We start from the raw sequence: 72,089 nt of genomic DNA on the forward strand, positions 1-72,089 counted from the left end.
ATTTTTATGGAAGTGCTGTTGATGAGTGGTGTCTTCTAGTGCTCTCTGTACCTCTTTCCAAGGTGCCAGTAATGCCCGGCTCTCCCATTACACAGGGCTCCCTCTGAGGAGCCGATGGGACCCGTCCCCCACTGGCAGCCAGGAAGGTCAGAGCTCTCCTTTAGTGCTTACTCAGAAAAGCCCTCTTCATCCAAGGTTTGCTATATTGTGTACTCCCACCACCACCACAACCACCACCACCTACCAAATACATTTGATCATTAATTGCTTTGTTAATGATTCCATTGCAACCACATCTCTTATGGTAACCTGACTCCAAGCCTCTTTGGAAAAAAGTCGGTTATAAATAATAAACACCATCAAAAATTGCTTAAGATAAAACAGGAGGAGGGAGGCAAACTTGAGGGAAGAACCTTCCCAGTGACTATATGAAGAAGCTTGGAGCCAGAAGAGAATGTCGAGTTCAGTGGCTCATTTTTCAGACGGGAAGGCGGATGTCCAGAAAGACAATAAAACTTGCCCAAGGTCACATAGCCAGTCTGTGGACAAATGAACTGACATGGAGGGCACCCGACCCCAACACCATGCTCTTTGCTCACAACCACACAACCACTGCATTAGGATCCATTCTGATCCATGGGCTCCAGCCACCTCCACAGATTCGGTGACAGCTCCACTACCCGTACCCGAAATAAAGGAGAAAGAGGACTCCTTTTCTCCCTTTTATTCTATCTGCTTTTTCTGAAGCCCTTGCACAGATTGCAATGGGTTTACTTTCTGTTGAAGATTCACATTGAGGAAAGAGGATAGCATCATCAGACATTGCTGGAGATGTACTTGCCACAAACAAGGCATGACCACAGCATTTTCCACGAAACCTTGCAGGATGTAATTAAGCATCCGCAAGACCTCCCAATGCCCTGCAGTGACGTGCAAAATACACTGTTTGTCCCCAAAGTCTCACATATCTTGTGTCAAGTTTCCCTTCCTCCCAGTCTGCCAACAACACTTTAGGGAAAGCACAGATTTCTCTTGAAAATTTGTTGCTCTGCTTGTTCTCAACTTGAAGTGACAACTCCTTGAGTGAAGAGCCTGAGGCTGCCATGAAAACAAGCAGACAGAGACAGTGTGCACCTAAGGACAAGGAGCAGGGATGGTGAACTCTCAGTGAACCTCGGCATGTCCCTGCCTGGTGCCCTTCGAGCCTCCCCACCCCACACCCTCACAGGGTCAAGTTCAAACACCCTATCTTACCCACAAGGTCATTCCTGGCCTGCCCCTGCCTAGCCTGCAGCCACAGCTGGTTGCCCCCTGCCTTTCACCTGGCATTCCAAAGACAATGAACTGCTTGGAGCTACCCAAACATACCAAGCCTGCTCTGCCTCTGAACCTCTGCCCCTGTGGCCTCTGCTGCCTGCCTGCCACAGTCTTGATTTCTCCCTTCTCCCCACACTGGGGACTCATGAGACCACTTCCCCATGTCCATGTGGCTTCATGTTTTTCTTTTGGCAGTATAATCTTATTCCAACTACAACTATTAGAAAGATCTGTTTCGGCCGGGCGCGGTGGCTCAAGCCTGTAATCCCAGCACTTTGGGAGGCCGAGACGGGCGGATCACGAGGTCAGGAGATTGAGACCATCCTGGCTAACACGGTGAAACCCTGTCTCTACTAAAAAATACAAAAAAAAAAAAACTAGCCGGGTGAGGTGGCGGGCGCCTGTAGTCCCAGCTACTCGGGAGGCTGAGGCAGGAGAATGGCGTGAACCCGGGAGGCGGAGCTTGCAGTGAGCTGAGATCCGGCCACAGCACTCCAGCCTGGGTGACAGAGCGAGACTCCGTCTCAAAAAAAAATAAATAAATAAAATAAAATAAAATAAAATAAAAAAGAAAGATCTGTTTCATTCTAGAACTCTTCAACTTTCCTTCAAAGTTCAGGGGTCCCAGAAAGTGTTCAAAGTGGCGACACTTCCTTGTAGGTCCCAAACTCCAGGGTGGCCTCCTGGCCTCAGCACCCCATCCTCTGTGGTCTCAAGGGAGGTCCCAGGTGGGAAGGGATTAAAAGTCCTACTTCAGCATCAGGGGATTCCACTTCTGGTCCTCTTTTCCCACAGCCACAAAGGTCAAGAAAACACCTTTATTTCTTGGTTTCTGGGAAAATATTTCAGGACCATCAGTGCACACTTCTGTCTTCTACACCCCAGGATGTTTGGAGACTCCTAAAGTCCCAAAGGTCAGCTGGTCCTGGCAAAACTGAGGCATGGAGAAAGGGCAGAACTCCAGAGATATGACGGTTTCTCGAAGCATTGCTGATGAGTAAACACAAGTGGGCAGGGTAAGACCCAAACGTTTCCATGGACTGAGTCAAAATCTAAGAACTGCACTTTGTTGATAGGACCTCAAACTGAATCATCGGAGACAAATTTATTTTAAAATTCTTTGGAGTAACTCTTTATACAGTTATAGAATCATAAGCTGCTGCTAGGACTTGTGCAAAATCTTTAATCCACCCACCTTTTTCAGATTGGTTGGCCAAGGCCAAGCAAGGAAAATTAACTAAATCAAGTTTCCTCACTAGAGCCAGATTCTCTGTCCCCCAGCCCCACCCACCACCTCCTCATGCAGGAATCTGGCCTCCATTCACACGCCTCTATGTTACACACAGGGAAGGAATCTCTGCTCTTGCCACAAGGTCTGGAAACAGCTGCACATCTCCCAACTGGGGATGCTACAGTGAACACGACTAGAAAGACTGCCTGACAACAGCGAGAGCAAAATCTTATCTTCTCCCTAGTCTCCCAAAGTGACTAAATGACTACACAAGGGTGTCAGCTCATCTGAAGGCTCTTGTCCCCTTCCCTCTTCATCCTCCCACCCATCACCTTGAGCAAGACAAAATGAGGGGGATCTAGGGACACACCTTCCAGGCAGATTTTTCTGCCTAGTAGAACCCTCTCTTGTAACCAGGATCTTCTGCAGGATTAAAAGTCCAGTAGGGACAGCAACCAGAGACTTTCAGAGTTCAGCACAACTTCCAAATTGACTTTGCTGCTCAGCCTTGCATTCTTGAGCCTCAGTATGTCTTCCCAAAGACCCAGACTTTTTTTTTTTTTTGAGACAGAGTCTTAATGTGTCACCCAGGCTGGAGTGCAGTGGCACAATCCCGGCTCACTGCAACCTCCGCCTCCTGGGTTCAAGCAATTCTCCTGCCTCAGCCTCGCAAGTAGCTGGGATTACAGTCACCCACCACCATGTCTGGCTAATTTTTGTATTTTTAGTAGGGACAGGGTTTCACCATGTTGGGCAGGCTTGTCTCAAACTCCTGACCTCAAGTGATCTGCCCACCTCAGCCTCCTAAAGTGCTGGGATTACAGCCATGAGCCACTGTGCCTGGCCCCAGAACTTCTGATTCTGTAATTCAGAGACAAAAGAAATATGCAAGACCTCTGTGATACATCAGAGCTTCAGGGTTCAGATTCATTATACCCCAAAGAGAAAGTTCTAACTAAGTAGAACCCCAGAGATGACTCTGACATGGGAAGTTTGATAAGAGATTCTGTCCTTATTGAGAAAAAGGCAGTTCATTCCTAAGAAGCAACAGCACTGAGACTTTGGAGGTCCCTATATTCCTACAGGGCAGCCTATATATTCAAGGCATTAGGAAAGATAAAGGGGACTTACTAAATCTAACAGCATTTAAAAAGAAGTAGCCATAGGTCCAGCAGCTGTAGTGTCTAACATTTTTGAGTACCTGTGCTTTGTGTGAGAGATCTCATTTTATCTTCAAAATAATCTTATGTAGTCATATGATTGTGGGAGGTAGAATAATGCCCCCTAACAAAAAAAAAAATGTCCACAGCCTAATCCCTGGAACCTTTAAAAATGTTACCTTATGTGGCAAAAGGGACTTTGCAGATGTGGTTACATGAATGACCTTAAGATGGGTGGCTGTAATGGATTAGATGGGTGGACCCAATGTCTTTGTGAGAGTCTGTAAGAGGAAGACAGGAGATTCGGAGTCAGAGAAGGAGAGGGGATGACAGAAGCAGAGGTCGTAGTGATGTGGTTGCTGGCTTGAACATGGAAAAGGACCATAAGACACAGAAGGCAGGTGCCCTCTAGAAACTGGAAAAGGTAAGGAAACAAATTCTTCCCTAGAGCCCCCAGAAGGAGTGTGGCCTTGTCGCACTAGATTTTTAACCCAGTAGATCCATTTTGGAGTTCTGGCTTCCATAACTGTAAGTAAATCTGTGTTTTGTTTGGTTTTGTTTAACTTTTATTTTAAGTTCAGGGGTACATGTGCAGGTTTGTTATATATGTAAGTTTGTGTCATGGGGGTTTGTTGTACAGATTATTTCATCACCCAGGTATTAAGCCGAGTACTCATTAGTTATTTTTCCTGATCCTCTCCTTCCTCCCACCCTTCACCTCCCAATAGGCACCAATTGTGTTGTTCCCTTTATGTGTCCATGTGTTCCCATCATTTTAGCTCCCACTTATACATGAAGACATGCGGTATTTGGTTTTCTGTTCCTGTGTTAGTTTGCCAAGGATGACACCTCCAGCTCCATGCATGTTCCTGCAAAGGACATGATCTCGTTCTTTTTTATGGCTGCATAGTATTCTGTGGTGTATATGTACCACATTTTCTTTATCCGGCCTATCACTGATGGATACTTAGGTTGATTCTATGTCTTTGCTATTGTGAATAGTGCTGCAATGAACATACATGTGCATGTGTCTTCAGAATAGAATAAATCTGTGTCATTTTAAGCTACTAATACCAAATTTGGGGTAATTTGTTATAACAGAGATGAGAAACTAATGCAACTATCATTATCCTCATTTTACAGATGAAGAGATTAAGGCACAAAGTGGTGAAATAACTTGTCCCAAATCACACGCCCAGCAAAGCAGATTTAGTTCTTGAGCCCACGTAGTTCCACTCCAGAGCTGGGATTCTTAAACTACACTGCCAATTACTAATGGAGTCCATGAATTAATAAATGAACAAATGATAAAGAAGATACTGTCTTAGGGGTTGCAGAGCCTAGAGTTGAGCTAAAAGATGATGTGTAAACAATGACAGAAATCCCACAAGGCATATAACTTGGGAAAAAATACAATAATTTCCTTTGTAAAAGAGTTATGATGAAAGAAAATAATCAAGGTTTGCTGCTGCTTATGTGCAATGGTATAGTCACTGTGGGAAACATTTTGATGGTTCCTAAAAAGGTAAACATAGAATAACCAAGATACCCAGAAGTTCCACTCCTTGGTACCTGCCTACCAGAACTGAAGGAAAAGTACTGAAACATGTATTTGTACACAATGTTTATAGAAGCAATATTCACAACAGCCAAAAGGTGGAAACAGCCCAAATGTCCATCAACAGATAAATGAATAAACATATTTTGATATACACAAACAATGGAATATTATTCAGACATAAAAAGGGATGAAGTACAATACTGATACATGCAACAGGGCAGATGAACCTTGAAAATATCAAGCTAAGTGAAAGAAACCAAGCACAAAAAGACACATATTGCATTATTCTTTTTATGTGAAATATCCAGAATTAGTAAATCCATACCGAGAGACATAGATTTTTTATTGTTGTTGCCAGAGGCTGGAGGAAGGGGGAGAGTGGGGAGCAACTTCAGTAGATAGGGGTTTTAATCTGGGCAGTGATAAAAATCTTTTTGAATAGGATGAAGGTGGTGGTTACACAACAGTGTCACTAAATTTTTCACTTTAAAATGATTAAATTTGGGTATATACCCAAAGGATTATAAATCATTCTACTATAAAGACACATGCACATGTATTTTTATTGTAGCACTATTCACAATAGCAAAGACTTGGAACCAACCCAAATGACCATCAATGATAGACTGGATAAAGAAAATGTGCCACATATATACCATGGAATACTATGCAGCCATAAAAAAGAATGAGTTCATGTCTTTTACAGGGACATGGATGAAGCTGGAAGCCATCATCCTCAGCAAACTAATATAAGAACAGAAAACCAAACACTGCATATTCTCACTTATAAGTGGGAGGTGAACAATAAGAAGACATGGACATAGGGAGGGGAATATCACACACCAGGGCCTGTAGGGTGGTGGGGGGCAAGGGGAGGGAGAGCATTAGGACAAATACCTAATGCATGTGGGGCTTAAACCTAGATGATGGATTGATAGTGCAGCAAACCACCATGGCACATGTATACTGATGTAACAAACCTGCATGTTCTGCACATGTATCCAGAACTTAAAGTAAAATTTTAAAAAATGATTAATTTTGTGGTAGGTGAATTTTGCCTATGTCTCCCTCTTCCCCCAGCCTCTGGCAATGACAACAAAAAATCTATGTCTGTCAGTATGGATTTACTAATTCTGGATATTTCACATAAAAAGAATAATGCAATATGTGTCTTTTTGTGCTTGGTTTCTTTCACTTAGCTTGATATTTTCAAGGTTCATCTGCCCTGTTGCATGTATCAGTATTGTACTTAATCCCTTTTTATGTCTGAGTAATATCCCATTGTTTGTGTATATCAAAATATGTTTATTCATTTATCTGTTGATGGACACTTGGGCTGTTTCCACCTTTTGGCTATTGTGAATATTGCTTCTATAAACATTGTGTACAAATACATGTTTCAGTACTTTTCCTTCAATTCTGGTAGGCAGGTACCAAGGAGTGGAACTTCTGGGTAACTTGGTTATTCTGTTTACCTTTTTAGGAACCATCAAAATGTTTCCCACAGCGACTCTACCATTGTGCATAAACAGGAGCAACCCTTGATTATTTTGCATGTTCTGCACATGTATCCCAGAACTTAAAGTAAAATTTTAAAAAATGATTAATTTTATGGTAGGTGAATTTATTTTTATTAATAAAAATGAAATATTGCAAATAAAAAATATCAAGGAGGGCTTTCTAGAAGATACAGAACTTAATCAGAGCCTCGGATGATGAGTAGGATTAGGCAGGCTAGGAAGAAACGAAATAGTAAGCAAAAATAGAGAATAATTCTCCATGAATCCCATACAATAGATATTCTTGCGTATCAGCAAGTTTCTGCGTAGCGTGCCCCAAGTTCACCTGGCTTTGCCTTCTCCATAACTCTACTCAGCACTCAGTGACTCTACAGGAATTAACAAGAACCACATTTACAGAAAGTTTTGTATACATGGTGTGAAACAGAGTACTTGCTGGAGAGCAATGTACTAATATCAGAAAAACTGGAGCAAGTTCCAAATAACTGAGAAAGCCCCACAGCTCCCCAAATGTGTCTAGGGCTTGCAGGCAGAAAACACGGGTGCTTGTGCACCAGGTGACCCTGCCTAGTCCCTAGAGGCACCCACAGTTCTGCCTTGCTGCCCACCATGACCTGCCCGGCCCTTTTCCTCCCCACCAAGTCACTAAGGATTCCCATCAAGAGCACAGGTCAGAGGTCCCAGCAAAGTGGAAGGGGCCTGGGGAAGGCTATCCCTGGAGAGGATAAAGCTGTTCTGCCTTTCTCTGGGCCACCACCCACACAGCCTTGGGGGCAAAGGAAATGTCAGTGGCCTCTCTGAAGGTAGAAACCCCCGACTATGGTGCTGGGCTGGACTCACCTTTCTTCAGCGAGCAGAAACAGGGGAGGGACCCAGGAATAAGCAAGGCCTGCTTTCCCTGCAGTCCCACTAGGGAAGGATCTAATGAGCAGCTCTGAGGAACCCTGAGAACAACCCATGTCTTAACCCAGTTCTCTGACTCTGGGCTCCAAGTCACTTCTGTGGGAGCTTCCCCATGCTGCCATCAGTCACGCCAGGGGTCTCTGGCTCCTTCCCACAAGCCTGAGCCATCAGTCACAGTGGGATGGAAGGCTGGAGGTGGGGAAAGTCATGAGATAGACTCTGTTCTGTTTACAAATTGCTTTTAGCCCTGTGGAGAGAAGTACTTCCAAATGTGAAGGTGTGTGTGACTGACAGCTTTGCCTGAATCCTACCAAGGTTAGTGACAAAGCCATTGCCCCTGCCTGAGTCCCTCAGTCCTTAGGCAGAAACAGGGATCCTGGCAAAATAGTCTTTCCTCTAGCTCCAGCCTGTCAATTCATCCAGGGCTAGAACTTGTCTTATTCATCCTGAAATCTCTCATTGAACCTGTCACGGTGCCTGCACACCTATATGCTGGTCGAACAAATGTTGTGCATTTATATTCTTGCTCCTGTGTCAACAACACTGCTGGCTTTTATGACCTCAAGATTTATGTAGACATGTTTTTAAAATATAAGCATTTATTGCATGCCTATTGTGTGCTTGGTGCAATGCTGGGTGCTTTATATACACTTTCTCCAACCCTTCTAACTACCCTGCAAAGCAAGTATTCTATCCTCAAGGGAAAAGTTAAGGGCCATGCCATCTCTACATACTCTGCTCATTTTCTCTCCAAGCCACGCCAACTGATTTCCACTTCCTCCTATCTCTCCACCAAAATTGCTTTTTCTGCTGTTGCCTATAACCTCTATGTTATATCTGACCATATGGACCACCCCTTCCATCTTGAAGATTCTTTTCTTCATTTTCTTGACATCACACTCCTGGTTTCCTCTGGCTGCTCTCTCTCTCTCTCTACCTCCTGACACCCCTAGCTACTCCCCTCCAGGCTCCACAGGGGTTAAGAGAAAAAGTTTTGTAGCCAGATTGCTGAGTTCATACCCTGAGCTCCCCCATCTACTAACAGTGACTTGGGCAAATATTTAATCTCTCATGACTCAGTTTACTTCATAGGGTTGTGGTAAAAATAAAAGGATACACGCAGCACAATTAGCACAATGCACAGCACACAGTGAGCCTTCTATAAGAGCTAGCTCCTTATATTATCACTATTACTACAATAACCTATTATTACTCTTTCAGTAAGTGGAGAAGTTCCTTGGAGCCTTCTAATCCTCCTCTCATCTTGCTCTTGCCTAAGGCAACCTCATTCATCTCCATGACTTTCAGTGTCATCTATATGTTGACATCTCCAAATTCATATCTCCGACCCAGATCTCATTTAAGCTCCAGACTCATTTATCCAATCGCCTACTTGACACATCCATTTGGATGTCTCACAGGCATCTCCATTGACGTGTCTAAAACAGAACTCCCTTCCCTTGGCCTCTCCTCGGTCTTCTTTATCACAGACAATGGCACCATCATCCGCTGGTGACATCAGTAAGAAGCCAGGGAATGTCCTTCACACTTCTCTTTTTCTCACCGCCCATATCGAATCCATTACCACAAACTTCCCATTTCACCTCCAGGATATCTCTCTTACTTCCATTCTCTTTTTTATATTTCTATTACCATCATGCCAGTCCAGGTTGTAGGTGTCTCTATTTCATCTCTAAACCCTCCATTCCTTTCCTCACATGCAATCATGAAGAGGTGGTGGTGCTTTTCGTTTTTAAGATAAGTCAAATTATAAAGTCAATCTCTACTGAAAACCCTCCCAATGCTTTCCATTGTCTATACAAGAAAATCAAATCTTTGCAGTGGCCCTCAAGGCTCTTCAACACCCAGCCCTTCCCACGGCTCCAGCCTCACCTTGCCACCTTCTTCCTGGCTGAAGCTACCCCACAATCCCAGGGCTGCCATCCTTCCTTTCCTTCAGGGACTCAGCAGGTTGCTCTTCCTACATCCTGCTATCTTAACCCTTTGCATGCTCTGGACTTCTTTGGCCAGCTGGTGAAACCTATGGAACCCTGCTGAGAGTGTTTTTTAACGCATAAAATAAAATGCATAGGATTGTAAAAAATATATCAAAATACACCTGCATCTGTGAGGTACCTCTTTGGTGCAGGATTTTGGTAGGAGAGGAAGCCATGCATATGTAGAGGGCATGAGATATATGGGAAATCTCTGTATCTTCTACTCAATTTTGCTGTGGACCTAAAACTGCTCTAAAAATCGTCTATTAAAAATACATTTACCATGTAGTAACAATATATGTGCTTCTTTATCAGTGCATTTGCTGACAAGATCTTGCAATGGTTCTAGTAACTACCATAATTTCAGCAAACATGATATGAAAACAGCTGTGATCCCTATTGGTGACAAGTTCACAGTCACCACTAACACTACACTGTGAAATAAAGTGGAATTCCCCTGCAGTTGAGAGCCTTATTTGTACAAAGAAAACTCTCCTCCCACATTCTTCCCCTGAATAGCTCCTATTCATCCTCCAGCACCAGAAAGAGCTTCTTTGACACCCACCCCCAACCCTGCAATTAAGTGAGGAACCTCTTTCCCTGTTATCCTCTCTCATCAAATCTAATTTTTACAACTCAATTTGTCTCCAATTGTAATTACATATGCTTTTGTTTGCATGATTAGGATCTTTTTGTGTCACTAGATCGAAAGCTTCCATGAGGGCTGGAACGATGGTCACCCTGTTCAGTGCAGGAAATGATTCAAGGAATGAGTGAATACATGACTTTGCCCATCACTGGTAAGCAGTGGAGCATGGCTACAAGAAACCCTTCTGTCTAACTCCACAGCTTTAATTCTTTTGCTGTGTCACATTGAATGAAACTTATTCAGAGATGATTTCTGCTGCACACACGTACCTTCTAGTACCATCTTCCACCGATCTTTCTACTTAACAGAAAAGTTGTCTACATCATTTTATTTAACTTGGCCTTCAGGAAGGCTACTTTTACCAAAAGTGTTTATATTTACGATGGTAGCTTTTGCTGAAAACTGATGGTGAAAAATTGGGTTCATATTTTTAACTTACTTCATTTTTGGAAAATTTTAAATGACTTTAGATATATTCAGGGCTTAAGAAATATAAAGACAATGATGAGGATGGTGATGATGATGAGCATTTATTGAGTGTTCTAAGCACTTTTCATACGTTAGCTCGTTTAATCTTAAATGTGAAGGGTTCCTACTTCAAAATTTAGAAAAGTGAGGCATAGATAGATGATGATCTCAAGCAGAAAGCTATGCTTTCCACCAGCACACATACTGATTTTAAGATTTTCTTCTCCTGCCCCAAGAGCCTAGGATTAGACAACTATTTCAAAACTAAGAATTCTGTATGCAAATAGATTCTTAAGGGGTAACACCTTAATCTATTCCACTCAACTAATACACTACCCAAGATTAGCTGATCATCAAATCAACCAGTCTTCCACCTTAGAAATCACAAAGCAATCATATAAGTTCAAAGTTCAAGACTCAGAACCCTTCCTGGGAGATGGGTCATCACATTAAGGAGCCCAGAGCAGCAGACATGGGGAGTGGAAGGACAAGTAGAGGAAGAATCATAGATCAAGGTACCAGACCCCAGCTCAGAAGAGCCAGACCTTAAAAATCATTTCTGGGTTGGCTTAGTTTTAAGGCTAGGTCAACATTAGAGTTTGAATCTGTATTGGCAAAACTTAGTAATATTAATGTCGAGTCCAGGTTAGTGTTAGAATGAGACTATAGGTTAGGATGAGAATCTTATTTACAATAAAGCGTGGTGCCTAAGTTCCAGTTAGGGGCTAGACTTCTAGAAAGACCCTAGGCTTAGGTTACATTTAGAAGCTGTTGAGATGTGGTTTAGAACTGTTATCAGAGTCCAGGTCAGCATCTGGAAAATGGGTTGGAGATTCAATCAAAAGAAGTATTTAGGTCTAAATTCAGATTGTGAGTAACAGAATACTTTCCAGTTGCTGACAAAACCCTGGGTAAGGATCTGTGCTCTGCCTGTGGTCTTGGTAGAGATATGACACAGGTATGAGGGTGCTGGCAAGATGTAGCTGGGAGTCTGCGAGTGTATCTAATGCAGATGCTTCCATCCACCTAGAGAGTAACTGTGGACACAGCGACTGCCCAGAGCAGCTTTTGCCCCTGCATCCCTGGTACTGCCTGTGGATATGAACATGCCAGGGTTTCACACCCTCTACCACCTTGGAGTCCTGTGAACCCAGCCCTTCCACCCTGGCTTATTCACACTTCCTATGCTCCCATCAGCAGCCTTGATCCCTCAGAGAAAGTGAGGGGATGCCCTGCCCCCTAATGAAAACAGCTTATCAGGCCTTAGTCAAAGTCTTAGAGAAAGGCTTGCTTATTCCACTGATAAAAACAAGAAATTTCTCTGATTCCTTCAAACCAAATGCAAGGAACAGGTCCAGGCCCGGATGGAATCTGTAAGCCCTCTCCTCTGTGCCCCAAGACACCACCTCCCCTACACTTCAGTCCCAGCCCCAAACAGCCCCAGTCATCCACCATTCTAGCTAATGGAAAATGCTCAGGACAGTGATGGCCTCAACCCAGATACCATAGCTCTCACTCCTCCAGTGGTGGTGGGTGGGCATTGTCTAGAGCAAACAGCAAGGGAACCTCTTGAGTGGAATTCTCAGCAAAGGTGAGATTATAGGGATCTGATATGGTTTGCATTTGTGTTTCAAGCCAAATCTCATGTCAAATTGGAGAAGGGGCCTGGTTGGGGGTGATTGGACCATAAGGGCAGATTTCCCCCTTGATGGTCTCATGATAGTGAGTAGGTTCTCACAAGATCTGATGGTTTAAAGTGGGTGGCATTTCCCAATTCGTTCTCTCTCCTCTCTTCTCTCCTTTCTCTCTCTCTCTCCCCCTTTCCCCCTCCCTCTCCCTCTCCCACTCCCCCATGGTGAGATGTGCTTCCTTCCCTTTCACCTTCTGCCATGATTGTAAGTTCCCTGAGACCTCCCAGTCGTGCTTCCAGTTAAGCCTACAGAACTGTGAGTCAATTAAACCTCTTTTCTTCATAAATTACCCAGTCTCAGGTAGTTCTTTACAGCAGTGTGAAAATGGACTTAATACAGAATCCTTGGTCTCTCTTAGGAGACCTCAAATTTGCATAGGGTCTTATCCTGCTGAGGGAAAACAGGATATGATTTGCACAAGAAGTACCCACATTTTTTTTTCATGAAACTCTCCCAAAACCCAAAACCAAATTATAAATGGAATCACCCTATTCCACTGGGCAAACATTATAATTGGATATATGTTCCTCACCAAAGCCAGTGCAAAATAAGGGAAAGGGTACAGGGGACCTAGGTTCTAACCTAGAAAATCCCACTAACTGTGCCACTATGAAAGATCACATGACATAGGACTCATGTCAGCATCTGTAAAATGGGAATCACTGGGCTAAGTCCACCTCAGAGGAGTACCTGGGCAAAAACGAAAGGGAACGATCACTATGAAAGCCAGAGAGCTGAAACAAACACATCTGCTACCCTTGGAGATCTCACCTGTGAGGTTCTTAAAGTGCAGTCACCTGGGGGAAATAGCAGTGTGCAAGCATATCTCCGGTTCACCCCTCGCCCTGCAGGCCTGGCTCTGAGGAGTAGTCCTCCCCAGAGGTAAGCTCCTGTGTCTAATTGACTTGCAGTCACAAAATGTGCTCCCCACGTGGCCTGCATTTGTCCTTTCCTAATTTAGGGTCATTTCTCCTTGTTGTTCCTACACTGATGACTAAAATTAATCTCTGGCATTTCCCAGCAGCTAAATCATCATAATCAAACCCTGCAGCTGCCAGATTTGCTGACTCAAACCCCCTATGTATTCATATGATATTTGCCGGGTAATTACAGAATAGAGGTAATTATATTCATGACTCCATTACTTTCATAATTCCAGAGACCCAGAAATCACTTTAAAAAAAAACTCACAGAGCCCAGAGAAGAAATTCCTTCAATAGCTACCCTAAACTACCTCTTATTCTGTTTGCCTTTTCAGATCATTCTTTCCTCAAAACTTTCCCATTCAACAGTAGCAGCTCCTGAGCTCCTCGGTGAAGGGACAAAAGGACAGAGATGAAACACAGACTAGGATGGGGCCACTCATCTTGGTTAGGACCAAAAATTCACTGGATGATTTAAATCAATGTGCAGTGGCAACAGTAACACCAGTTACTACTGTAACAGTTAAGCGTTAAGTGCACTTAAGGCATTTACCTCAGTGGACTCTCAGGCACTTGCCACAATGAAGATTTGTTTCCTATTCATGCCACAGTCCAATTCAGGTGCTTCTTATGACCCACCTGTCATATGCCCATTCAGGAACCCAAGCTCCTTCTGTATTGTGGCTCTGCCCACTCTAAGTCCTCAATGGTTTCTCCAATCAGCTAACAAATAGGAAGACTTTGGTAACTCCCTAGACCTAGACATGACACTCATCAATTCCTCTCATCAATTCCTATTAGCAACAGCTTGGCCCAGGGCCCCACCTACATGCAAGGTAGCCCTTGCCAGAAAGCAACTTCCTGGCAGCAGCTCTATGCAACGATACAGAACACACACCTTTGGTGGCTACCTGGCCACTTCCACTAACAGTGTGATACTAACAGGGCATAGAGGAGCATCCCAGGGCATTTGGGAAATGAGAGATCATCACAAGCTGTGTGCCCTGCAGTACAAATTAAAGTGGTAAAACAAATACAGTTGTCCCTTGGGACAATCCAGTATTGGCTCCAGGACCCCCTGAGAATACTATAATTAGTGGGAGATTGAGTCCTGTAATTGGCCCTGTGGAACCCAAGAAATAACAAAGGAAATTCACCATCTCTATTAAATTACCGTCTACTAATTTAACATCCAAAAAGGATCGCATCGCAGTGGCATCCCAGTGTGATCCCTGAGTGATGCCTGGGCAGACTATTTAGTCTCCCTTCCCATTTCTTACTCCCATCCAGGCTTTTTTGTGTGCTGCCAGATGCTGTGACAGTGCTGCCCTCAAAATTCTCCCCTTATAACTCCTCCCTAGAGATCTGTCGACTCCTCACTGCCCGCAATTTGTGCCATGGCTGTCCCTCTCTGCAGCTCAGCCTGCTGGGGCACTCACAGAGAGGAGGTCATGTATGTCCAGCAATGGTGAGAGATGCCAGCAAGGACTCTGGTCACCAATCAAAGGGACAGGCAGGGTGACTGCTAATCCTGATTAAAGCAGAGAAGGAGGCCAGTTGTGAGGGCAGAACTCGGGAGTCAGGATGCAGTCAAGTCCCACACCTTTAGGGCTGTCCCTGGGGATGCTTGTCCCAAAATCGGTGGCAGTAGAGGAGACCCAGTAGCAGAGACACTGGAGAGTGTGGCAGGATGACTGGTTCGACTGGTTCCCTGGGCTTTGGGTCCTACTGAGTCCCAGGAGTGGCACAGAAGCTGCTTGTAGACTTGGAAGGGTTAACCAGGGACTGAGCCTGAGGCTGAGTGGCATCAGCAGATGTGCCCAAGAGGAGTTTAGAACTGGGGAGAGGGGAGATGCAGAGATGAACTGGGACTGATAATGAAGCCAAACAAAAGAGAAACTCACATGGTGGTCCTCATGAAGCATCTCACCTACATCAGAAGGGCCCAGAAGACTGGAGTCCATTGACCATCACCCAACAGATAGGTGGCCCCCACCCATGCAAACATGTGGAGTACGCAGGCATTCTCTTCCATTTTTAAAACTCCAACCTAATGGCTCTCCTATATTTTCCATTCTGAATTTTCCACTTCAGCAGTTTTCTTTTTGTTTGTTCCAGAAAAAGGATAGAATTAAGTTTTACTTGAAACCTTGAAACACTTGAAACACTTGAAAACCTCTACAAGATGCAGCCTTTCCCCAGAACTGCTTTTGTGGCTGATCATGGCAACCTATGAGTGGGGAAACAAGGGGCACACTCCTGGCACAGCAATCAAAAGCCCAGGGTGAGCACTTCTCTGAGGCTGAGCTCCCTCCATGGAAATGTGAGGAAGGCAGGTCGCAACCTCTTAGGTAAGAATAAGAATTCCCCAGCTGATATGCCATCCTCCAACGCTTGATTCTACCTCGTCCACTTTCTCATCTGGGAAGCCCTTGGGATTTCCAAATACTGGTAGAAAAATATTTTTTGTAGTATCACAATTTTTTTCAAAATGCAGTGTTTAGAAGCATATATTAATAAACAACAAGAAGAAGAAAAGGTCTAGTTTCATTTTTTATTCCCCTTCAAGTAGAAAATGGACCTCTGCCATCCCCTACCCCCTTTTTGGAGCCTCATGCTTTGTGTCCTCTTTCTGCACAGTTCCATTATATCCCATCTATCCAGAACTCAAGCATCCTCAACCATTCAGAGCAGAGTGGAGAACAAAAATGGTGCTGCAAGGCAGCTGAGCACCCAGGCTAGAGGTCTCGCTGTCCACCCAGAGACATTGGCAGCCACAAGGAAGCCTCACAGCCTTCTTGTTCCTACGTTTTAAACACTAGTGAGTTTAGTTCTCAACCCGTGGCATACCTAGGACAGTGCATTGGAACAGGGAGAGGGACCACCACAGGTGACAAAGGCTCTGAAAGCACAGTAGGTGAGGCTGCCCATGCCTAAACAAACAATCCAAGATTTTGCAAGAGGCTAGGAGGATTTTGGAGGAAGGGGTCTGACTCAAATGAACCAAAGTGGGCAATCCAGTCTGGCAAAATTCCACAATGAGCTGGCATTTCTGCTTAGAGGAAAGGCAGAGGAGAGCAAGAAGGGAAGGCAAGGTTTGGAAGGCAGGCCAAGCTGGTAGTGAGTGATTTGAACAGAGAGGCCATCTGACAAGGTGTTGTGTGCAGAATTTGGGTGTGGAAGCCCATGCATCATGAATACAGTAGCGATGGAGGATGCAGGCGATGTGGGGAGCTTCTGGGAGAGGGGAGGCATGAGCATCCCACAGCAACCAGGAGCACCCTGGCTTCTGAGTTAGGATACCATCAAGGGACGAGACCCCACCTGGCCTGGGGATTCCAAGGCTACCAGGCAACTCAGAATGGCAGAGCTGGCAGGAAACTGAGACATCAAAATCCACTTCCAATTTTTCACACACTGCTCTGAGACCTGGCTGGGAGTGGTGGGTATGGTAGTGGCAGGTCCACATTTTGGCAAGAGGTGAGCGGGACAGCCACAGCTGCTCCCAGACCCCCACCTCCCAGCCCAGAAATCTCCCCTGCACTTGGCTGCCTCTCATTCCCTCCCCACCCCCAACCTGCGAAGTGTCCAGCCACTGTCCTGGCCCTGTATGGGGGTCAGCAGGATTTCTTAGGACCCTGTGCCCACCCAGGGAGCTGGCCTCAACCATTTAGCTTTGACTGAAGCAGGTAGTGGGACGCCTGCCGGGCTAGGGAGTTGGGAAGCTTCGTTAATCGTGCTTTCAGAGCACTTTGCGATGCAGAGATGAAAGACGTCTGAGGAGAGCAAAGTACAGCCATTACAATCTCCATCTTCCTAATTGAGGAAAATGAGGTTATTTCCAAATCCTCTGTGATGCGACGGGAAATGTGCTTGATAGGCCCTCACTTACGGCTTCTCCCTCGCCACAGCTACTCAGAGCTCAGGTAGCCAGAGCACTATGTGTGCAGAGCACCCAGGTTACAGCCTCGCCACCCAGACATGCCCCCGCTGCCCTGTGTCACTCCTGATGCATCAGCCCCAAGAAGGGCAGCCTCGTCAAAACATCAAAGTTGGGCACCTTTGCGCGGCAAGGAAGTCCTCCTCCTCTGCACTGAGTAATTGGAACAAAACGACCCAGGTAGTCTTGCTGTAACATCAAAGCTGCATATAATAACCTCACAGATGAATTTAAGAGTGAATACATTCACAGCCACTGCTCAAGTTTGAAGTATGCTGCAATGTTTTTCAACTTCAGAACCTTGTAAGTAGAAGAAGAAAAAAAAATCACCCGCCATTCCTTCTTCTATTGACCCTTCTGGGCTGCAGTGGAAGGTATGGGTTTATTGTCTTTCCGTAAGAAGTCAGTCTAAGAACAATGACGAGGATAGGAACAATCAAGAATAGGACTAGGGGGCAGGAGAGAAATCCCAAAGGTAACATATATGTTCATACAAACCCCAGACCACCCACAGGCTCTGTGAGGCACAGAGAGTGATGCTGACCAAAACACCTGCCAGGGTTCCACCATCAAGGTCAGTGGGGAGGGGCCAGTCACTGATCTTGAATGAATGGCTCCCTTTATTTAGGTTAGAAGACTAAAGGTGAGTATATATTTATGAACATTAGAGCTACCAAAGAGAGGAATTCAGAATTGGTTCACAAGATAGTAGGTTGGTGTGAAAGTACTGTGGTTTTTGCCAAAGTAGTAGAAATTACTTTCGCACCAATCTAATACAGATGGCCCTTCACTGTGGGGCAGCTGAAGTCCTGGAACCTTCAAGAAGCAAGTCACAGACTCCCATTTCTGGGAGGGAACTCAGAGGTCACAGCTAAGGGGACCCAAGGACAGGATTGTGACATGCACTGTGGCCAGGAAGTGTCTGTAAAATAGCATCCTTTGGAACACAGCTGAAGGCAAAGATTCAGGACGTGTCCTTTCTCAGTGTTGCCCCGCACAGCAGCTGCTCTACTCCCTACCTGAGCACATCTAGACAGGTCCACTTCTCTTATCCTCACAGCCTAACGAAACTCCCTGGGTCTTCTATTTCTAGTCGATCTTAACTCCCTGGCGCCTAGACCTAGACATGCCCTGTGGTCAGTAGATACATTGCTACCTTTTTGTATAGCCACCACACTGTAGGACTGCATGCCAGGTTAATGCACTATTTATTCAACCCACTTCACAGCTGAGAAAACAAGAGAATAAGGATATAACTTCTCTCTTCAGTGAGAGAACATGTAGGTGGCACATTATTGCTATAACAACTGGTACGTGCATCCTCTTCCAAAATCAAGGGGCCTGTAAATATCACCCTCACAGTAACTCTGTGAAGCAGCATTCACCCTGAAACCCTGAAACCATGTTGCAGGGCTACACCCCAGCCTGTTCCTAAAACCCATGCCCTTCCTCATTCACCTATGATCCAGTGGCATCATTGTCCCTCATTATGGGGCAAATTGTGTCCCCCAAAAAGATGTTGGAGTTCTAACCCCCAGTACCTGTGAATGTGACCTAATTTGGAATGATCAAGTTCAGATGTCACTGGGGTGAACCTCTAATCCATTATGACTAGCGTCTTTACAAAATGGGAGAATTCAGACACAGAGGCTGACATGCACCAGGGAGAATGCCACATGCAGATGAAGTCGGAGACGCAGTTTGGCTGCATCTATAAGCCAAGGAACACCAAAGACCAGCAGCAAAACACCGGAAGCCATGGGTGCCAGGGAGGCCTGGAACAGATTCCTCCTCGTAGCCCTCAGAGGGAGCCACCACGGCAATGGACAGCTTGATCTTGGACCCCTGGCCTCCAGAACTAAGACCAGACACATCTTCTGTTTTTTTGTAGTGCCACCACCCAGTTTGTGGTATTTTGTTAGGGCAGCCCTAGAAAAGTGAGGTACCTCCTTATACTCACTCCAATCTTTTTGTCCTCATTGCTCATACTAAGACCTCCAACCCACCTCTCCAGCTGGCCTCCCTTGCACTGAAAAAGGTAAGGGTGGGCCAGTTTCTGGGAAGGCTTGCATATACCCTTTTATTCCAGGTCCTGCCCACCCTACACACACACACACACACCACTCCCCTAGAATGGAGAGGCAGGGATCAATGGGAGCAGAAGGCCTGGGCCAACCTTGGCACACTGGGTAAAAGTTGGAAAGTCAGGGGGAGTCTTCCTTGTTTTTTGTTTTTGTTTTGAGACAGGATCTCGCTCTGTCACCTAGACCGAGTGCAGTGACACGATCACGGCTCACTGCAGCCTCGACCTCTGGGATTCAAGCAATCTTCCCACCTCAGCCTCCCAAGTAGCTGAGACTACAGGCACACACCACCACACCCATCTAATTTTTGTATTTTTTGTAGGGACAGGGTTTCATCGTGTTGCCCAGGCTGGTCTCGAAATCCTGGGCTCAAGCAATCCTCTCACCTCGGCCTCCCAAAAGACTAAGGTGTGAGCCGCCACGCCCAGACCCGCCCTGTTCCTTGAGACTTCTGCCTGCCAGTATCAGCACCTCCCTTTGTCTCTGGGGTGAGCAGCCAGGCTCCTGAGCCAGCACACTTTTTCATCCCATACCCCACATGTCACCCTGGGGAGTCCTTTCTTGTCCCATACCTACCTCACCAAGAGGACAAACTGCTCTAGGCTACCAAGGCTGGCCATCTCTCCCTGCTACCTCCCAGCAAGGAACTTTGGTTTGAGTGTTTGCTATTAGGTGACTCTGGAAGGCAAAGAGCTCCTTGTCCCTGTGTTCCTCAGAAGGCCCAACAGAGCATTTCCTGATGCACTGTCTTCCCCTGGGAACTTTCACTACTTCACATCCCACTGCTGTCACAGAAATTCACTGCTACTTTTCACAGCAACTTTGCCTGGTCCTCATGCCCAAATTTGGAGGCTGTGTGGGAGTGCCTGCCTCTCTTGCTGTTGCCCTCTGCTCCAGTTTGGGCATCTTCACTAAGAAAAATAGATGTCCTGTGACATGCTTATAAAGCTCCAAATGATGCCAAGGCTGCCAGTTCACTAGATAAGGAGTCAGGACAGGAATGGTGCAGTCTGCACAAGCACAAGCTCATAACCCACCAGTCCTTTTCTACTAACTGGGCCCCTGCACCTTGAGCTCTTCTCCCCATCCAAGGATTCCTCTGGCATCCTCTGCAGGTCCTCAGGGCCTCGGAGATGTGGAGTTGGCTGGCAAGTTCAAACAACAAGGAAAAAAGCATTCCTTTGGATGCAAACAATCAGGCTGAAGAGCTTCTACAAAAGCCCTTGCCATATCATAATTTTGACCTAGACATTCAGTTTTAAAGTTTTTCTTTTCACTTAAATTTTGTGCTTTATTGTGACTAGCAAAGCCTTGTTGATTTAACTTTGTGCATTGTTATTTTTCCTATAAAGGGATGATTTTTTAAAAGCTTGTCAGTTAAATATGATTACATCCTACATAAACCAGAGTTACTTTTCTTCCTACAAATACATATCTGATTTTAAAATGTGCTTCATAGAAATTCCTGTATAGCCCACTTCTCTCCCATGAAGGGAGGCCTGGAGTTTGATTTACTTTGTGTTCCGTCGGTACCTGGCTCCTGCGCATGGGACATCACCACTCACATACACACAGGAATTAAATGAATTAAATGCAGGGGTGGATGATGAAAAAGCTTCTCCAGCAAATGAAGTATTTGGAGATTTATCAACATCTCTAGGGTACTCTGAGCCTCTCCAGGTTACCTCTGAAATGCACAGGATTTACGAGGGATTAAGAGAAACTTGAAAATCTCTAAAAATGCAAGAAAACAATTAATGACTTGAAAATAGGACTCCTAAAAAAAAAAAAAAGAAAAGAAAAGAAAATAGGATTCTTTAAGGTAGGTTAGGAATGTGGTCATATAACAGGAGACAGTGGAAGAGACAAGAATAATTTAAGGGGCCTTTGAGTCTAGAATGACATCATCTACATCTAATCTTTTCCCACTTTCATCATTAAAACAAAGCAACTACTTCTTCCCCATCAGCCTCTTGCCCCTTGATTTCTACTCAATGGCTCCCATCCCATCTATGTCAACTTAGCGTTTATCAACTCAGTGATGTATGTTTTTGGCAGCTTTTCAGTGGTTCCCTGTCTTAATTGTCATAGCACTGTAGAGATGAAAGGGTAGGGAGTTCAGTAGAGCAAGATCAGATAACCAACTAATAACCACCCAGCCACTGATCCGTCACCCCCATTTCTGCCTAATGCCCCCAAAGCACACAGCATTATGGCATTACCTACATCATCCCCAGTGCAGTCAGGCTTTATGTACCACCACCTTATCCCACACCCCATACACCACATCTATCCCCTATGCGCTCACTTCTACCAAGAAGTCCTTTTCCCTTTCCCCAGCCACATAACATCCTCATCCTGTCAGGTCTAGCTCAAGCCTCTAACTGTCTGTGGGTCCAACTTCCTTCCAGCCCTGAGGGAGAAATCCCTCCTCTAAGTGCCAGCACTGGGTATGCAACAGACTGTTCCCAAAGCACTTGGACTTGGGTGAAAATTGATACTTTCATGTGGACGTACTTTATCCTCACGACTCAAGTGTAGCTTCCCGGAAGTCCATGTGCTGAGCACATAGTATTCAGTAAGTATTTACTGATGTGAAGGATTGTGGTCAGTCAGTCCCTATTGAGAATACAGTAGGGGGAACTGAAATAGGCTGCATGTGGATGAAACGTAAGAAAACAATTCTATGCATTACTAGTTATACTACTTCTGCTTGATCACACTTTTCCAGCATTTTGGCAGATATTCCAACATACTCCTGAGAAGTATATAACACAAGTATCCAGGGAAGCACTGCAGAAATTATGTTGGCCTCCATACTAAGCTCTTTACCAGGTGCTAGGAGTACAAAAGTAGTCCAGATCTCGCTTTCACTAATGCATTGTGGCTGACCTTCATCTGGTACCTGTAAAGCAGTAAGGCAGGCCCGTCTCACCCACTCTTTCTCAATCACGCTTCTCCCAGAGTTGTCCTAGGTCTTAGGCCTTCCCTCCTTGGAGCTACAGGACTACCACCCGTCTGTATCACAGGCTGTCAGCCCTTGCTGCTTGGGCCCCACCCCTGGAGACAGTTGTAACCAGTCCAGGTTGGGCCCAGACACTAGTATTTTTTAAAAGCCCCCACTTGTTTCTAAAGTGCATCCAGACACAAGAATTCCTGCACCATACGCCACCCCCACCACCTCCACCACAGTCAGGGCAGGGGAGGGCAAGAGTGGCCACACAACCCTCCCTCTCTGGCCCCTCCCTTTGTTCTACAAAGGCTGGAATTATGGATAGACTCTACAAAAGGTTTGTGTGCAACTCTGAGGAATGATAATAGAGAGGTGGTAAAATGTAAACGAGATACAACACGATTGTACAAAAATTCAAAAAAGCTAATAAGCTCTTCACAGGAGCTATTCTCACAACCACACCCCAGTTCCTAGCATTGCTTCCCAGAGCTGAGGTCAGCTAACCCCTTCTTCTGAAAGAGTCCCTCTTCTGTCCTTCCATTTTTAACATGCCATCCACTTTATCCCTGGAGACTGGGCTCAGCCTTTCATTCAACCCTTCTGCTCAACGACAATCCTTGAGACTCCACTCTTTGCATGATTTGACTTATTCAGTCTGGAATAACCTCAGTGGTGCCTTGAATCAGCCCAGGGTTCCCCACGGTCACTTCACTTTACAAAGCTCTTCACTGGGACTCTCCTTTCCTACAAGACACTTGGGCCAAATCTACAAATATTCTTCCCTGACCACCATGAGGATCCTCTGTACATCATCACACAAAACGGCTAGAGGTCTTCTCTCCTGCTTCCAGACCACGCCCAGGGATCTACCAACGCATCTGAAATGACTTGCCAAACAAGTCACCTGCCCTCGAGGGACACCCTTTTGCACCCAGAAATCCTGAGAACTGTGGTTTATCAGTCCTGGCTGCACATTAGAATCACTTGAGGAGCTTTAAAAAAATATCCATGTCTGAACCATGAATTGGTCAAGTAGACGAGAAGCCCTGGAGGTGGAGCTCAGGCATGGTTGAGAATCACACTTGCAGATGCTTTGAAAGTAAGTTTTCTTACCTTGCAACAGAAATTCATATGCAGGCCACCTTCTCTCCCATTCTCCATAAACAGAATGGGGGACGGCTGGGTGCAGTGGCTCACGCCTATAATCCCAGCACTTTGAGAGGCCGAGGCAGGCAGATCACCAGGGGTTGGGAGTTCAAGAGCAGCCTGACCAACATGGAGAAACCCTGTCTCTACTAAAAATACAAAATTAACTGGGTGTGGTGGCACATACCTGTAATCCCAGCTACTCAGGAGGCTGAGGCAAGGGAATCGCTTGAACCAGGGAGTTGGAGGTTGCGGTGAGCCGAGATCGCGCCATTGCACTCCAGTCTGGGCGACAAGCATGAAACTCCACCTCAAAAAAAAAAAAAAAAACATAATGGGGGACAACATGAGGCTTACTTTTTGCCCCTCATGTGTTAAGCAAATATCTGGAGGCAGAATAAGTAGATGCAGTATATTTACCTTCCCAGTTATACAAACAGGTTTAAGATGCAGTCCTGTTATGGGCTGAATTGCCTCTCCCCAAAATTCTATATGTTGAAGTTCTAACCTCAAGTATGTCAGAACGAGACTGTGTTTGGAGATAAGGCCTTTAAATTGATGATTAAGGCTAAATGATGTCATCGTGGTGAGCCCTAACCCTTATAAGAATCAGGTATCCTTACAAGAAGAGGAGATGAGGACAGACACACAGAAAGCGAGGGCCGTGTGAAGACACAGCGGTAAGACAGCCATCTGCCAGCCAAGGAGAGAGATCTCAGGAGAAACCAGTCCTGACGCACTTGATCTTGGACTTCTGGCCCCCAGAACCGTGAGCAAATAAATTTCCATTGTTTAAGCCGCCCAGTCTGTGGTACTTCATTTTGGAAGCTCTAGCCAACTACGACAAGCTCCTTCCTATCTTCAAGGAGCTGGCAGCAAGAGTGTAAGGCCCCAAGAAGACTCACCATGAGTGAATGGCAAGACTCAAACCTGGCTCCTGACTCCAGGAGGTTGTGGAGCCTCTTTTCCAGAGCGATGAGCACGTAAGTATCTCTTTCTGTCAGGAACACTTTAGTTGGAGTCTCACTAGAGGCAAAAAAGAACGAGCCATGTTTCTGAGTCCTCAGGTCACCTACATCCCCAGGGGCCTAAGAACGTTAACTCTGTCCCCAAAAGGTCTTCCCGTTCCCTCGGAGGCCCTGGCTGTTCCTGGACCTTGATGTGATGGAGGGCTGCATTCTCCGCCCACGGGAGCCACCCCTCTCACTCCGCAGAGTCCGTTTCCCATTCAGACTGTATTCAGAAGCTCCCTGTGTGGGGTGTGACAGGCTTGAATGCTCTCAATGGAGCAGCTTTATCCCAGAGCCTGAAACTGTGACAAAGAGAACACCTTCACCTGTGAATTGGCTTGATTTGTCCAGCTGCTGCTGCTACCTTCTCATCAGAAGGCCGGCCTCTGTACAAACCATATTTCTGAAAGCTGAAACAACATTCTCCAGCTAATAGGAGGCTTTATTTTTTCTTTTCCCTTTTTTTAAAAAAAAGAAAAACCGTGAAATGTCCTCTTTTAGCGGGCAACTTGAAAAATGCCCTTCCAAAGAACTGAGTTGTCAGTATAAACGTCTAAATGGACCTTTATTAGAACCATAAAAAAAGGCTACTTAACATGTAATTGGCCCATTCTTCATGCTTAAATACACTGCTAAAATCGTGCCAATAGCTAACTTTGAAACCCATGGTAAAAGGCAAACGTTTTATCTACAGGCTCCATTTTATAGCCTGGTAAGATGAGATCACATCAATCTTTGTGTCTTTCAAAAGATGATAGATAGAAATTTGCCAGATACCTTTATACCATTCACTTTTGCCTCTTGGATTTACTGAAATTAGCTAGTAGACAAGTCACTCTAGCAAGATCATCCCATAAATGCTGTCTCCAAGCAGACTGGAGAGATGAACTCAAGTCCCCCTTACCCCAATGTGGCTCTGCTTCCATTTCCTTCTTTAATTCTAATGTTCATAGTACTGTTTATTATCAACCAGTTTATAGATCTCTAGTTAATATTTGCTCAGGGCTTATGTTGATTTCTCAATACATGCAATTTTCTGGTTTCATCTTTATCTTCAAGGATTAGATTGGATCGAGCTGCCTTGTAGTAATTTAGTTTTTATCTTATGCCTTACAGTTTTATGTTCTTGTAATAGCACTTGCTTTTCCTTTTTTATTTAATTAAATATATCTTATTTCACAACTACAGCATTTTTTTTTGAGTTTATTTATTTAACAGCTGGCAGGGTGCTGGTGTTTTGTAGAGGGAACCACGCTGAGTATTTTTAGACATTCAGAAGTTAGGGAATGCTCCAGCTGAGAAGCGGGAAGAAAAATCTGAACTTGAGAGATGAATGCTCAGAGATTAAACTTGGATTGCTTTGGTTGCATGATGGAGCTCCATAGATTAAGTCCTTAAAACAAAAACAGAAACAAAAACAAACAACCAAAACAGTATATTTAAAAGTATGTTCAAGAAAGAAGCTGCAAGACTTGATCCTTGGTCTCCTGAAGAACAGCTGGCTCTTCCCATTGGCTCAGCCAGTACAGAAATACCAGGTGTTGCTAATGCCTTAGGAACATGTATGCACATTCCCCACAGAAGGCTCTAGACCTGCAAGACTTTCCAGCCACCTCTGTGCTCAGCCCCATTCAGCAACCCTGTGCATTACAAGGTTTGGATCAATACAAGTTGTGTACAGGAGTATGGTAGCCTCTGGCTAAAGGATGATCTCATCGTTTGTTCTAATAAGGACTGAAATGCCAATGATGGGATTCAATACCAATGCTGGGCTCTGCAGCCCTCCTTTCACCATGCTGACCTCACTAGGCTCCTTCTAGGCTTGAAGCAACAGCAACAGCATCACAAAACCTTGCAGCTAGGGTGAGTCAAGTGAGGCACCTAGGTGGTAAAATTTAATGAGGAGCTCATATTCAGAGTCAGGCAGAGTTTGCATGACCCTGACAGTGGGTGTCTCTTTTAATTTTATACATTAGACATCCTGCTTAACTCACCCCAGTGCTAGCCCTATGGTACCTTCCTGGAAATATTCCCTCTGCAGGCCGCTACGGCACCAAAAAGGCCCAGCTAGAATGCAGCCACCCACCCTAGGTTTCTTGTGCCTGCACCTGGGATCATTTGGAACCATCAGCCAGACAACTTTCCTCCATCCTGACCAGGATACCTCTACTCCATGTCCTTCCCTATGAGAAGCACTATCATGCTTCTCATGTTACCAGGGGAAAAATCTTGGAAGAGTCTCCAGTATTTCCCACTCATCCAACTGGACCATCAATTGTTACTGACCCTTCTTCTGTGCTATCTCCCCTTCTTTCTAGAGTCACAGCTTTAAATCAAGCTGGCATCATCTCACAACTGGATTATTGTACCAATTTCCTAAAGGGTTCCATGCCTCCAGGCCTACCCACCCCCAGGGCATCCTCTACAGAAGAGCAAAGTGTAGTCCTTGAACCAGCAGCATTCACATTACTTGGACACGTCATAGCAATGTAAATTCTCAGGCCCCATCCCAGAACTACTAAATCAGAAATTCCAGAGGTGGAGTTCAGCACCCATGTTTCAGCCTGCCTTCCAAATAATCCTGATGCTCAATAAAGTTTAAGAACCACTGCTCTAGAGTATACGATTTAAGCCAAAGTCCACGCTACCTTCTAGCTTAAAAATTCTTCATTGTCCCCCTTAAGATGATGCTCAAACTTACTAGCCTAGCTCTCCATGTACTTTGCAAAATATCCTCATTCTATATCTCTGGTCACATTGCTTACTGCCCCCTGACCCATATCTCAAGCCCAGCCATGCTGCTCTCTAGACTGAACCCCAGAGTGGCACAGCTTCCTTCTCAGCTACCTCCAGGAATAGCATCTATGTGTCCAAGAACTATATTATTATCCTATTGAAAGCACACCCATGGCAGGGTTGACCATCCTGAGGATGGATTCATCATGCAGAGGCAGTAGACAAGGCTAACAGTGGAAAGAGAATTGCCATGTGCTGAGTGCCTGCTACTGGCTGACTCTGTAGTGGATTAATTTCCTTACAATGTCTCATTGAATACCTACAGAAAAATTTTAAAAACCTGTGAAGGACTGATGGAAACAAGGAGGTAAGTGTACCCAAGCCCAAAAGCAAATGTGAGCAGGAAGACCTTTCTGGAATCAAAAGTAGAATAGAGACAGTTGTAAAAAGACAAAAAGAGCCCACTGCCTTTCTTCAGGGCCCCTCTAGGGTCCTGGAGCCCAACAACCAGCCCAGGGTCCATCCTCTGAAACCCTCCATGCATTTTCTCCCTTTGCTGACTATGGTTGAAGCAAGAAATGCAAAGGGCACTTGTTGTAAGCCCTTGATCCAAAGACCCAGCAGTACTGTTTTTGCTGAGTCAGGATAAACAGAACTAGTCACAGAAAGAACATGGGGACATCACGGCCTGTAAGTGAGCACAGAGTTCAATGCTGGGAGCCCAGGTCTCCCAGCCACAGATTTGTCATTCACCAGGTTGGAGACAACATCCAGCCCCAACACGTGCCCAGACCCCAGGGTCTGGACGTCTTTTGCTGAGTTTATGCCTAATGAGGTCACCAAATCAACCTCTCTCTAAAGGCCCATCTGACATATGTGAGCACAGCATGCTGGTGAGGCAAATCCCCTGTGTCCCCAGGCATGATAAAGTGGTCACCTGAAGTTTCAGTATCCACAGAGAAACTGCTATTAAACCAATTTCCAAGTCCCAGACGGGGTCCCTGCCAGGGACCACCATCCTTCCCTGCTGGGGTTCAGCATCAGCTCCTCCTGTTGGGGTGGTATGGGGAGAGGGCCACTTTTGAACTTTTTCTCTGATAGTCTGAGGTTTTCAAGAGTGTTCTGCCTTTCAAATTTATTTCAGCAAGTTGCTGTTAATTGTGTTTTCAATTAGTTATGTTTAAAACATCTTGAGATTTGGGCAACTGAAATTGCAGTGCATTAATAATTATTAAACAGAGGTTCTAATCCATTATTTATTGAATAAATTTTTAATACTAATGCAGAATCCATTGTCACTGACACCATGAGTTTGGCCATTAAGAAAAAAAAGCTGACGAAAGGAAACTGAAGCTCCAGGATTCCTAAATGAAGGCCTGTGGAGCAGAGCTTCCTGGAGAATGGATTGGCAGCTGTTTCTCTTTTATGTCTGTTTAATCAAGGCTTTGTTGCCTAGAGGAAGGGAGGGGAGTTCCCACATAGTAGGTACTCAGTAAATGTTTGTACAGGGAGTGAATGAATGCATGAATAAATAAATGAATTTAAGAATAATTAAACCAGAAGAGATTTTTTTTTAAAGATCTAAGCTCCTTTCTATTTTAACCATTAACAAATACTTACAGAGCATTCAGCGTGGTACTGAAGTGTCCGTGATGGATAAGACAGTAATCCTTTCCCTCTCAGTCTGACAGATCATCCTAATACACATTTAAATATAATTATGATAAAATGTGGTAATCCAAGGTGGCACGGAAGCCCATGTGAGAGGGTGACCCTGGTTGGAGAAGTCAGAGAAGGCTTTGCTGAGGAAATAATGCTAGGTCTCAGAGGCCGAATTTTCCAGATGTAGAAATGAGGAAAGGGTAAGACAGCATATCTGGGGACACAGGCAAAGACAACATGACACATACGCGGCACATTTAAGATCATCCAGAATTTGCTCGGGGCATGAGGAAGCGAGGCTGGAAAGGCAGATGGGAGCAAGAAGGTGAGGACTTCATGAGCCATTGTTAGAAGCTTGGTTTTCACTCTATGGACAAATCCACCAGCAGGGGTTAAAGCAAGGGACTGACGAGTCAGATTTTTCTTTCAGGCCAGCATGTCAACTTACATTCTACTAAATAACCTCAGCAGCATGCTGGCTAAGCTTCGCCGAAGTTGCAGCAATACAGGGGAAGAAAGGGCAGGATTAAGTTATTTCATAGCTAGAAGCTGAAACAGACCCCAACTCTAGGTAAAGGGTAAGCAAAGTGAAAGAAAGAGCCAGAGATGCCCTACTGTTTTGGCTATGCTGGTTTTAAGGAAGGAGGGTTAAGCTGATTGCATGTGGTGGGGTGAAGGACAATGGTGGCAGAGATGAAGAAAAGTCTTAGGACAATAAATTTGAAGTGCCAATGGGCCACACGGGTAAATGTCCAGCAAACAATTAGATATACTAATCCAGAGATCTGTAAAAAATAGGGATTGAGGTATAGATGGGGAGTAATTAATACAAGGTAGTCACTTCAGGCATTTGTTCAGAATATACTATGCCCCACACTTAGCTAAATAAACCTTATGCTATGGAGAGCCATTAAAAATGATTTCCAATAGAATTTTTAAAAATAAAATATAATTAAACATGGGGAGAGTCTACTATCTCTATTTAGGGCAAGGACATGAACACAATGAGAAAGTAAAGCAGTGGAATGAACAAAAGAGACCTTGGGGATTCTCTCCAGTCTTGAACTCAACCCAAAACTAATGCATTGATCAATCAATATTACAAAGCACCAACTCCAAACCTTGAGGAATCCAGAGACACAAAAGTGACATCATGTAACCCCTCTTAGCCTCAACATCCCTCAGAAGCTTTGAGCCCCAACCTTAACCCTCTGTCCTGCCCTCTTTCCAAAATCTTCTCTAGCCACTGCAGACTGAAGAGTCTCTACTCCTCTGGGCACCTTTAACCTTGCCAAGCTCTCGCCCACACGTGGCCTGGGAATTTTTAACTTGTCCTGCTCACCCAGATATTCCCACACACTACCCCTATGCAACTTGCACTCCTGGAAGGCCACAGCCCATCCCCACCCCACTCACAAACTCCAGCAAGGCTCAGCACAGGATTAAGCACATAGCATTTTGCTCTGCTCATTTCTGGTTCCTTGGGAGCCTCCACTCCACCACTGCTGCCCTACCTCCAGCGTGCTCAGCTTGGCTAATACAAAGATGAGTACATGTTAGGTGCTCAGTGAAGACCCAGGTATAATGGCCCATTTGACCTATGTCCTAACACTTCCTTTTTCAAGTTCATAACAGCCCTGGGATTCAGAAAGTCTCAAACATCCCTCCATCACCAGCAGCAATCTGAGCCCTTGGCTCATGAAGCCTTGCCGGCTGGAGAGAGGAGGGGTCAGTGAAATGGGTTAGATCCAGCCTCCCTCTGCCTACCCTCCCAGAGGCCTTCCTGGAAATATTTTGGAATCCCTAAGAACAGATACCTGAAGCCTTTAAGTCACAGTCTCTGTGCTCAGGAAGGTGTAAACGAGAGCTATAGCATCCAAGACAGGAGGTGGCCACATCCACCTGAAGTTGAGAGGCCTCTGGGCTAGCAGACTATGAAGTGAGGTCTGTAGGAGTGAGCAAAGCAGGGACACGAAGAAGGATGTAGACTGGTAAGAAGTGAACCACACCAGGAAGCCGTCTGTGTCCTTCCAGGCAAAACCACCACTCCCTTTATCTTCTCACACATTTTCCAGCTGTCTGCTTGTTTTCCTGTCTGCTTCCTAGATATAAGTTCCTTGAGGCTAAGAACCTGAATTTTTCACCTTTTCATTTTCCATAATGCCTAGCAAAAGGCATGGCACATGGTAAATGCTCAGCGAATTGTTGTTGAATAAACAAATAGATGAACCCTACTTTTGAAGAAACCATAACTGCATGATTTTTAAATCATGTCTGCTCTTTGGGTCAGTGTCTTTCAGGAGACACCAATAATCCATTAATAACATTTGGATTTTAGGAAAAATCTCTTTAAAGGAAAATGTACCTTGTAAATATTCTGTGTTCTCAGGGAAAAGAAAGTCAGTGGGGGAAAACTGCAAACAGCCTACTCCAGAAGAATTGAGCTGAGGCCAGGAAATTAAAATTAGAATGAATTTAGCATTGGTGTTGTTATAACCAATTATCAGAAAGTTTCTTTTTACAAATTTTTTATGAGATGGAGGGAGGAAGGAGTGGTAGGCTTCTTTGAAATTATACCAGCCAATGAATGGCAGGATTAGAATATTCCTTTTTTAGCTAGTGGATACAGTAACGTCATCCTAGAGAGACAGGGAGACCATGTCATGTTTGATGTCTAAATCTAATGACTTTTTAAATAATAGTGACAACAATATAAACAATAAAATATGTAATGTTCTTAAAGATTACACTATCTAATTTGACTTACACACAATCCTGCAAGTACCACTACTATTGTCCCTTCCTAAAGATGACAAGTTGAAGGTCCAAAAATTAACCAGTATTAGATCTGGGACTCACACATGTGCCTTTGGACTTTGATCCTGTGATTTTTTTCTCTGTGATAACTTTCTGATAGAAAATTCCCTGGAGGTCTAGGAAATGGCAAACGTTCTTATTGCTAGATAAGAGCTTAGAGGACTGAAGTCCCAGCTCACACAGAAAAGCAGAGTTATGGAGGCACTTGGGTCTCATCTATCCACTTGGGATTTGAATCCCATAACTAGCACCCTGAAACACCTGCCTTTTCCCAGGCATGGACTCATGGTGAAGCTGGCCCTGCTTAGAAGCCACAGAGGGGTTCAGTCTGGAACGGGGCTCCCTGATGGAGCCATCAGAGGGTGGTTCATAGTTGGGACTCGAGTATCAGAGAGGGAACCTCACTTCTGAAAGTATGAAACCTACAAGGAGCAATGCCAATGGATTATCCCTGGATCACATCTGCAGCTCTGGGACCCTCTGCTCTCCTCGCCTGCCGCTGCACCGGCTTCCTCGCTGTAAAGTGGGGAAGGAAAACTGTCACAGCACAGGCTTGTTGTGAGCCCATGCTGGAACAAAGAAGCATGAACAAGCACTTGTTAGTGCAAGTCACGCTGTCCTGGGAAGACAAGTCTGAAGACTGTCACACCCCTGCCTCCTTGCTCCTTACAGCTGACCTTGAACCCCAGTGACAGCATGGGAGGAGAGGCAAAGATCAGGGACTCAGGATGATCTCCAGCCTCACATGAAACTTCCATCCTTGCTCTGTTCAACCTGCAAGTGGTTCCTAAGCAGGAAGCAGATCCGCCTGCTTGTGCTGCTTGCATTTATGTTGTTTCACTTCTAATTAGGCCCATCCTGCCCTATTACAGACAATGGAAGTGTGCTTTAAATGAAAGCCCATCTCCTTTCCCCTGACTATACTAAGCTCTTCGTTTCTCTTTGCCTCCTCTGCATTTAGTAACTTAAGTCTGCTTGGAGCTAAATGACCCAGTTAATACAGCCTAGATGGCTGACTGTCCTGTGGTCACTTAGGAGTGGCCCTCACAACGCAGAAGCTATTACACATTGCATCATTTTTTATTCTGTTTGTAGTTTACATCTCTAGACTGGGAACCCAAGAGGCTGGTGGATCTGGGTCCCCAAGGGAAGCCAGCATCACCTGAAGTATGACCTCACTTGTCAAACGATCCTCCTCCCCACAGCCTGGGATGGATGAGCAAGAGGTTTATCTTGTTTATTAAAGGAGCAATACTTTATCTTGTGGAAAAACACACTAAAATATTTATAGGTGAAATTACTTGATTTATGGGATTTCCTTCAAAATAATAGGAAAGGAAGGAAGTGTGCAGAGGGCATTGGTGTGTGGATGGGGAGATTGTCTTAGGTAAATCACCATCGAGACTGGGTGATGAGAACAAAAGCGTTCAGTAAAAGATTCTGTCTACCTGTGTATCTGCTTACAGTTTCCCACAAGAAAAGACCACTGTTTAAACAGCAGGGTTTAAATCTGAAAAGCTGGAGTAAATAGTTCTTTAAAAGCACATTTTTAATTAAATAAAAGTTCAAGATGTGCTCAGTGTCACTCTCTATTTTGCACGGTTCTATATTCATTGTTTAACTTGGTTTTTACTTCCAGTCTTAATCAGAGTGCTTTCTTCTAATTTATCCTAAATCTTTATTTCAAAAACAGTCCCTCCAGAGCAGCCCCCAAATGGCAAGCCAGATTCACATCCAAAGCTGTTTTCGCAGCTTGTCTGCAGCCTTTGTCTAGCCTCACCATGAGCAGATTGTTTTCCTCAAAGGCCAATTTAGATCACGAGTGACCCCATCATTTTCTCTAGTTCATTTTCACCGGGTTGTCCTGCACCTCCCTGCTCAGGAAAAAAGCAGAAAAAGAGAAAAGCAGTGATCACGGTCATGCCTGTGACTTGAGTCTCCTCTGGAAAAGGTTCTAATTGACTGGAAAAACAAAAGAATCTTCTTCTCCACTGACCCACACCTGTATATAAACTGCTGTTTGGACCCTGGGGCCATTTCTCTGGTACTTCTGTTTATCAGCCCACAATATTCCCAAATTATAGGACTACATCCAAGAGAAAGGAGCATTCCCACAAGCCAAGTATGGCAAATATGATTCTATTAAATCAGACAAGGCCTCGCCACCACTCTGCCTTTTTCTCTCTAAACCTAGCTAACTGCTTAATCCCATTCCATCTCTACCCACATCTACGGTTTTTGTATCTTCCTATTCTGACTCTAGCACTTTCCATCCATGAGAGTGCCACCTTTCAGATAGCCCTTGCCTTTCCAACAAGAATAATCTTTCTAAAACCAATTTGTATACAAATTAGCTGAAACTTTGGCCAGGGAAATGCATGCATGTGTAGGCATACAAACTGCATTGCCTTGGAAGACTGTGCCTAGTTTCCACCCACTCACACTCAGTACCAGCACAGATAACCTTCAGCCCAGCCACTTGGAGCCCCATGCCTGAGGCCACCCTGAGCATCATGAGCTGGGCACAAGTCAGGAGCAGCTACCGTGAAAACAGTCTTCTCTTCTTTGCCCTCTTTCTTCTTGTCTCACTGAAGACAACGATAGACTCTCAGAGGTGTTTAATGGGGGAAATCACCCACCCTGTGCCCAGTGTGCTCCAAACAAGGAAAAGCAAGGGTGGAGAAGGAATATTTTTGGAACAGAGAAAGCAAGACACAGAGGGCTGCACCCCTCCAGAAATAGTTTCTTCCCTGATAGATCTCTTTTCCTTCTTCTCCCTTGCAAGGTGCCTATTACCTGGTTAGTTGATCAAAGTATCAAGTGGAGAAGCCAGAAATAATTGACAGAAATATGGGGAACCCCTGGCCTTTATTACATCCTCATCCAGGAAAGAAAAACCTCCTGCCCACAGCAGCACCTGAGTGGATCATGGTCAGTACGACGATGTGGGAGGATATTCACACACGCTGATTTTCTGAGCAAGAAACAGCTTCCTGATATTTCTTCCAAACGTGTTTTCTGTACTACATTCTACATCCACCTGGCACAATGACAGATTCAGGCAAACAAGAAGAAACATGGCCAATCATGCCTCCACTGGGTCTCTGCCTCAGTCCCCAAGATTCACCCACTCTAACTTAGTATGAGCGCCTGTCATAGATGCCCACTAAACATATCTTTAGGACATAAGCCTTGATGTCAGTAAACAGGGGATAATTAGACTTCTAGTAACTCCAGGTTTCTACCCAAAAAGTGAATGCATGTTGTTGGTAATCTTGCAATATGCTTTGGCAACCTTCAAGTCCTTCATCCTCACTGAAGGAGTCGGGCCACTTTTCCCAAGCTAAGCTGCAACATACACGTTGGGCATTCAAACAGCTCCTTCACTTTTATACGAAACCAACCTCAACCCCTCCAAACAACCGAAGCCACTTCAGTCTGCTGGTCTTTGGGGACAGGGACATGTAAACAATCTAGTGAGCAAGGCTTCTTACAGAAAGGGAAAGCAACATGACCACAAAGAACTGCCAACTAGTGTATGTGGGACATAACTTCAGCGACAAACCCCCTGCTCCTAAGAGGGCTCTACCTGGTGAAGGAAGGTGGACTTTTTTTCCTATATATTTTTAAAGATGAGGCGACTGAGATTCAAAAAAGTAAATAATTGTAAAGTTTTAAAAACAGATCTCAGCAGAGGGCTTGCAACATAGTAGGCATTCAAAAATACTTATTTAATTAATTAGCTAATGAAATAAGACAATCAGAAGTTCTATCAGCCCTTGCCCTCTTCTTTGCATCTCCTCTTTTTGAAGGGCCCTAACCTCTAAATGTAGGATATGGACACAATGAAATTCTTTTTATCATGACTTTATCTGATTTCAAAACAGATCCTATTTGTTTCTGAAAACCATCTGAATTATGTTCAGATTCTATCCCAGAAAAGCCTTCCCCATTCTCAACTCTGCTGGTTACAGCCCAGTCCTAACCAGAGCCGCGCACAGGGCCTTTTTAAAATAAGGATCCTAAGTTTCTGGTAGGGATGCGTCCTTTGATGTTCATTTTCTTCCAGCTAAGCACCCAGCCAGCTACAAAGGCAACTTTGCTACATGTTTCTCCCACCTAATGAAAGTGGGCTTAACAGAGAACAGACTGCGAGTACCTGCCATCATTATTGCATTCAGAGAGAGAATCAGAGGCAGTACCTCGTAGTTGTATTCCTAAACTGGAGATTAAGGACAGGTCCCCAAGCTACTGAAATTATTAGGTTTGGCACTGATTCCAGTTTAGCCCCAGCCCCAGCACCACCAAGGCCCTCCACTTTTGGGGAGTGTCTCAAGAGAGATGGGAAACCTGGGTGTTTCTGATGTTCAGAACCTGAGTGTCACTCTTCACACTGAGTGTCTTGGTAAGATAGCTGCGAAGTCACCTCAATGCTACATGGTGGCTTTATATTTTTCAAGGAATACTCCCATTATGTTATCAGACCCTCATGACCCCCCGTGAGGAGGGTGGAATGGGGATTAGTGGCATCCTCACTGTGTATATGGCAATCCTGAATCATTCAGCATCAGTCTGCAAGTCACCTGCAGTTAAACATGAGTCACTCACAGAGGCATTTCCAAATCCCAGCGTTGCCCCCACCTCTTCCTGCTGAGACCACTCTTTCACTCACTGTCACTGATTCACTCCTCCAGGCCCCCTGTAAACTGAGAGATCAGTAAAATTTGCCTTTATTTCCCCACTTTTCTCTTTTCACTGTGCTCCCAGAAATGGTACGGAACTCACAGCAATGAGGCCAGTTCTGCAGCCCGCCACATGAGCTGTCTGGGGAGAGTGCCCTGTAATGCATTCATGGATTAATTTGGGGCAGAGTTATGTTCATAATGAGTGACTTGCTCATATATACAGGGTGCTGTTTTTTAAGTCTTTTTATATGTCCTTTGATAGAATGTTTCATTTGTGTTTTATGCATTCATCTGATTAATTTTTATGTATGTTATGCTTTTGTTGATAGTGCAAATGACATTTTATATTCTATTATATCTTCAAGTACATTACTTCTAATATGGAGGGGTATTATATATTTTATGTCTATCTTTTTTCTGGAAATATAACTGGAATTTTATTGGTTGTTATAGTTTGTTGGTTCAGATACTTTTTCTAAGAAAATGATAGTAATTTTGTGTTTTTCCTTTTGATGTGTGTGTGTGTGTGTGTGTGTGTGTATCTTTGTGTGTATGTGCTAATGTATCAGTCTGGACCTCCCTAACTATGTAAACTGTAATGTTGATGGTGGGTGTCCTTGTCTTATTTCCAATGTTAAAGGGAGTGAGTATAAAAGGAGGCAAATATTGGATGTTTGCTGTAGGTGTTTAGTATAAGACTTTTATCAAATTGAATAAATTTCTATTTTTTCTAGTTTTCCAAGAGAGTCGTTATCATAAACAAGTATTGGATTTTATCAAATGTTTTTGCCTGCATTGTTAAAAATAATAATGTGATTTATTTTAAAAAAATAATGTGGAAAAATACAGATTTTCTGATGTAATGTCTGCTTTTAAACATGCAAGTTAGGTATCAGGGGTCCTAGGACACCTGCGTCCAGCTAGGATGCTAGGATAGAGTTGTGTAAGCAGATCAGTGTTCCTGCTGAACAGCTAGAAAAGTTAGGAAAAAACACCAAGAAATAAATCAATTTAGGACTTGAGGAGCCAAAATCTCTGAGCAAAGAGAAGCAGACAGAGGTTAGCTGGCCATGTTTCCACTAGGAGAAATAGCCAATTCTTGACACACATACCTGGCAGAGAACCACTGATAAAAAGCAGAGAAAACAGCAGAGGTTTTGGCAATCTCATGGGGCTGAGTGGATAAAAATTGAAGAAAGGTAGAAAGTAAATGGGTTGAAAAAGATAAACCAGGAAAATACCAACTAAGAGAAGGCTGATATCCCCTATATCAGATATCAGCATCTACTATAAAGCTACAGTAATTAAGACAGACAGTGTAGTATCAGCACAAGGGTAGACAGACCAATGGAACAAAATAGAAAATCCAGAAGCTGACTCACATACAGTCACTTGGCTTATGACAAACATACCACTGCAGTGCAGGAGAAAAATATTGATCTTTTAACAAATTGTACTGGATCAATTGTATATACATATGGAAAAAAGTGAATCCTAAACCCTACCTCATACTACATGCAAAAAAAAAAACAAAAAAACCACATCAGATTGATTATAGAACTAGGTATGAATTATGAAACAACGCTCTTAGAAGAAAACAGGAAAATATTTTCATAACCTTGAAAGAGACAAAGCTTTTCTAAACAGGACATTTATTTAAGGCTTCTTTAATTTCTTTCAAAATATTTTGTAACTTGCAGAGTATACATTTTGCATTTCATGTGTTAAATTTACAATTATTTTTTGATGCCATGGCAATAAATTGTATATTTCATTTCTGGAGGGTTCATTACTGCAGTATGAAAATACAATTGCCTTTTCATACGTATCTTATACTCTGCAAGCTTGCTGAACTCATTTATGGGTTCCAACAAATTTTTTAGTGGATTCCTTAGGATTTTATATATATAGGATTATGTTGGCTGCTAATAGAGATAGTTTTACTTTTTCCTTTCCAATCTGGATGTCTTTTCCCTTTCTTGAATAATTGTCCAGTCTAGAATTCAACAAAACTAAGTAGAAGTGATCAGAGTGGACATCCTCATTTTGTTTCCGAATTTAGGGAGAAAGCATTTAGTCTTTCACCATTAATTATGATATTGCCTATGGATTTTTAATAAATGACTTCTATCAGATTGAGGAAGTTCCTTCTCTTCCTAGATTATTGAATATTTTGTGAAATTGTGCTTGTCAAACACTTTTCCTGAAATTATTAAGATAACTATGTGGTTTGTCCTTTATTCTATTGACATGGTGTATTACATTAATTGGTTTTCATATGTTGAGCCAACCTTGCATTCTTCAGATAAATACCATTTGGTCACGGTGTATAATCCAGTCTATATGTTGTTAGACCAGTTCTTTCAGTATGTCAGTGAGGATTTTGCCTCTGTATTCATAAGGAATGTTCATTGGTAGTTTTATTATTATTTTTTGTGTGTGTGATATCTTTGTCTGCTTTTGATATCAAGATAATACTGGCCTAATAGGATGACTTGAGAAATGTTCCCTTACCTTTTTTTGGAAAAGTTTGTAAAGAATTAGTATGACTTCTTCCTCACCAGTGAAGTAATTTGGGCCAGGACTTTTCTTTGCAGTTTTTTATGTACTATTTCAGTCTTGTTACTTGTTAGAAATCTGTTCACATTTTCTGTTTCTTGTTGAGTCAATTTGATAATATGTGTCTAAGAATTTGTCCATTTTACGCAAATTATTTAGTATCTAAATTGCTATGCAGATGTGCATAGTGTTCTCTTATAATTCTTTTGATTTTTGTAAGGTCAGTAGCAATGTCCCCTCCTTCATGCTTGATTTTAATAATTTGAGTCTTTTATTTTTCTTGGTCAGTTTAGCTAAAGATTTGTCAATTTTCTTGATATTTTCAAAGAAATAGCTTTTGCTTTTGCTTATGTTCTCTATTGTTTTTCTATTCTCTATTTCATTAATTTCTGTTATTTTCTTCCTTGTGTCTGCTTTAGGTTTAGTGTGCTCCTTTTTATCACTGTTTTAAGATGAAAGGTTAGGTTATTGATTTGAGATCTTCTTTAATACAATTTTTTAAAGCCACACACATTTTCCCCTAAACACTGCTTTAAGATTTTGTATGTGTGTTTTCACTTTCATTCATCTCAAAATATTTTCTAATTTCTCTTCTGATTTCTTTGACCCATTATTTAGAAGTGGGTTGTTCAATTTCTCCATGTTTATGATATTTTACTATTATTGTTTCATTCTATTGTGATCAGAAAGCATACTTTGTATAATTCTAATTCTTTTAAATGTATCAAGTCTTATTCACGGCTTACCATATGGTCTATCCTAGAGAATGTTCTATGTTCATCTGAGAATAATTTGTATTTGCTTCTTTTGGGGTAGAGTGTTCTATAGAGGTCTGTTAGGTCTACTTGGTTTATAGTATTGTTCAAGTCTTATCTTTTCTTGTTAATCTTCTGCCTAGTTGTTCTATCCGTTATTGAAAGTGGAATATTAAAGCCTCCAACTACTATTTTTTGTATTGCCTATTATCACTGCAATTCTAACAGTTTTTGCTTCATGTACTTGGAGGCACTGTTAGTTGTATAGATGGTAATTTTTATATCACCATAATAGATAAACACTCCTTTTATCATTATAAAATGTTCCTGTTTATGTCTATTAACTTGATTTTTGCTTTTGTCTATTTTGTCTGTAGTACAGCCACTCCTGGTTTCTTATGTTGATGTTCACATGATATGTCCTTTTCTATCCTTTTCCATTCAGCCTATTTGTATCTTTGAATTTAAAATATTTACTCTGTAGACATCATATAGTTGAATCATGGTTTTTGTGTTTAGCCCAATTTAATAATCTCTACCTTTTGACTGGGCTGTTTAATCTGTTTACATTTAATGCTATTATTGTTATACTTGAATTCATGGCTGCAATTATAACTTTTGTTTTCTATATGTCTCTAACTTTTTCTCTATTCCTCCTTTACTGCTTTCTTTTGCATTAAGCAAATATTTTCCAGTGTAACATTTTAGTTCCTTTAATAATTTACCATATTTTTGAAGTTATTTTCTTTCCTTAAATTGTGTATTTTTCATTTTTGTGGATACATAGGAGCTGTATATATTTATGGGGCACCTGACATATTTTGATATAGTCATGTAATGTGTAATATTCACATCAGGATAAATGGAGTGTCCATCACTGCAAGCATTTATCCTTTGTCTTACAAATAATCCAATTATACTCTTTTGGTTATTTAAAAATGTGCTATTAAATTATTATTGACTATAGTCACCCTGTTGTGCTATCAAGTACTAGATCTTACTCATCCTTTCTACGTTTTTGTACCCTGGAGTTATTTTCTTAGTGGTTGCTTTAGAGCTTACCATGTTCATATCAATTTATCAGAATATACTTCAGACTTATACTAATTTAGTTCCATGAGACAAAGCAGTATTACTCTTATATAGCCCTATTCACTCCTCCCCCTTTTGTGGTATTCCTGATGTACATATTACATCTAGATATGTAAAACTGATTGTATTACATCGTTATACAAAAATACATAGTTATAATTACCTTATATAACTTTGTCTTTTAAAGAAGAAAACAAAGGATAACAAGTATTTATTTATAGAGTGTGTTGTATTTGCTTTTTTTTTTTTTGAGACAGAGTCTAGCTCTGTCGCCCTTATTTGCCATTTCTGGTTCTTTGTTCCTGTGGATTCAAGTTACTCTCTAGTGTCATTTCCTTATTCCAATACAGCTTTGCTCCCACATATCTGTTTTGTACTTGTATTGTCAAATACATTACCTTTCTATATGTAATAGGTCTGATAATACAATTACATGCATAGTTTAACACAACTGCTTCCTAAATCAGTTAAGGAAAAGAAATATGCTTTTATAGTTTATTTTATACTTGCATAATTATCTTTACTCTTTGTTGTTGTTGTTTCCACGTACATTCAAATTACTGTCTGGGATCACTTGCTTTTCCCTGAAGAACTTCCTCAGTATTTCTTGTAAGGCAGGTCTGTTAGCAGCAAATTCTCTCAGATTTTGTTTATCAGGGAATGTTTTTCTTTTATCTTCATTTTCAAAAGACTGTTGTGTTGGTTATAAGATTGTTGGTTGACAGGTTTATTTCTCTAGCACTTTAACTATGTCATTTCATTCATTGTCTTTGATGGAAGAAAGTTAATTGATAATCTCATCGAGGTCCCCTTGTATGTGATGAGTACTTTTCTCTTGTTGCTGTCAAGATTTTTTTTGTGTGTTGTTTGTCTTTCAGTATTTTTACTATATGTCTAGGTGTGAATTTCTTTGTGTTCATTGTATTTGGAATTTGTTAAGGCTCTTAGGTGTATAGATGAATGGCTTTCATCAAATTTCAGAGGTTTTTAGCCATGATTTTTTCAAGTATTTCTTCCGCTCTCTTTTTTCTCTTTTCTTTCTGGTACTCCAATTACATATATGTGTCCCCTATTTCTCTGAGGCTCTGTTTATTTTTCTTCATTTTTTTCCTCTTAATTCTTCAGACTACATAATCTTTGTTGATCTATCTTTGAGTTCTCTGATTCTTTCTTCCATCAGCTCAAATGTACGATTAAGCCCTTCTGGTAAATTTTTAATTTTAGTTATCATACTTTCACCTTCATAATATCTATTTTCTATCATTTCTATCTCTTTCTCATTATTCTCTATTTTATGAAACATCATTATGCCTTCCTTCCTTTGTCGCTCTAAGCATAGTTTCCTACAGTTCTTTGAACATATTTATAACAGTTGCTTTGAAGTATTTGTCTGCTAAGTCTGATATCTAGGCCCTTCACAGTTTCTATGACCTGCCTTTTTTCCATGTATCAGTCACATTCTTCTACTTCTTGTCATGTCTCATAATTTTTTATTGAAAACTGGACATTTTGGATGATATATTGTAACAATTCTGCGTGCTGATCCCTTGCTCTGCAGCTTGATGTTGATGATGTTGTTGTTTGCCTATTTCAGTGACTTGACTAGGTTATTTTAGTGGTCTGTTCCCCCAGGAATGCAGCCTCTGATGTCACCGCTCAGAGGATGCATCCTTGGGCATGCACACTGTCACCCTGAGACTTCAGTGGTTTTATTCGTGCTCTCTTTGACTGTCTCTTTCACTGATATCTCTGTTGTCTGCCTCCATTTATATCATGCCCAGCTATTAGCCCCCACTAATTGCTGGCTAATTGTTCTATTATGTTTTATACTACCCTGAGGCGTAAATTGCTCCAGAGTCTGATGCAATTAAATTTAAGTCCCTTGGCAGGGGTAATCTTTGAGGCCAGCCTTTGAAGAAACTATCTCTTAGCTGTCTCTTTCCATAATTCCCTCCAGTAAATTTCTAGATGGTCTGAGGTTAAGCTTGTTGCTTTCACGGAGCAAGCAGCCCCCTCTTAATTGCATGTCACCAAAATACCCATTGTTTCTAAGAGCACTCTTAGGTTTGTACTTTCTTACGTGGTGGTAAAAATAAAGCCCCTAAGCCTTGGGAGAGCTTCAGTGCTTTTTGATCTTGTGCCCTGCCTCTCCCCTTAGGTAAAAAGTCTGCAGCACTGCTCTAGAACTGAGGGTCAGAGACAGAGAACTACTTCTCTCAGAGTCACATACCTGCTTTGTGAGTTTTATGCGTGTCACCTTGGGCTGGTGTGGCAGCCTCCAGTCTTTGTGGTTCACCTCTCCTTGCATAGAGATTTTTACCCAAGCTAGGGTGAGGTGATGGGGCCCTCTATTCCCGGCTGCCATGCCTGGAATTCTGCCCTATTAGTATTAGTATTAGTATTAGTATTAGTATTAGTATGGCATGGATGGAGGAAGACAGCCCCAGATTTCTCAGCCATTCTTGCCTGGAATAGACCCTCTGATACACAGAGATGTGGTGGGAATGTAAAATGCTGGTAGCCGGCCCCTACCCCTTGGAGACACTGGAGCCCTCCACTGGAAATTGAGTGAAGAGGGAGTCCTTTATTCTTGGTTGTACCTGCCCAGTGTGGAAATTCCCTCACTGTGAGCTGAGAGAGTAGGAAGGGAGGAAGAAACTGCGGATCAAATGCCATGGATTCCCATCCTTACCAAGATGCAGTCAACTTTCTTGAATAACTATTTCTTCATCTGCTGTATGCCCCAAAGACAATGCTCAGAGACTTTTAAAAAAATTTTAATGTATATAATTTTCACCAGTTGTGGTTGTATCACTGGGGAGAGGGCCTGTGAACACCTCCATTCCACAAATGATGTCCCATAAGTCATTCTTAGCTTCCTAGAAATGAGTGGCTGGCAGGCACTGAGGGCTACTGGTTGCAGCCTGAATCCTGGGCCATTGAGAACAGAAACAAGATAAGGAAAGGGAGAGGTAAATAGAGGATGTGTGGGAAAAAGAAGAGAGGGTGATGAGGTCTATCTCACCATGCCTTTGACAATAGAGCAACAACAAATAAAAATGAATCTTGTTTCATTTAGGGACAACATAGGACACAATCTTGAGGTGTGCAAACTTAGTCTTTGGCAGCCCTGTCTTCCATCTGTGACTATCTCATACCTGATATCCTCCAGGTGAGGGTAGTCTCACTCAGGACTTTTATTTCTCTGACCTATTCCTTTTCCAGCTCTTCATTTAATTTGTAGAGGAAGTTACCAGCCCTTAATTCACACCAAAATACGTCATTGGCTGGGAGCTGCTTAATATGAGATCTTGCTAGAGGAATTTGCTTTTCAAAAGGGAAAACCCTATTCATCCTAAAGGCATGATCCCCTAACTGAGGAACTTGAGGCTACATCACTATGTCAGCCCAGGCTATATGAAACCAGAGAGAAGGGGGATCTTGTAGAACCTTAACTAAGGCTGCTTCACATATTTCTGAGGCCTCTAGAGCCACACATTCTGGCTAAAAAAAAATTCTGACATGTCCACAAATCTGAGGAGGCACACTGTCTCAGTAAGCACAGCTGCTCTCCATTTGGTTAATGATAGCCCATCTCAAATTTGGTGTGTGCAAACAAAAAAGCCAGCAGGCCCAGCTCCATGGAGCTTGCCCACAGAGGCCTCTGAGCTGCAGGCTGCCACAGGATCTCTGTTAGAAACAGAATGATCTGTGTTGAATCTGGTGTGACAAGGCTGGTCTGTGTCAGGTGAAGGCCAGGTATAGACTTTGGCTTATACAGTCATGCACTGTACAATGACATTTCAATGTCTAACGGCATGTATGACAGTGGTTCCATGATCTTATAAGACCATGTTTTAACTGTACCTTTTCTATGTGCAGATATGAAAACACCTACCATTGTGTTATAATTGCCTACAATATTAAATATAGTCACATGCAGTACAGGTGTTCAGCCTAGGAGCAATGAACTCTACCATAAAGCCCAGGTGTGTGGCAGGCTATTCCATCTAGGTCTATGTAAGAACATTCTATGATGTTTTCACAATGACAAAATTACCCAGTGGTACATTTCTCAGAAATATTCATGTCATTAAGTGACACATGACTGTAGTATGACCTGGCAGGATTTGGTAGCAGACAGGCCAGTGAAGGGATCCTAGAAAGATACCAAAGGTTGTGCCAGTAACAATGCAAATATAGGAGTAGAAAGGAGGAAAAAAGCATTGGAGAAAGATGCAGGCTACAGACCCTCAAGCCTAGGGCAAATCTGTTCAATCTTTGTCATTCTATGTGGTTTTCTTAGGCACCTCTCTGTTATCTCAAAAGTCAGCCCAATTTTCAGTCAATCCAATATTGACTTACTCTTTAATTCCATATTTGAAAGAAAACTTTTTCTCTCTGAAAGTCCATTAAGTCACTGTCCCTGAGAAGCCTTCCTGAATCTTTTTGGCATTTGGTCTTCTCTGTCTTCTTGGCTCCCATTGCCCTCCATATAAATTCAAATGGGCAAGAGCCAACTAAAAAAGCCATCCCACCAGAGATCCACCCCACAGTAGAGGATTCCATCCCTGTCCTCCTGCTTGAATGTGGTCAGCTGACTATAATCTGGTACTTCAAATTCCTCCCACGAATGGGGTCCGATCCATTCCCATCTCTGATCCAAAGCGTTTCACTAAAATCTATTGAGAGCGATAAGCAGGGAGCAACCTCTGGAGACCAAGCCACTAAAACAACCCTTCTATCTGTTTCACAAGTGACCTCTATGACTGTGGAGGTTTTCGTCTACCTTGTTTGCTGCTATCTCCCTGAGGCCCAGCACAATCCTAATTCACAGTAGGTGCTCAAATAGGAATTGATTGAATAAACAAGGCTGTTCTTGCACAAAGAGGGATGACTTCTGGGCTGCCATGTTTCATACAAAGGACAACTCACATGCGTCTTCTATAGATTCAGCTGCTTAGAGATACCTGGAGCTGGTTTAATTCCTTGCCAAACCTCCTCCCCAAATTCAACCACTCTCTGAAGGTGCTTTATACTTACGCATTCTACTCATTTCTATACACTGTCCGAATATGCCCAGGTCAATGAGACAGTTGAGCTGCCATGATCTACTTTAGGGTCTACCTCACAATCACTACCACCACTCAACTAAACCAGCATGGAAACTACTTTTTATGTTTGAAAGAATATGAGGGGCTATTGTGTCAGTCATAGGACCAGGGACTGACAAAGCCAAACACCCAAATGCAGGTCTGTATTAGTCCATTTTCACACTGTTGATAAAGACATACTCAAGACTGTACAATTTACAAAAGAGAGGAGTTTAATGGACCTACACTTCCACATGGTTGTGGAGGCCTCATAATCATGACAGAGGGCAAGCAGGAGAAAGTCACGTCTTACATGGATGGCAGCAGGCGAAAAGAGAGAGAGCTTGTGCAGGGAAACCTCATTTTTTAAAACCATCAGATCTCATGAGACTTATTCACTATCATGAGAACAGTACAGGAAACACCCACCCTCATGATTCAATTATCTCCCACCAGGTCCCTCCCACAACACATATGGGAGCGACAAGATGAGATTCGGGTGAGGACTCAGAACCAGCCATATCATCCCACCCCTGACCCTTCCCAAATCTCACATCTCCACATTTCAAAACCAATCATGCCTTCCCAACTGTCCCCTTAAGTCTTAACTCATTTCAGCATTAACTCAAAAGTCCACAGTCCAAAGTCTCATCTGAAACAAGGCAAGTCCCTTCCATCTATGAGCCTGTAAAATCAAAAGCAAGTAAAGTTACTTCCTACATACAATGGGGGTAACAGGAATTGCATAAATACAGCCATTCTGAACAGGAGAAATTGGCCAAAACAGAGGGGCTACATGTCCCATGCAAGTTCGAAATCCAGTGGGGCAGTCAAATCTTAAAGCTCCAAAATGATCTCCTTCGACTCCATGTCTCACATCTGGGTCACGCTGATGCAAGAAGTGGGTTCCCATGATTTTGGGCAGCTCTGCCCCTGTAGCTTTGCAGGGTATAGCTTCCTTCCTGGCTTCTTTCACAGGCTGGCATCGAGTGTCTGCAGCTTTTCCAGGCAAACAGTGCAAGCTGTCAGCGGATCTACCATTCTGGGGTCTGGAGGACAGTAATGGCCCTCTTCTCATAGCTCTACTAGGCATTGCCCCAGTAGGGATTCTGTGTGGGGGCTCTGACTCCACTGCCCTAGCAGAAGTTCTCCATGAGGGTCCCACCCCTGTGGCAAACTTCTGCCTGAGCGTCCAGGCATTTCCATACATCCTCTGAAATCTGGGTGGAAGTTCCCAAACCTCAATTCTTGACTTCTGAGCACCTGTGGGTTCAACACCACGTGGAAGCTGCCAAGGATTGGGGCTTACACTCTGAAGTCACAGCCCAAGCTGTACTTTGACCCCTTTTAGTCACAGCTATAGCAGCTGAGATGCAGGGCACAAAGTCCCTAGACTGGACATAGCAGAGGTACCCGGGGACCAGCCCACAAAATCATTTTTTTTCCCCTAGGCCTCAGGTCTGTGATGGGAAGGACTGCCACAAAGGTCTCTGACATGCCCTGGAGACATTTTTCCCATTGTTTTGATGATTAACATTTGGGTCTCATTACTTATGCAAATTTCTGCAGCTGGCTTCAATTTCTCCTCAGAAAATGTGATTTTCTTTTTTATTGCATTGTCATGCTGCAAATTTTCTAAACTTTTATGCTCTGTTTCCCTTTTAAAACTGAATGCCTTTAATAGCACCCAAGTCACCTTTCGAATGCTTTGCTGCCTAGAAATTTCTTCCACCAGATACCTTAAATCATCTCTCTCAAGTTCAAAGTTCCACAAATCTCTAGAGCAGGGGCAAAATGCTGTCAGTCTCTTTGCTAAAACATAACAAAGAGCTCCAGTTTTCAACAAGTTCCTCATTTCCATCTGAGACCACCTCAGCCTGGACCTTATTGTCCACATCATTACCAGCATTTTGGTCAAAGCCATTCAACAAAGTCTCTAGGAAGTTCAAAACTTTTCCACATTTTCCCGCCTTCTTCTGAGCTCTCCAAACTGTTTCAGCCTCTGCCTGTTACCCAGTTCCAATCTCACTTCCACATTTTGGGGTACTTTTTCCGTAGCACTCTGCTCCTGGTACCAATTTGCTGTATTAGTCCATTTTCACACTGCTGATAAAGACGCCCAAGACTGGACAATTTACAAAAGAGAGGGGTTTAATGGCCTTACAGTTCCACATGATTAGGGAGGCCTCACAATCAAGGCAGAAGGCAAGGAGGAGCAAGTCATATCTTACATGGATGGCAGCAGGCAAAAAGAGAGAGAGCTTGTGAAGGGAAACCAGTTTTTAAAACTATCAGATCTCATGAGTCTATTCATTATGACGAGAATAGCATAGGAAAGACCTGCCCCCATGATTCAATTATCTCCCTCTGGGTTTCTCCTACAACATGTGGTAATTATAGGAGCTACAAGATGAGATTTGGGTGGGGACACAGAGCCAAACCATATCAAGGTTGAAGCTGACTTTCATATAATCTTGCCTGAGGCTCCACATGATGTGACTATATGTGTCTTATGTACATGTGCATATGCATGTTGAGAGAGGGAGGAGAGGGGAGGGGAAAGAAGAGGAGGAGAGAGGAGGGGAGACATAATGGTTAATACTGAGTGTCAACTTGATTGGATTGAAGGAATCAAAGTATTGTTCTTGGGTGTGTCTGTGAGGGTGTTGCCAAAGGAGATTAACATTTGAGTCAGTGGACTGGGAGAGGCAGACCCACCCTACATCTGAGTGGGCATCATCTAATCAACTGCCAGTGTGGCCACAATAAAGCACACAGGAGAAGATAGAAGAGCTGAGTTTTTTGGGCTTCATCTTTCTCCCATGCTGAATGCTTCCAGCCCTAAAACTTCAGACTCCAAGTTCTTCAGCTTTTGGATTCTTGGACTTATACCGGTGTTTTGCCAGGGGCTCTCAGGCCTTTGGCCACAAACTGAAATTTGCACCATTAGCTTCCCTACTTTTGAGACTTGAACTGGCTTCCTTGCTCCTCAGCTTGCAGACAGCCTATTGTGGGACTTCACTTTGTGAACCTGTGAGTCAATACTCCTTAATAAACTCCTTTTAATATATACATCTATCTTATTAGTTCTGTCCCTCTAGAGAACCCTGACTAACACAGGAAGGCAGAGGAGAGGAGAGGAGAAGAGAGGGGAGGGGAGGGGAGGGGAAGCAAGAGGAGGGGAGAGGAAAGATGAGAAGAGAAAGAGGAAAGAGGAGGGAAAACAGGAAATGGGGTAAAGGATCCCCTCATATTCCTCGGAACTTCCCTTAACCTCATTGCTCCTCAGCCCACTCACCTGCATAGAATCCTGTTTCATCAGCATCAGAAGGTGAAGACTGAAATCATACAAGCTCAATTTCTTTATGTATTCAGTGATAGCAGCTCACAGATGAGAAACCTAAACAGAAGTGAAATATTAATTCTCCCACGAGTACTGGTGTCTCTTGGCACAAATTTAGCATGAATACAATCACCAGATGCACCCCCACTACTGAGGATCTGAGACCTTTGGTCCAGGTTTGGTTGCTGGGTCCTAGGAAGACATGGCTGAATCTGTAAATAGAAAATCACAAATCAAGAGATTATTATCCAAAATTTGGGTGACCAGGTGGGTTCATTTTGTATACCTGGAATTCTCACAGGACAATTTCATTAAAAAGAATAGCAACTATGGTGTTACTGTTGACTGCTGTCAATTATTTTTTTATTATAAAAACAGATCAAGACCTGATTATTCATCTGGAGTAATCAATAAATAAATAAATAAAACGTTGAATGATACTGCTTCATTCACACCACAAGGCCCAAAGTCTGCAGCCTGGCACTCAAAGCTACCAAGATAAATCTCTAACCTACCTTCCCAGTTTCATCTCTCAATACTTGTACATAATGTTTCTTCCACTTCAAAGTACTTGGTATTTTTTCATGATAAATCCCCTATGATTTCCTACTGCCTTGTGGTTCACACCATACCTTTCAGCTAGAGACCCACTTCTTTTCCTTTTGTCCATGACCAAGTTATACCCCTGCCTCAAGGCCCATCTCAAATGTGACCTCCTTTCTGAAGATATCTCCTTTCAGTCCCCAACAGAGCAATATCTCACTCCTCCTTTAAACCCCATATGTAGACAGTAACTCATCAAACTTGATAGTATAAATAATAAAAACTTACAGCAAACTCATCTAACAAATATTGAATCCCAATTATTTGCCAGACACAATATTAAATACTTAATATTTATTGATTCACTTAATTAATGATTTTCATGTATGTTTTGCATTCCCTAATGCCTGATGGCAGCCTTTAGTCTAAATATTTCTCTGCTATAATCCTTAACATTATGCCTAGATACAATAAATTATCAATAAATGCTTACTGAGTATAAATGAATTAATGTACAATATGTGAATATATAAATGAATGAAGCAAACAGATCCCAGTTCAGAGGCACAATTTCCAAGACCATTGGGCTGAGCTTCCGGATTTCAATGCATATTATTTGAGTTCTTTTCCATTCTCAATAAGATTCCAGAGTCTCATACAGCAAATCACAACAAGCCTGCAGCTATGATGTGTGGATGGTGAGCCTTTTGCATAGTATTATGAAGAGAACTCCTACATTTAATTCTCTAAATTACACTCACCCCTTCAACAAACCAGAAAACAGTATGGCAAGCTTTTATCCTTTCTTTCCTGGCCCACTCTCCCTAGCTCTAGCACCCAGAACTTTTACATTTTTCTGTCCCACAGTAAGCGACGAACTAATTCAAACATACACAGGTGTACAAGAAAATAAATCCTCTTCCAAGGGTGCTATAAGTCTTTGAGGTCAATGCTTAATGCAAAGGAATAGAGTGATTTCAAACATCAATGAGGAAAAAAGAAAGTATAACCAGAATTATTGCATGGCTAGTCCCTGTCCAACTTTCTACACATATTATCTCATGTAATGTTTACAGTAATTTTGTTAAATAATTATAGTGATAATAATGTAGCACTTACTATATGCCATATACACTTCTAAGAATTTTTCATATAATATCTCGCTTAAGGCTCCCATCAACATTATGAATAAAGTACCTTTTTCACCTTCTTAAGAGATGAGAAAACAGCCATAGAAAATTTAAGTAACTTGTCCAAGATCCCAAAGTAAGGAATAGAGCCAGAATGCAAACCCAACTTAGAAGTATACTCTACATCTTCTCAGGGTAGTAGTTTCCCAAACATATCTGTACAGCAGAAGTTGGTTCTCAGAAAGTGTACCAGGCACAAAGTCATGTACCTAGTACATATAAAGACTGGAATTCAAATCTTAATATTTTCATTTCGATGTAAATGCTTTTTAGTAAAACTTACTTCAGCTCAGGTGTTCATTTAGGGCAGCAAAGGTGTCCTGTATAGGGCTTCTCAATTCAAAAGGCCATTCCTGAGAATAAAAGTAATCATTTTGTGCACTACTAAAACTTCCCCAGGCAGGGTTTTGCCTAACGCATCCCCGCCTCTAATCTCCTCTATCCGTGGTGCTGAATTTAAAGACCAGACTAGCTGGCCTAGAGAAAGAACTGACAAAATAATCTGAATCTCGATGGTAAAGGATTTTAAATACTTCTCTGAGCCTGGCCATTGAGAAGCAGTGAAATCTTTTCCAAGCCCCCTGCTTTAAGCCCTAAATCTCTTTTCTGTATTTCAAGATCATTAAGTTGAAAAGGGTATAAAATAAGTGAGGCTTTTGATTAACAAGGATTGTTCAAACCAATATCTTTTCAATTTCATAATTCCAAAGATTCCGTTATCTGAAAATAAATCAATGAAAGGAGAACAAGAGAATGTCTATCTCATAAACATCAACACAGATCTGACAAAAGTTCAAACAAAAAAGGAATCAGAGACTAGGGACCCTGAAGCAGGTTCGAAGCTACAGCACTGGGCCAATGGAGGGTGCTGAGGCTAGTGCTGAGAACAAAGGCTTGAGACAGAGAATGTCTTTATATCTGGTGCTGAATTGATTTTCAAGCCATAAAAATGTTAGTTAAGGTAACACTGACATGAACTAGGGCAAGGTGGGGGGAAAAGAAGTTGGAAAATAGCAACTGCAATTTCAGGCTTATGAGAAATGGAATTAAAGTTAAGAGAAGGGAGGCAATCTATTGTTGTCCAGAAACTGGCAAACAGAACAGCCACTGCATCATTATAGTGGCAACGACCTGCTGTGTTCATTTGTCTCTGAGCTGTCTGACCTAGGAGCTGGATGATTTATCTACTTTCCACAGCTTCAGCTGGGCCAGGCCAAGAGGATAACTTGGAGAAAAGGGTGGAGGTGTGGGGGTGGTGACACTCAAGCACCAAGCCAATGAACCCCATGTGTCTTGTATTAGAGGGCATGCTCATAAATCAGCCAATATCACACATTTATTTCACACCTACTGTAAACAAATCTCTGTGCTAGAAAGCCTCTGGTCATACAAAGATTGAAAAGGGCAGAGCCATTGGCCTTGAAGAGCTTACAATCTAGTGGAAAATATTAAGCATGAGGAAAACTAATTAACAGCATATGCTGGATGATTGCTAGAGACAGCAAGAACTATCGGAATACAGAGGAGGACTGTTGACTTTCTTTGTCAGGTAAGGCTTCTGAGAGCAGGCAACACCTTAATTGAGCTTAAATAATAGGATATGCAGTCAGAAAAAAATAGGAGTAAATGTTGCAGAACGATAATTCAATTAACAAAGCCTCAGAGGCAGGAATGGGTCAATTATGTTTTGGTGAGAGCAATATTGCCTATCCTTCCCAAATTCCTAGATACAAGGTAGATAGTCTCCAAGCTCTCCACATTCAGGGAGAGGGTTGAGGCAGCAAGGAATGCTCAAGGGTCTGTACATCACTTTTTCAAAAAGTTGAATAGCTTCCAATAAAAAAAATAGATTTCTAGATTTCTGGCCACAGTGGAACATGTTTCTAAGGTAAAGATAAACATCCAGATCAAGCATTCTTTTGCCCTCTGAGGCTCTGAAAAAGTTGTCTACCTGTACATTTAACCAGGATAGCATTTCTCCCTCAAGTGAGCCTGCTCCCATCCTGATAAATAAGAAAATGTGATAATGAGGATCAAATCTGGCAAGAAAAATAGAGCATTTGTAAGGATTTTTCGAAGTTAGACAAATAACATGTTGTTTACCTGTCCTGGATTCAGTGACTTCATTGCAGAACCTGCCATTCCAACTACACATCACATCCTTATCACAAGTTAGACTACCTCATAGGGCAGCCACTACAACACAACAATTTACAAAGTCAGAAAACGGATGACAGAGAGGAAAGAAGGCTGAGGAATGCTCAAAGTACAAGGAAGAGAACACCTTATTTCTGATTGTAAACATATTTCCAAAACATATCTAATTTTTAATTCTAGCTTATAGAAGGACTGCAGGGAAGAAAGTCAAGATGAAAATTAAGATGACACATCTCAGAGTCAGTGGTTTTAAAATAACAGTTTTGTTTATATTACAACAAAAAGGTCTTGGATGTAGGGAGGAGAAGGCAGGAGGAAACAAGTACTTTGGTGTTGCAGACATGTCTGCTACAGAGGGCCCATCCTGAGGAAAGACCAAAGAGTAGTATGTCTTCACGCAGATAGAACTAAAATAAACAAAAGCAAATAAAAAGATCTCTAGCAATCTGATATTATTCAACTAATAGAAATTCTAGAGAAAAAAAACACAAACTTCACTCAGAAAGGAGCACATCTGGACATAGACTAAGACCTGCCTGATGTGCGCCACTGAGAACACGTCCTGGAATCTGCTCAGTGGTTCCCCAATTCCAATGGCTGAAGTAGTCACATGTGTGGAACATTCAGATAAGTCATCACACCTGAGGACTTCAACTGAGATTCCCTGATCCCTTGACTTCAGCTGGCTGAAGCACAGATAAGCCGGCAGCTGGGATAACTGCAAATCCCACTGTTGCTCCCAAGAAATGTCTCAGTATGCTATTTAAGCATGAAGGCTCTGAAGTCACACTTCCTGAGTTCAAACCCCACCTTCGCCAGTATTACTTGCTTTTTGTCCTTAGGCAAATTGCCTCCAATTTCTCAACTATAATACAGAGATATTAATAACATCAACTTCATGAGACTCTTGTGATTTTTATGTAAAACAAGACATAGTTTATCTCAGACCTAATAAGTATGGAAAAAATATTTGGTTTTATTTCACATAGTTATGGTGGTAACAATACCTCAGTTATTCAATAAATAATTAAGAATTAATTGGGAATCCACTTGTTCCAGGAATGGGAATACAGAGAAACCAAAAGAATATCTCAGATTTATTAGAGTCTGGTGTAGAATATAGATAAGTAAATAATAACAAACTAATACATGCAGTGTGGCAATGAAACATTTCAGAGGCACGATGATGCATCTGAGACTGAAGTATGAGAGGAGAGACTGGGTGAGGGCAGAAGGCAGAGACCAAAAGAGAAGGGTCAATGCCCCTACTCAAAGGACCCATGTAAGGTCTTTGGGAGCACATTCATATATGAACTTCTTTTGTCCTCACAACAGCCTTGAGGTGGTTGGACCCATCTACTTCATAACTATCCCTGTTTTATAGAGATCAAAATTAGGTCCCAGAGAGATATGTGAAAAAGACTGTCACAACGCTGAACTTGTCCTAATCAAACTATATTAGTTCAAGGGTGAAAATCTTAGTGAAGGAACAACAAAGCTATACATTTGTATTTGGTACTGAATATAGTTTAGCTTTATTGATGCCATGAAGAGGAAAAAAAATAAATTCCCAGTGTAACCTTAAAACATAAAGAAACAGCTAAGCCATATCCCTAAAAAGACAGTTTGGAGGCAAAGAAAAAATGTATAATTAGAAAAACACAATAAGGATGGTTAAATATGGGCCTACATTGAGTTATGCCAGCAGATAAAAATGAAATCTTGATATGATACATGCATTGAAGGGGTTGTGGATGTGTGGGTGAATTTAGTGAAGTCTGTGTATTCTTCAAAGAAGAAGAAAGGTGAATAGTGAGTCAAAACTACTCCCTTAGTCCTCAAACGTTTTCGGTGGTGATTTAAGCAGCCTCCACACCCCACACATTCTTCTTCAGGATAGCAGGCCTGAGATGAGCTCTTTGAAATAAATCTGCACTGAAGGAAGGCTTCCAAAAAGTCACCAAGTTAGATCAACAACTCACATGGGGACAGGATAGGTGTTTTTACTGTACTGATACACTCTAGTGATGGGACACTGGGTAAGTTAACTAAATCTGTGTATTTTCAGCTTCACCTCACTTTCCTCCTTATAAAGTGGGGCCTTATTTAATGCAAGACTTAAGAGAGCTGCTTCTGACTTGGAGGCTGCAGAATCCTTCAGATACCATCAAGCTCTGTGACCACTCTGAACTTTGCACTGTGCAAATGTACCATAACAGATCAACACTTCCAGGTCCATGCACTCCCCAGAGCAGACAAAGACAGCTGGCAGCACCCAGCACCACCCTCTCCTTCTTTCTGAAATGAGCAAGCTAAAGTCAGAAGAACCAAGTGATGCCAAGTAAATATATTTAAGCCTGCCACTGGACAGTTCCAAATAAGGTTTCCAGGTGATTCGTTGGGTGACGGTAGGCATCTGACTCACCCAGCTTGCCCTTGCACACATCCGCAGATGTGATAGACAACTTGTCTCAGATCACAGTATTTCATGGCAATCTAAGGTATTCTTTAAAGGCATTGGAAACAAAACAATTACTCTGCTGAGAAATGATGTGGAGCATTAACAATTATATTATCTTCTCCAAGACAAGAGACTGGAAAGATGAAAACCAGTAAAGAGAAGATATGCCAGGAAGAGACATGCTGTTTTTCAAGCCTGTTAGGGTAAACACCAGAACCAGCAGACTCCCCCTGGACTTACTGTCAGTGGGTTGCACATGACTATATAGACATGGAGTGCTCCATTACAGGAAATGTCACTAAGTCAAAGGATCTCAGACAGGACATCAAGTTTTGAGCTAATTCCGAGCAAAGCTAGTGGCCACATCTGGCTAGACTCCAAAAGAGAGCATCTGGGAACATGATCTTGCTCCATGGAGCCTCGAGATAGTGAGCTGAGGACAGTTTGCCAATAACAGTTGAAAAGTTACCATGGAGAACCCTGTGCCTTGTGATATCTTCCAGCCACATCCCCAAAGCTTCTCTCTACTCCCACACAGACTCTGGCACTGTTCAAGGTACTCTGTGCTATTGCATTATTTGATTTTCATTATAAGATAATGCTTATAAGATTGTACAAATGTTCTGTGTCCCTTCCTAAATTTTAAGCGTTCAAGGGCAGCCGGAAGCCATTCTCCAATTTCTCTCCTCCAAATCCTTGCCCCAGGCCTAGCTTCAGCCCTAGCCTCAGTCCAGGGCACTAGGCCCAAGGGTGCCACACTGATGCTGGTGGTGTGACCCAGAGGACAGGTTCATGTTCACGTCAACCTCAAAGCACGTGGAACCCCCAGAAGAAAGGCCTCATTTACAATACCAATCAAAGCAACTTTCATGCAACATTGTTATCACAGTGCTTATTCTTGCACATCAAGCTCCTGCTTATTCAACTGATTTTCTATGTTCATTAGCATGGTATGCAATTTGCCTACTAAAGTCTGCAATATCTGTGATGGTTTGCAAGAAATTAGAAACATGGAAAATAGGGAGACAGAATTGGTTTTAGTCAGTGCCAGGTATCAGTGGTGGAAGTAATGAGCATAAGAGTGTGGTAGATTTCTCTGCACATTTCCCTTCTCACTTCACGCTGGTGTTGCTGAATGAAGGAGACCAGGAGACTTTGAGTGGAGAGGCAGAGAGAATTTTTTAAAGATGCAGAACTTCCACATCCACAGTCATACCATAGACAATTACACGGGTTCAGGTTCCAAATTGCAGTCCTAGGTTTTAAAGGCTTAGGAACTTATATGAGTCTAACTGCTGCCACTAGTAGGCTTCCAAAATAGTGATATCCACACGGTAGATGTTAAGGCCTGGGAACACCCCTTTGCACACCAGTAAGCAGTCCTGGAAAAGCAAGAGACAGACAAGGAGAGAAATAGTACTTTTCGTTCTCCTGTTTTCTCTCTTTTCCAGATATTTTCTCCTTTCCAAACTCCACATAAACACTCATACTCAATGCATACTCAGAAAAAAGAGGTCAAATCTCAACAACCTTGACTCTACTCTTGGATTATTTGCCCAAAAGCAATAGAGGGCAAATGAAACCAGAAACTTTACATGTTAACTACAAAATTCATACTTTTAGTGATCTATAAAAATTAGTATTATTTTAAAAATTAAAAACAATGCAAAGAAGAAAGTAAAAGCTCACAAGTTTGTATGGTATATAAAGATCTAACAAATAGAACAGTCAACATTCTAACTTCTTTAGCCACAGATTCTGATTTACCATCTGAAAGACTGCGTATGATAAGAACATTTCTGGAAACACAGCCAAGACATTGGTAATTGTAGTTTCTTCTTGGAATGGAGAAAAAATTTTCATCACCTTTTAAACTATTTGAATTTTTTGCTCTGAGCATTTTAATAGCAATGATATAAACAAATTAGACAGTTAATCAATTGATGAATTGTTTAAAATTGTTCCTATTAATAAGGCATCAAAATCAAGTTCCTCAAATTAAAATTCTTTTCTGGTTTAAAAATCTGAAAACAGAGTTTAGTCTCATCCCTCTCTTTAATTTGTCTCCTGATTTGTGTTTTCAACTCATAAACACAGAGTATCTAATTATTAATTTTCCTTGATTTTGTTCATCAGTATCATAGTTTTCCACATACAGGTCTTGTACATTTTCAGTTACATTTATACATAAGCATTTGACTTCATGTAAATTGATTTTTAATATTTCGAACTTCAATTGTTCACTGCTGACGTATAGGGCAGCATTTGACTTTTGTATATTAGCCTTGTGTCCTATGACCTTGCTATACTCACGTATTAGTTCCAGGAGGTTTTTTGTTTTGTTTTCAATTCTTTAGGAATTTCTATATAAACAATCTTGTCATCTGGGAGCAAAGACAGTTGTATTTCTTCCTGCCCAATATGTATAACTTTATCTTCTTTCCTTCTCTTATTTCATTAGGTAGGACTGTAGTACAAAGATGAATAGGAGTGATGAGAGAAGATATCTTTGACTTGTTTCTCATTTTAGGGAGAAAGCATTCAGTTTCTCACCACTAAATGTCAGCTGTAGGTTTTTTGCAGATGTTGTTTATCAAGTTGAAGAAGTTCCCCTCTAATCCTAGTTTGCTGAGAGTTTTTATCACAAGTGGTTGTCAGATTTTTCCAAATGCTTTTGCAGCACCAATTTATATTATCGTATGATTTTGCTTTTTTATCTGTTAAGATGGTTAATTATATTGATTAATTTTCTAATGTTGAGACAGCCTTGGAATAAATTCTATTTGGTTGTGGTGTATAATTATTTTTATACAATGTTGGATTTAATTTACTAATATCTTGTTCAGAATTGTTGCTTCTATATTAATGTGAACTATTGATCTGCACTTTTACTTTTTTATAATGTCTTTACCTGGTTTTAGTATTAGGATAATCCTGGCCTAACAGAATGATTTAGAAAGTATTCCCTCTGCTCTTATTTTTAATGGATGAGATTATGAAAAATTAGCATCATTTCTTCCTTAAATGCTTGGTAGAACCCGCAAGTGAAACCATCTGGGCCTGTTGCCTCTTTTTGAGAGGCTATTAACTATTTAATATTTTTAATAACTATAGAATTGTTCATATTATCTATTTGCCTACCCAACCAACATTAGAGTCCCATCTTTAAGGAAAAAAAATTCCCACAACCAAAGCAAATTCAAAAATGAGAAGTGATTATTGCTCCATATGTGCATACGTCAACATAAAGAAACAAAAAACACAAAAATGCAAGGTAATATGACATCCTCAAAGGAATACAGTCATTCATCAGTAGATCCTAGCCAAAAAAAAATCCTCAAAATGTCAGATAAAGAGTTCAAAATAGGCCTGGCACAGTGGCTTATGACTGTAATCATAACACTTTGGGAGGCTGAGGCAGGCAGATGGCTTGAACTCAAGAGTTCAAGATCAGCCTGGGCAACATGCCAAAACCCTGTCTCTACACAAAAAAAATACAAAAATTAGCTGAGTGTGGTGGTGCATGCCTGTATTCCCATCTACTCAGGAGGCTGAAGTGAGAGGATCGCTTGAGCCCAGGAGGTAAATGTTGCAGTGAGCTGTGATCACACCACTGCACTAGGCTGGGCAACAGGGTGAGATGTAGCCTCAAGAAAAAATCAATTTTTTTTAATTCCAAATATTTATTTTTAAAACATGCAATGAGATGCAAGATAAATCTGAAAACCAATACAAAGAAATTAGAAAAATCAATTCAGGATTTAAATGGGAAATTTATCAAGGAGATAGATATCTTAAAACACACACACAACAGAAATTTTTGAAAACTTCACTGAAGGAATTACAAAATACATTTGAAAACTTCAGCAATAGACAAGAAGAAGCAGAATAAAGAATTTCAGAACTTCAAGACAGGTCTTGAAATAATCTGGCCAGACAAAAATAAAGAAAAAAGAATGAACACAGCCTTAGAGATGTTTGGGACTACATAAAGCAAATAAACTTACAACTTATCAGTATTTCTGAGGGGGAAGAAAATAAAAAACTTTAGAAAGCCTATTTAATAAAATAAATGATACAAATTTCCCAGGTCTAGCAAGAAATTTAGACATCCAGGTGTAGAATACCCTAAAAGTCCCGACTTCACCACTATGTGATTAATGCATGTAACCAAATTAAACTTGTTCTCCATAAATTTATACAAATAATGCCTAGGTGATGGGTTGACAGGTGCAGCAAAACGCCATGGCATACAATTACCTATGTAACAAACCTGCACATCCTGCACATGTATCCCGGAACTTAAAAAAATAAAATAAAATAACAAAAAATTAAAGTTATTCTTCATTTTTGGTATAGTACTTCTGATTTATAGTATTGCTTTTGATTCTTTCTCAGAGTTTTTATCTCTCTGTTTGTAGTACCAATCTGTTCTTGCATGATGTTTGCTTTTCATATTAGGATGCTTAATATATTAATCATAGTATTTTAAACCCCCTATCTGGTAATTCCAACATCTGTTTTATGTCTGAGTCTGGTTGTAATGCTTACTTTGTTTCTTCAGACTCTTTTTTCTTCCTTTTTAGCATGCCTTGTGGTGTTTAGGTGAAAGCCAGACATGAGGTATGGGGCAATAGGAACTGAGGTAAACGGGTAAATGTGAGGTTTTTGTTAATCTGGCTTAGGGGTGGGTTGCGTTTAATGTGATGTAGCAGTAGATAGCAGAGATTTTGAATTTTTCGATTGCCCTTGTTTTCATCTCCTCTGTTGTATTTGGGCTTCCCTAATAATTCCACCTTAGATGAAGTTTGCATCTTGTAGTTTTTTCAGCTGTAATCCACTGTGATTATACGGGAGCCCTGTTGGTATAATAGTAAGATGTGAGGGAAGGGAAGCGTTCCATAATCTTGTGATTAAATCTCAGTCTTTCAGTGGTTCTGTGTCCCTGGGTTGTGACTTTCACAAGTGTTTTTAGCTACTCCTCCCTACTTAGGTGAGACAGAAAGTCTAGAAGGGGCTGACGCCAAGTAAATGTCCTCCCTCCAGGTGAGATAAGTCACTGCTAAAGTCTTTTTCCCTGGAAAGTAGGCTCTTTTTTTGTGGAGATGCTTTGAATTTATTTCATAATGGTAACTTTTCATCCCTACCTGCCAGAGTCAAAGACAGATCTTTCTTGGCTCTTTACTGAGAATCTAGTAGGGTTCACAGAGGCAAAACCCAGAAAAGCTGAGGACACCCGCTAAGACTGGGGACCCCAGGAGTTTTTCATTTTGATACTAGTCCACACTCGGCCTCAAGCAATTCATCACAATTACCATTTAACTGACTTCTCCTCCAGGTAAGCAGACTTCAGCTGTGATTTTGTTTGGTATTCACTTGTTTCTCTAGATTTCAAAGTGTTGGTTTGTTCTGTGACCTAATTCTCTCATGGGTCCAAGAAAAGTCATTGATTTTCAGTTTGTTCAGCTTTTTTCTTGTTGTAGAAATAAGAGCGATGACTTCCAAACGGTTTACATGTCAGAGCTGAAACCAGAAGGCCCTTGACTTGTGTTTCAATATTCTCATCTGCAAAATGGAAAATAAATTGGCCCTGGGAGCTTCCAGGGCAATGGCATCATACAGGGAGAGGGCTTTCAGGAGGATTATGAGTCAGAACATTTTATGTCATCTATCAGCCTGTCTTTCATTTTATCAATTCTGATCACTTTTTCATTCTACCCATTCAGCCTACTACAGACTTATGTAACTTTGTCCACTATGCTTTCTAAATCAAGCCATAAAAGTAATAGATTATGTATTCCTTTTGGTCTCTATAAAACTTTTTAATTTACCCTGCACTCTCATGGGGAAGATTCTACCTAGAATGAAGTAAGGTTCAAGTTGGGAATAACAATGGAGGATGCATGAATCAGATGGGTTATAGGTTATGGTATTAAAAGTACAAAACTCCAAGATGGCAGGGGCAATAGAAAGCATATTTAGTCTTGGAACTGAAGCACAGCATACGATGAAGAAAGAAGAGCATCAAAGGGTCTGCATTCCTCAGTACCCCAGAAAATCTTCTCTTCCCTTGGGATTCCAACTTAACCTTTGGTTAGCCTGCCTTCTTCCCATTCTTAAAATTATGACAACCACTATTCCTAGCATTATAAAATATCAAATATGTAAGGAACATAAGAATTCATGCAATCCAGTCATCCATCAGAGGCAAGAATCTTCTCAAGCCCAGTGACATTACTGAGCACCTAGTTTTGCCCTCAGCCAAATCTCATCTTACAATTTCCTAAGCTCATGGTGTAGGACTTCACATTCTCAGAGACTCTTTCAGAATCCTCTATTTGAGGATCATCTGAAGCTTTCGTTCACCAGGATAATTTACTCCCTATGCAGCCATGAGCAGGATAAACTGCCACTGCCTTGTCTTTTGCTGCGGTTTTCCAGACACTCCAGATCCATGTGGCAAGGGCCCATATAGCCAAGCTACCTCAGCTTTGAAATAAATGATGTGAACCCTGGTGCCAAATGTGTAAGTAAAGTTCAAAGATTTATGCTATCTTTGAAAATTCAGCCAACTCCTGTGCACAAGAAAAAAAATCAATTGTTGGACCTCCTTTGTTCTCGAAAAAAAATCAATCGTGGTTCTTGCCAATGATCCCATTACCCTCTGGATGCCAGGGTCCCTCCTTCACATCCCCCATTGCATGTTGACATCAGCTGCATTGCACTGCATTTCCATAAGCCTTCTGCTGTGGTTCAAGATTGAAACCACCTTTCTTATTCTCTTCTCTTCTTAGCATCCTTAGATCCCTATTACTTTTCCCCAAAATAACTGTAAATGTGTGAACTAATTAGCTTAGAGAGCACAAGCTCCCTTAATGCCTTCAGAATCCTGCCATCCAACACTGATTTCTCTATGTTCTGAGCTGCAAAATAGACCCTCACTTGGTTTTGGTTTAATTATTCTTCAAGGTCATCCCTGTGCCACTTCCGTTCATGATTCTTTTCTTCTCTGCTTCTGTTTTTAAGAGGATTTTTAAATAGGTTCGGCAGCTCAGCCGTTTTTGAGTCATTACTAGCTTCAATCCCCTTTCGCACTTATTACTTGGCCTATTTTTTCTCCAGCCTTGCCTCTTTCTCTGCTATATTTGCAAGAGTGTTTCTGATTCTCTCTAAGCCCTTTGTCAAGTTGGAATCATTCTGTGTTTAGGAGGCCTGTATCTTTTCCCTTCAGTTTGAACTGATGGTACGTGGCCTGGATTTAAGAATATGGTTTCCCCTCTTTGGTTTACAGCACAGATGGGTTTCTTCCTTCAGCTTTTGATTGCTCCATCAGGACTGGACTGATTGTTCCCTGGATCTTCAGGATGTTCACTGGATAGGCAGGAGCCCCAAGAAGAGAGCTTCCTTGCCTGTGGGTTGTTCAACAGCACCTGGCCTTCAGGAATTCCATGCCGTCTACTGATTTATTTCCATGTTCAACTTTAGCAGAAACCAGAATCCTAAGGTGAGAATAATAAAACAAATGCAACAATTATCATAATAATGTTACCTCCCACTGGAGAGCATTGTAGGCCTTTCAAACACTTTCCTATAAATCATCCAATTTAGAAGATGTTGCATAACAGACTTTATTTTTTGCTTTCTTCTAATTATTATTCTAATTATTTTCTATTTTCTTACCAACTCCTATTGTAATTTCTCTTTCCCACTCATTTCGCATTTTTAAGCGTTACCTTAAGGAACAATAGGATGCACTTCAGTGATGGATCCAGATCAGAGACTTTTGATGTTTTTGAAGTAACGGAACACAAAGCTCACACTCTAGCCAAGGTCTACATCTTACCAGGCGTGTGGAGGGATCATCAGAATGCCTCACAAATGAGCACACCCAACAGAAACTGGGGAAACAACTTGGAGGCACCCAGAAGACCCAAACATTGTGTGGTAATTCCAACACCAGGCTCTGAACAGCACCTCTGCCCAGACATCCCAGCTGGAATGGAAATGGGCTCCTAATTGAGGATAAGGCCTAGACAGGCATTCAGTTGAAACTGAGTGTGCCGGGTATGGGCTCCTATGGATAAGGGGTCTGAGCAACCAATCAAAATAAAATACCATGCAGACAGGGAGGAGAAAAGAGACACTCAAGGACACAAGGCAGAAGGCCGAAAGGCCAAGAAAACAGGAGGTCTTCAGAAGTTTACCCCCAGGATAAACCAGGCAGAAGACTGTCCCCTCAAGACTTCCTGGGTTTAAATCTCATCTTCACCATTCACTAGCTATGTGGCCTTGGACAAATTATGTAACCAATCTGTGCAAACCCATTTCTTCATCTATGTAATGGAGAGAATAATGGTACCTGCTTCACAGAGTGTCACAAGGATTCAATGACTTAATCCTTGCAATATGCTTAGAAGAGTGTCTGGCACACGATAAAGTGCTATATAAGTGTTCACTGCTGCTATTATTACAATTATCTAAAGTACCAGGATTTTTCAAGGGCTTCTGGAGAAGGAGAAGAAAATCAGTGAGACTAGGGCAGACATGTAGAGAGAAACAGATTTTTGAGGCAGAAAGTTTGTGACCTAAAGCTTCTACCAGGCAAATATCGATAGCTAGTTCTAGGAAATAAAGACAGTCCCAGAAGATGGAGTCTTTCTCTTCTCTTTAAGTTACACTCATTGTCTGACGTATGAGCTTCCAGGAATTTACAAACATTCCAGCAATAAACATCAAGCACTAGCATCTTCAATAGCAGGAATAAAAAGAACAATAAAGATAAATATCATCAGCGCTTATAAACTGTGGGGCAGACTTTCTACTGTCATCATAGTTCAAAAGTAGGAGAGAGAAAAATTCTGGAGTCCTATCCTTTTTTTATTTCAAATGTTCGATGTCAAATTTCTTTATGTTCTTATTTAGTTGCATATAACAAGCTATGGATGCCTTTTCCCTGGTAAAGAAGGGCCCCAGGGCAGATATGAAATGGGTGGGAGTTAGAGTCCAAGTTGCTGGACAGAGGTGGAGTGAAACTTGTTTTTTAAGCAACGATACCTGTTTTAGATGTAAAGGTTTTTTTGTGTGTAAAAGAAGTAGATATGAAAATTGCATGTCTTTAAAAAAAAAAGTAAGCACAGCCTCTGTGATGTGGTAATAACATAGAGGGCTAAATATTTGGCCCTTCAAATTCCCCAGTCTTCATTTCAGTCTGGCTAGAAGGGGAGATTGAAGCCACATTCCCAGAACTGTCATATTTATCGGCAGTGATAAATTTGGCAGAGTCTGAAGGACTCATCTGCACTTACTTTAACAGCAAAGACTCAGAAAATGGGCAATTGCTTCCCCAACATGAAAAAAGCATCCTGGAGCTGAGCAATTGATTGAAAAAGATGAGACTAGCCTACCAAAGATGAGAACTCTGGGAGATCATTCACGTTCAGAGAAAGAAATCAAGCATGGCTAAGAAAGGCAAGCTGACTAGTACAATGAAAGGAACTGAGTAGCCTGCATACTACAAATAGAAGGAGTATGGCTCATGGTGAAACGTTTTTATTTTTCCCGTTACTTTGAAGACTGGAATCAAACTGTGTATCTTGGAATTCTACTGGTCTACAAACCCATCTCAGAATCTCTGGGTTTGGTTCTGCTTTTTTAAGAAAAGACCACTGTTGGTTTGAAAAAAGAGATTCTGTCAAACTATTTTAGTCCAATCCACTGATAAATCAGATTTTCCAAAAATATTTCAATTAGATTTGTATCCCTGCAACCCTTTGACCCTAACAACAAAGTCTAGGAGCTGTAAATTATGAGTCTGCCAAACAGGTTCAGGAAAGAGCTCTAATAAGAGCAAGAAGGACTGATGGCTTGGTAAGGCAGGTGAGGAAGGAAATGCATACGCTATTCAGTGGTTCAGTGAGTTTTTGAGGATGTTTGCCTTCTACAGATGTAAACCACACTGTGAGTGGCTCCATTCCACATCCCGATTGATAGATTAATTGATCTATCATCCACTTCAACTCCACACAAACTTGGCTAGGCCGCACAGCTAACCTGAGCTCTACAAATGTGAAGGCCTGTTGGCAATACTTTTCTCCCCCTTGTTTATTATTATGTGTTGACATCCAGACAGATTCTTAGTCAGGTCCTTAAGACTTCGGATTTTCACAATATTACAATTTCAGCAAGCTGAATGTTAAAAAATGGAAATTGGACAGACTGTTATCAACTTTAATCGACCATTAGAGCATCGGAGCCTGAAGGCACAGTGTTTAACGGTTGGAATGGGGTGGTCAAGTAAAATGCTGTCTCTTTCATTTGGAATCTGGGAATAAAGCCAACCCAGATAAAAAAGGGAAAAAAAAAGCCATTACTTTGACAGCTGTGGCAGAGCACGAGGATCAGTGTTAAAAAGCAGGCCGAGATGCAAAGAGTGCAATGCATTTGGGCAAGGTTTGTCTCCTGAATTCTGGTTTTGCAGATTTTGTGCATAATGGAGATAAATAAGCCAAGGAATAAGATACTGACCTACCAGAATGAAGGCTATTATCTGATATCAAAATTGGGTCCTGTGACATCATATTGCATTGCCAGACTTGGCCTCAATATGTCATCACCTTTCTGTGTAGCAATTGCTGCCTTCTCAAAGAGGCAAATAATTTGCTACCTTGGTTCTGCTTCTCTGCTTCAGCCCCTGGGCATGGTACACTGTGAATGCTTTAGAGGAGTATTCTGGAATTAAGGTTTTTAATTACACCTGACATTAGTGAGCTTTCACCTCTTGGCAGCCATCTTGTTAAAACCACCCATGGGAGCAAGTTGTTTTACTGGAAGTTAAGCCTCCTTTCCCCTTGATGCCTCTGTTGGCCACGCCACAGATTCCTTCCCGACACCATTTACTCTGCTAATGCGATTTCGCACATTATGAACTTTCAGAATGTTAAACTGTACACAGTTTTTTTTCTTTTAAACAAAATATATTGTTTATGTAAAAAGTCTAATGGCCCATAGCAATCCAATTTACATGTAAAGTACAAGATTTCATATTGAATCAGTTTTATTACTTCACATATGAAAGATATTGAGCAGTGGTAGGTATATTGTATTTGTATCAGAAAAATACAAGAGCAGATTTATTGGGCCTGTGCTTAATAATATTAGAATCGATTATCCCAATGAGAGACAGACATCTATTCACTGTGGGGGAAAACATTATTTCCACCACACTACTGATACCCAGTAAACCTTTTCCCCTCTTCACTCAGTGAACTCACCATAGTTAAAGGGTTAATAGGGTTTCCCAAAGTGGCAACATTAACTCTCTGTCAGCCGCAAGAGAATATTGTTGATACCACTTAAAATTTATTCAGCACGTTTGGTTTGCTGGGCATTATACCAAACCCATAAAACATAAGATATTTTATCATTGGTTGCTTTGTATGCTAATATGTATATGCCCTCAGTAACTAGATTTAATCTTTCTTGTATTTTCTACATTATGGAAACCCCAAACCTATTTTTCTTTATATTTTAATTTATCTTTCCTTTTATTCCAATCATTAGATGATCTCTTTGTGAAGTAACCTGTACTCTCATAAACGATCAACTATCTGTAATATTTTAGGAAAGAGCAAATAACTTTTTTATTAACCTGGAAAGTTATTCTATAAGCACTCCTATTAAGAAAGAAGACCCAACCCTTTTGAATGTTCCTAACAGATTATCTTGATAGCCACTTTCCTTTTACCACAATACATTTCCATTTAATATGATTGAAAACACCAATTTACTTATTTTTATTTTAAGTTCCAGGATACATGTGCAGGATGTGCAGGTTTGTTATGCAGATAAAAGTGTGCCATGGTAATTTTCTGCATGGATCAACCCATCACCTAGTAATTAAGCCCAGCATGCATTAGCTATTTTTCCTGATGCTCTCCCTCCTCTTGCTCCCCTTGACAGGCCTTAGTGTGTGTTGTTCCCCTCCCTGTGTCTGTGTTCACATTGTTCAGCTACCACTTATGAGAGCATGCTGTGTTTGGTTTTCTGTTCCTATGTTAATTTGCTGAGGATCATGGCTTCCAGCTCCTTCCATGTGCCTGAAAAGGACATGATCTCTTTTTATGGCTGCATAGTATTCCATGGTATATATGTACCACATTTTCCTTATCCAGTCTATCAATGATGGGCATTTGGGTTGATTCCATGTCTTTGCTATTGTGAATAGTACTGCAATGAACATACACATGCATGTATCTTTATAGTAGAATGATTCCTATTCCTTTGGGTATATACTCAGTAGTGGGATTGCTGGGTTAAATGGTTTTTCTTGTTCTAGATCCTTGAGGAATCACCACATTATCTGCCACAATGGTTAAAGTAATATATATTCCCACCAACAGTATAAAAGTGTTCCTATTTTTCTGCAGCCTCACCAGCATCTGTTGTTTCCTGACTTTTTAATCACCATTCTAATTGGTGTGAGATGATATCTCAATGTGGTTTTGATTTACATTTCTCTAATGACCAGTGATGTTGAGCTTTTTTCATATGCTTGTTGGTCACATAAATGTCTTCTTTTGAGAAGTGTTTGCCTACTTTTTAATGGGGTTTCTTGTAAATTTAAGTTCCTTGTAGACTCTGAATATTAGACCTTTGTTAGATGGATGGACGGCAAAAATTTTCTCCGATTCTGTAGGTTGTTTGCTCTGACGATAGTTTCTATTTCTATGTAGTAGCTCTTTAATTTAGTTAGATCCCATTTGTCAATTTTTGCTTTTGTTGCAATTGCTTTTGATGTTTTCATCAAAACATCAAAAGGACCTACGCACTTTGCCTGTGCCTAGGTCCTAAATGGTAATGCTTAGATTTTCTTCCGGTGTTTTTATTATTTTGGGTTTTACATTTAAGTTGTTAATCCATCTCGAGTTAATATTTGTATAAGGTGTAAGGAAGGGGTCCACTTTCAATTTTCTGCCTATGGCTAGCCAGTTCTCCTCACACCATTTATTAAATAGGGAATACTTTCTCCATTGCTTGTTTTTGTCTGGTTTGTTGAAAATCAGATGGCTGTAGATGTACAGTCTTATTTCTGACTTCTCTACTCTGTTCCGTTGGTCTGTGTGTCTGTTTTTTACAAGTACCATGCTGTTTTGGTTATTGTAGCTTTGTAGTATAGTTTGAAGTCAGGTAGTATGATGCCTCCAGCTTTGTTCTTTTGGCTTAAAATTGTCTTGGCTATTCAGACTCTTTTGGTTCCATATGAATTTTCAAATAGTTTTTTCTGATTCTGTGAAGAATGTCAATGGTAGTTTAATGGGAATAGCATTGAATCTACAAATTACTTCGGGTAGTATGGCCATTTTCACAATATTGATTCTCCCTATCCATGAGCATGGAATGTTTTTTCCATTTTTTCGTGTCCTCTCTGATTTTCTTGAGCAGTGGTTTATAGTTTTCCTTGAAGAGGTCCTTCACTTCCCTTGTTACCTGTATTCCTAGGTATTTTATTCTTTTTGTAGCAATTGTGAATGGGAGTTCATTCATGATTTGGCTCTCGCTTGTCTATTGTTGGTGTATAGGAATGCTTGTGATTTTTGCACATTTATTTTGTATCCTGAGACTTTGCTGAAGTTGCTTATCAATTCAAGAAACTATTGGGCTGAGACGATGGGGTTTTCTAAATATAGGATCATGTCATCTGCAAACAGAGACAATTTGAGTTCCTTTCTTCCTATTTGAATACGCTTTATTTCTTTCTCTTGTCTGATTGCCCTGGCCAGAACTTCCAATACCATGTTGAATAGGAGTGGTGAGAGAGGGCATCCCTGTCTTGTGCCAAAAACCCCTATTTATATTACATACATGAGATGGGAATAAACCATAGTCTTTATTTAACAAAAACTAAAAGTAGGAGTCAACACTGTGAGGGATACACAATAATATGAAATGGAACTAATACAAAAGTAAATTTTCTTATAATATCCTGCTAGAATTTTTTCTCCTATTTTTAGATACAAGACTTTTGCCTTATTAGTTTTCACTTGTAAACATTTTTTCCCATCTTTTCAAGGTTGGACAGAGCTTTCTTTTCCACCCTAACTTGCTTCTTGGAGTGAAAGGTGGCCCCTAGCTGTCCAGAGCTTAGTTGATACGATTTTGCTTTTGGATTTAGTTAGAAGACACATGTTTTCCACAGCCTTCCACCCTCTGGGCATGCAAGCAAAGTTCATACACAACATTGCAAGTAAACAAAAGTAAATTGAACAGCTAAAACCTTCTTTCAGGGTAAGGCAAACAGATTAGTGAAGGCCAAACCACAGTATGATTCTTGCCTATGCCCCAAAGATAAGTCAGCCATACTCACTCTAGAGAGAGATTGTGCATGTGTTGTGGGAGGGTGTGAATGTGTGGTGTAGCCCACACATAGTTTGCCCTTCTTGGGCCCTGCACAATATGGCCTGTGATACGGATTAGTTCTAAAGTCATTATACTTGTGGATGGTGGTGATACTAGTCCTGTCTCCCTTCAGCAGAAAAAGAACATTTAGCCAAAAAAAGAAATGTTTCCTACACAAGAAATCTTTCCCCTTCCCAATCCATTCCCTTCCTGCAGATTCCCAAGTCTAGACTTAGCTATCAAATCCAACTTTTGCCACCATGGGTATGCACCAGGCAGTGAGGGAAAAGGAACAGATGAACCTCCCCACAAAGCAAGTGAGCCACCTGGGTCATAACTGCATGATGTCTAGTCTCCAAAAATGGCAATATGCCTCCATCAAATAAAGGAGCACTCAGGTGGCCCTTTCTCTTCAGACTTCAGAGACTAGCATTCACAAGGGAGGAAGGTACACATCTAATCAGCTAATAGACATTTTCAGAGGCTCTCCTTATGCCTTGACAAGGAATTTACATTTTTGATGTGTTGCCATTTCTATTTTTTAATTTTTAAGTTCTGGAGTACATGTACAGGATGTGCAGGTTTGTTACATAGGTGAACATGTGCCATGGTGGTTTGCTGCACCTATTAACCCATTACCTAGGTATTAAGCCCAGTATGCACTAGCTACTCTTCCTGATGCTCTCCCTCCCCCAACGCCACCCCCTGAGAGGCCCCAGTGTGTGTTGTTCCCCTCCCTGTGTCCATGTGTTCTCATTGCTCAGCTCCCACTTATAAGTGAGAACATGCAGTGTTTGGTTGTCTGTTTCTGCGTCAGTTTGCTAAGGATAACAGCTTCCAGCTCCATTAGCTCCAGCCTCTTTTCTTGATCACCAGTCCTTATGAAGCAAGCATCCATGGCACCTCACTTACCAGAAAATTAAAACGGCCCAAGAATTGGTGTTCCTTGGCCATTCTAGTCTGATTCACAGTTCTTTACGGGTCACTGCTAATGTCCAAGCCAACGGGCTAGGCTTCCAAGGGAGGCCAAGAGGTAGGAAACACATTCTGCTTCCCTAAGAGTTCACAGACTACTTGGGGAGGTAAGTTTCATACATGATGTAATTAGTAAATAACAAAAAGGCAAGTGTGATTAAAACATGAAAACGTGAAGCCATTGAGGTTCAGGGAAATAAATATTTCATTATCTCCACTATACTCCATTACCAAGGCAGAAAAGTAAATTAGAATTTCTTGAAATATTTTCAGTGACAAATGAAATAAAAATTCTCTTTTCCTAGCTTACGAGCAGAAAAGCCAAATAGTCATATCACATTGGTACCTCATCATTCTGTTTACTTGATGGAGCAAAAAAAAAAAGGATCAACAAAGCCACCATTTCTCTATGAATCTGAATATCTTTGGTTTCCACTTTGCTTTCTTTATTAACACAGAATACTTTTTTTAAAGAAAGAATGTTATACATGTAGCAATCAACACCTGTTGTATTTTAGACCTTTAAATGTATCTGACAAGTCCATGTCAGCTGTTAGGCTGTTAGGAGAACCCATAAAAAAGCAACCCTCCCAGGACGTCTCCCGGCTCCCTTTAGCCTGCCAGTACCAGTCATCCCATTCACTGGTTCACCAGTTCTGCCCCTCTTCCAGACTCTTTGATGCCAAATCTTGGTACTGCACCTATCAGGTGCCTTGGATTGGCCATATCACCCCTTCAGAACACAACATCCCAGAAAGACCTTTGCTTGCCTTGCTCCACCCAATCCTCGCCCAGAAAACACAGCCCTGCAAGACCCAAGGGTGATGGTTAGGGTGTAAGGGTCATCATAAGGGCCAAAGGTGTGGAAGTAGAAGACAACATTCTGGAAGGAACCGGGGCTTTCTCTTGACTAAAGAACTTTTTGATGCCAGAGTAGTACATATTGTAAAACATGTGTTTTACCTGCATACAGCCCTCTCCCCCAACCCCAGTGACTGAGCTCTTCATGGCATGAGGCAAGGACTTTCTTAGCTCCTCATTCTAGCACAATGCTGGGAAAAATAACATGCAAGT

General features: G+C 41.8%; 1 long non-coding RNA gene across 1 annotated transcript; it reads right to left on the reverse strand.

Annotated features, from left to right (window-relative positions):
* Positions 1 to 23,734: 23,734 nt before the first annotated feature.
* LOC139358027 (uncharacterized) lies at positions 23,735 to 49,339 on the reverse strand. The gene is made up of 3 exons (XR_011612232.1): positions 49,251 to 49,339; positions 24,449 to 24,569; positions 23,735 to 23,853 (listed from the first exon to the last, which is right to left on the reverse strand). It is a non-coding gene; the product is annotated as an uncharacterized lncRNA (long non-coding RNA).
* Between the last annotated feature and the right edge of the window lie 22,750 nt (positions 49,340 to 72,089).

This window comes from Macaca nemestrina, chromosome 13 (genome assembly GCF_043159975.1).
Source record: "Macaca nemestrina isolate mMacNem1 chromosome 13, mMacNem.hap1, whole genome shotgun sequence".
Lineage (NCBI taxonomy): Eukaryota > Metazoa > Chordata > Mammalia > Primates > Cercopithecidae > Macaca > Macaca nemestrina.